The following is a 72089-nucleotide window of genomic DNA, read 5'->3' as shown; positions in this document are numbered from 1 at the left end:
CTTCAGTGGAAAAGGACTTGCGTCAGTTGTGCTGGAACATCTGCAGCCCTTTACTAAATACACAGCTAAAGTGAGTTGTGGATCTCATGAGCATTTCTACCAATGGGGTGACTGGAGTGAAATTACTTTTACCACTAAAGAGGACAGTAAGTATACAGAGAATTAAAAAATTATAAAATAGGGTGTCATTAATATACAATACTGACTAAAAGTGATGTCAAATGGAGTAAGCAAATGGAGCATGTTATTATATAGTATAAATTGGTGAAGAGGTAAACAATAAACATGGAAAAATTTAGTTGGTTGCAAAAAAAATGATTGTTGAAAAGGTTTGTTGAGGTAATATGGAAATTGAATTTTGTGTCTGTTCAAAAAATGAATGAAGATTTTGATTTTTAGGTCAGAAAAGTAAAAGATTTATTAATAAAAGTTTTATTTACAATTTAGAAAAAAAAACTTATCTTTTGTAACTACTGAAACATGGACAACCCAGGCTTATTCTGAAAACATACTCCTATATACATTTCTGGAGAGCGCCAAATATGTCCTAGGAGCTATGTTTTTTTCAGTGTTGGGCAGTAGCGTTGTTCAAAGTAGTGGTGCTACTAGCTTAACTACATTTCCCAGGAGTGTGGCGGCAGGGTAGCTACTTTATACATCAAACAGCTTCTCAGTAGCGGAGCAATTTTTTAGTCAAGTAGCGTCCACACAAGCTACATTTACCAATCGCAGGTCAATAAGTGACGGCACCGACATTCACGGAGCTGTGAGACCGGTGTCTAGCCGATGAAAGTAAATCCATATAATGGTGAGAATGGAGATTTCTTCTTCTACCTGTTTTATGGTGGTCGACAACAAACGTTTTGGTGCGTTACTGCCACCTCTCGCGCTGATCGGTGACGACGAGGGAGAAGAGTTATATATATATATATATATTAGGTTCTTGAATCTGATTGGCTGATAGCCATGCAATATTTTGCCAGTAACATCACACACTCTTCACCCTTCACCTCAATGTATTACTCCGCCCACATACAGCCAGCAACAAGCAGAGACACTACAGTTTGACAAATATTACTGTTGTTAGACAACAAAATGTACTTTTTAGGCTTTTTTAGTCGAGAATATAGTTGTTTAGATTTCAACTATGCAGTTTATTTGTAAGAATAGTGCCTATTTTAAAATATTTACAATTTCTGAAAGAGCTCATTGGCGGCCAAAGACGGTTGACGTTGTCTATCCACAAGATTGAGCCAGGACCAGTGTTGCCAGATGTTGCTGACTGTTTCCAGCCCAAAAGCTCTCGGAAAACCGCTGAAAACCAAAAGCGCCTCCCGATCGTGTCGGGGAGGGGGATCACAAGCGTTTCTACACTGTTCTAAGCATATGTATGCAAAGAACGGGGGCTGTGGCATCTCTTTGGGAGATCAAAACAGGTGTATGAGGGCTTTCGGGCACGCCGTTGCAAAACCGCCCAAATTTTCACTTCCCGCCTATGTCATTTTTTACCCACAAAAATAAATTAAAAACCGTCCAATCTGGCAACACTGGCCACAACCGCATAATAAGCCCTTGCTTAGTGTGTTTTCTTGAGTGCGAATAAGAAGCTGAAAAACGGAAGCGTCGCGGTTTTTAAGGTGGACCAGATAGAGTCAATAAGAAGCTGCGAATAAAAAGCTGGATTCAGCCTCGTCCCTCCTTATCGCAAACACAACAGCAGTCTGGTATTGATTGCTCTGCTTTTTTCGAGGTTAATTATTGTGATATTGTGAATGAATGGTGGAAGAAAGTAGTTCCTAATACAAAAGGGTTTTAGAATCTCCGTGTTTGATTTTCTTTTTTATATACAGGATTGTGCCGTCGAACTGTTGTATAAACGCAATATCACACTCGTAGCCTGCAGCCTCGTGCCAACGCACGCCTTCCACCAGTGCTGATATACAGCCATATCACACTGCTACTCATGTGATATTGCTCATATATATATAAATAGTTTACTGTAGTAAAGGCTGAAGTATACTGTGGTGTAATTCATTAATGAAGAGTTGGAAATATACAGTATACCGCTTATTTCTAAATATTTCCCTTTACTATAAATTACTTTAGCATTTTAAATGTGTAACACCTGGTTTTATTGGATTTTTTGTTTTTGGTGTTATATTCTATAATTTGTTTCTGTTTAGTACAGCGTATTAATTGCAGTAAATAACTGAACTTAACAAGTCTGCCTCATACGTATGTTTCATTGACAGTTTTATTGATCACTAAGATATGATCGACTTGGATTTAAGTTGCTTCTATTTAAAAATGAAAATTGCGAAAATAGCTTAGATTTAGCTAAGCTACTTTTGCCAAGTAGTTTCAGCTTAGCTTGCTACATTTCCCAGAGGGTAGCTTTTAGTGTAGTTAAGCTACATTTTAAGTAGACTTTTTTTTTTTGCTCCCTCCCACCCACTTTCCTAAACCCAAATGACAGTTTTAAGTGAAGTTTATTTATAAACTAATTTCGAGAGGATCACGTGCTTATGATTTATTACAGCCGGTCTCGTAATAAGCTAATCATTATCCTCCAATCATTTGAGCCATAAGCTACTATAAATAACCACAGTCTTCAGTCCACTTTATCTTTGTTTGGAAGAAACCCCCCTTCCTCCCCATTCTCCTCCTTTACCATAGATCGGGCGGCACGGCGGCCCAGTGGTTAGCACTGTTAGCCCCACAGCAAGAACATTGCCGGCCCTGGTCCTGCCAGGCCTGTAGGCGATTCTGTGAGGAGTTTGTATATTCTCCCCGTGTCCGCGTGGGTTTTCCCCTGGTTCTCCGGTTTCCTCCTACCATCCAAAGTTATACATCACGCATAACAATCAAGCATTTGTCTAGCCCCCATTTTCCTCACGTGTTCCCTTAGCTACTGCAGATGGGGAGTTCTGAGATCCACCGAGCTCAAGCTCCCCTCTCGCTCTGCAAACGGGAGAAAGCCCGGGCTCGAGGATCCCTTGAGCTCAGGGGTCTCTCCCGGGACAGCATGCCAAACAAGCTTTTGATGGATCATCAGCTAAGTGTGAACTCTTGAAAAAGCAATCCAAAAAAGGAAAAGCCCTCGCCTGATTTTTACCACGTTTTCAGATTTTAACACATTCTCACCCTGTTATTTATTTTATTTTTTTGATTCTGTTTTTGTCTTATCTGCTTTCTGGAAACGTTCTTCACTCGAACCTTGTCATCGTGGTCAACTCCCCTCTGCATGTCAAGTCTGCCAACGTACATGGCAAGCTACGGTCAGCTGGTAAGCACGTAAAGTAACGGTGTCATACTCCCCCTCAGCGTTCGTTTTAAAAATTAAATGCGGCCATACGTACTTCTGGCTACTTAATTCACAAACTCCAGAAATGTATATAGGGCTGCGTTTTCAGAATGAGCCTATGTTGCATCATAGAGCACATACAATGTTTTATATTTTTCAAATCCAGAAATATGCGTGTTTAAAAAAGTCTACAGTTTTGTATGAAGAGCAAATACATCAGTAATCTTAGACTGGACATCACTTTTGGCCACTAATGTGTACTTCTCAGTGTACAATATCTCAGTGCAGTTTACTTTCTGAGTGAATTACTGTTTTTGAACTAATCAGATGAATGCGTAATTCAATGATTGCAGTGGATGCATCATTTATTTGGTCACATTCTAATAATTTAACTCTTCAGTTCCAGAACTGGTAGATATTTGGATGCAATATTCTGAAAACAACACATATGTTCAATGGAAGGTACGTGCAATTTCTTCAGCTTTTTGTGTCTCCAATCAAACAAGTAAATATATGGCTTTTTAATCTTTTATAGCCTCTATCTCAACAACAAAGCCATGGGATAATAACAGGATATAAACTAACCACGAATAACCTCAAAAGTCCAGTCAGTATTGGAGCAAATGAGCTGTGCTACAGTATCGCCTCTGGAAATGAAAAAAATAATCAAATAATTAAATTGTCAGCAAAAAACTCTGCTGGTCTGTCTCCTCCTTCTGTCTTAATCGTCCCACGTGATCCTGGTGAGTATTCAAAGTATATTCCAAAGGTTGTTGGAATGAGCTGAAAAGGTGTTCAAGATTAATAATGTTTTTGTGACACTCTTCACAGGCAAAGAAGTCAGTATAAGCCGTATCAATAGCACTAATGGTGGACTTGAGCTGTTTTGGAAAATATATCCCAATTCAACTTGTGGCTATGTTGTTGAATGGTTTCCAACCTACAATAAGACACAATGTGCTGTAGATTGGAAGAAAATCCCAGAATGTGACGATGATGTGTGCCAAACTTGGATTCCTTCTGGTCAGTTGGGAGCATAAAATAAAACATTGCATTCACTTCTGATCTGCTGTAATATTGAGATAGAATTTGTGTGCAGGTTTAAGGGTTGCTTGTTGAATATGAGGTGAAGCCTGTGAATGAGGATTGCTAAAAAACACAATTTTTACTTGCATGAAATCTTTTTCATCTCTCACAGGTGATTTTGAGGCCGGAGAGAGATATACTATCTCAGTCTTTGCCTGCACTGATGAAGCACCAGTGCTTTTGCAGAGGAGTGAGGGTTACGCTATAGAGCAAAGTAAGCAGTCAAAGTTAAAAAAAAAAAGTACTATTAAGTACTATAGTTAGTAAAGTTTATGGGGTTAAATTAACTTTTACATTAGCTTGAGAAATACTTAACTGAATCTTTGAAACAGCTTTGTAAATCCATACAGTTAGCATTAGCATTTTTTCACATAAAAGGTCGCTATCATGTTTTTTCACTTTTAGCATGAATCAGAAAAAGTTATGTTTACGCCAATATGTTGATATAATATCATGTTTTAACATCATGTTAACATAGATTAGCATATTTTAGCACATGCTAACTTGTTTTAAAGCCCCCAAGAAACCAAAACTAATCATATGATTTTGTTAGCAACAACAAGACTTTCCAGTACTGTAATTATTGTAAAAGAATTACTTGTTAAATTCAGCATATCAAATATGCATGGTTAGCATATAGCTAACATAAATAAGCTTATTAATAGTATGTCTTTGGTGTGTTTAACAGGTTTTCGTGATAAATTCACATATCTCTAGCAGAACATGAAAAAAAGCGACTGGGCTCTATGCACAGCTAGAGTTTTAAAGTCAACGATAAACTTCCGGTGAAAGCTTCATGTGACTATTTTCAATTTCACAATGTTGTGAAAATTAAAATACATTCAGTTAAATAGACTTAGGCATTCATTTAGTTGTTCAAGTATAAAACGAGATGAAAGACCGTTGTAACCACTAGCGCCGTCAGTAGCAACAGGCTAAAGCAGAAATTCTATTGAAAATACTGGGGTAAAATAATATAATATTTTTATAATATTTAATAAAATGTAAAGTTTAAGACATGGTGGGCAAATAGACTTTAATGCAGTGCTTCTTGTCCGATCTGAGACCCACTTCATATCATATATCTAACAAGCAGTGAAGATCACTGATTTTTAAAGAAATCAGATCTTAAATGTGACAATTTTGTAATGGAAAGACACCGGAAGCCTTTGGACTGCCTGGCTGAAAATTAAATGTTCATGTGCATATAGCCCATTTATAGTAAATGCTATCTGATTGTTAAGTCGTGACGTATGGAATACTGTTTCCAGGTCCAAGCCGCTACTCATTTGAATGAAGAAAATATTTGTTTATGGACACTTTTTTTAGTCCGATCACGCATTAAAGTGAATTTGATATAAAATCATATAGTTCACAACAGTCTCTGGTGCATCACAAATACCAAAATGTTAACAATTTCTAAAACAATTAATCACTTTCTGGCCATCGGTTATTTAGGCATGGATATGAATATATTGATTACATCAATCGTGATTTTCAAAAGTATTACATCGCTTTGCAAACGTTTATTATTATCATTTGATGAGTCTCCCCATACGGCCACTTCGTGTGATGTCACACTTAACAAGCGGATAGTGTTTTTGAACCTAAAGTACTCAAATAAATCTGTTGTGGTAGGTTTATAGTTGCTGTGGTTATACGGCTATAGTAATGTAAACAAATTACCCAGTACTGTACCATTTTCCATAAAAAGGGAAGTAAAAACTAAAGTATACTGCTGTATTAAACTTTATCAGTTCATGACAGTTAATATTACAGTATGCTGTAGCATTCAAAGTCATAATACTATAACATACAGTACAAACACTTTACTATACTATGGTTCGAAAACGAGTATTTATTATTTAATTATTTAATTTCAGATTCATTTGACAGGGACAAAGTACATTAATAAGCCAGAATTAGCCAAAAAGCTCTTTTTAATCTGCAGTCCTTGGACTGATGTTAGAATAGTCACCCAAACATGATTAATTAATACATTAATACAAACATCAAAATACACATAAACTTACAACATTCCTACAAATAAACAAACCACTACACGCTACACTTTGCAGGAAGGTAGATCTCCAGGAACAGGGTTGAGCACCCCTTCCTAAGATCAGCACATTCAATTCACCTTTATTTGTATAGCACTTATACAATGTAGATTGTGTCAAAGCAGCTTCACATAAAAGGTCATAGTAAATTGGAACAGTGTAGTTCAGTTTGTAGTGTTTAAGTTCAGTTCAGTTGAGCTCAGTTCAGTGTGGTTTAATAATTACTACTGAGAGTCCAAGTATTGAAGAGCAAATCCAACGATGCGCAGCTCTATAGACATCAACATCCATCTTATCTCACTCAAACATATATGCAACTGTCAGCACCAATGGTGTAGTGGTAGTGCGTTGACACATTTGAGTTTGATTCCTGCCTCGAGGTCCCATACTGATCCTTCCTCTGCTCCCCACGCTTTTCTGTCAATACTCTACTGTTCTATCCATTAAAGGTGAAAACCCCTAAAAATAATTATAAAAAAACATATACGCAACTGTCAGACAAAATACTAAATATCTTATATATTATAAATGACTGCAGTATATTTCCTTGTGGGCAATATTGACATGAACTCATTTTTCATCTTTTACTGTTTTGCTTGCGTTTCTTTATTGTTTACCTCATTTGTGTTATTCTTCCATTGTAATATGTGTGTTGTCAGAACCGCAGGGGACAGTACAGAATCTACGCGGTCAGCAAAATGGCAGAAATGTTGAGCTTTCCTGGATGGAAGTGGCCTTAGACCAGCAAAAAGGCTTCATACTGGGCTACAAGGTCAAAACAACCCATTCCGAATCCAAAAGGGTCATCAACACAATAGAGACAAAGGGTGGGTTCAACATCCACTGTTTTTGTTTGAGAATACATTATGCATCACAAATGAACACAATGTCTGCTTCTATTATAGCGCGTGAAGTTAATCTGCTATTAGATCCAGGATCCTACATCTTCACAGTTTGTGCCTTTACATCAGTAGGGGAAAGCGAAGACGCTATACTGACAATGAACGTGGAAACACCAAGTATGTGAGATTGAATTATATATAATTGAATGCATCGATTATCAAAAAGCAAGTAAGTCTAGCATTGAGGAAAATGGATCATGCAAATGTGATAACACTGAGTGAAATTCTTCACAGTTGACCAGATGCTTGCAGCCACTGTTGTTGGTTGCAGTGCAGCAACTCTTGTCTTTATCATCATCACAGTGCTGTGCTACAGGAAGAGGGAATGGTATGCCAGATTCTCCAGCCTTGTGGTTTTCAAAAACCCAATATTATCTGTAGCTTTTCTAAAGATGTGCTTCTAATTAAATGTCACCCTTCAGGTTAAAGGACCTTTTGTATCCAGATATTCCTGAACCAAAACTGGCAGGGAAATGGACTACACAGGTGAGTACTGAGTTTGATTTATAATTTTGTTCTTTTGTGTGTGTGCGTGCGTGCGTGCGTGCGTGCGTGCGTGCGTGCGTGCGTGCGTGCGTGTGTGTGTGTGTGTGCGTGTATGTGTATTTATTATTTTGATCTACATGCTGTGTTATGTGGGTCACAAGCCAAAAATGGGTTGCTGGTGTGTGCATATTATGTCTCAGACAAGAGTGTTAGTGTTAGTACTTAAACTGTATAGATTTTAATAAATACATTTCTAACTAATTTGAATAATTTAGTAACATTTTATCTTAATAAAATGATATAATATAAAAATTTGTTTTTCTTTTATTTATTCGTTATAATTCATTTTGCTTTAGTTATTTTAGTTTTAGATTAAACTGAATGAAAATGAGAAATATTTATTTGGAAACTGATTAAAATAAAGTCAGGTAAAGTTTTTATACTACTTTTATTATACAGTGCATCCGGAAAGTATATAAATGTACAGCCATTTTCAGATCTCTCCAGAGATGTTCAATAGGATTTAGGTCTGGGCTCTTGCTTGGCCCCTCAAGGACATTCACAGAGTTGTTGTAAAGAGACTCTTTTTTTCTAGAATAAACCTGCATTTCCATAGAAATAATAGGAGATTAACTACACTTATCTACTTCTATTTTAAAAGAGAGAACATCTTTTTACTGCTGAAATCAAAGCAAACGTTTAAATTAAAATCTGCCACTTGGTAAAATTACAAAACTAATCAATTTACTAAATTGACATGTTGCTCTTGTGCTGTAAAACTAAGATAAGCATGCAAGATAGAGTCATAACATAAAAGAGATCCTCATAAATATAAAAGAATAGCCCTGAACTATAATCATAATGAGAAATTATATCATTAGAATTACTTTTTTTTTTCAAACTGGTGAATGATAAAAACATTGACAGCCAATCAAAATCCATCTGAACTGACAAAAAAAAGCATTGCATCTGACAGACGACAAAACTACAATGTTATGCAATATTATTAAATATAGTTTTCATTAAATTTAAGACTTGACAGCCAACAAATTTCTGTTGTTTGCAGGGCATCTATTGTACCCAGATAACCGAGGGATACGTGAAGTGTGAGATTCAAGAGGTCAACAGCTCAGATAATCCTACAACCACAGAAAACCCACCTGGCCTTGATCCCCACTGCTCTAAAATGGCACTGCTTCCTGCACAACCATTGTACTACAATACTACTTCTCCTTGCGCTAAGAAGCTTATCTCAATTATTGAAAACCCGTCTTACAGTTTGACCACCCCAAGACCAGTCGATGTTGCCCAGAAGTCTGAGCCTCTTTTGGAAATGCAGGATAGTTACCTTCCAGCAACTAAGTTTGCACAACCAGCATGTAGTTTTCCCGTTGCTGTGGAGGATACTTACATTTTTGCGCCTAGGTTTGTGAAACCAACCCCTATTCTTGTGGAGGATACTTATCTTCCAGCTCCTAAAATTGGGCAACCATCCTCTATTTATGTGGAGGATACTTACCTTCCAGCTCCTAAATTTGGGCAGCCATCCTCTATTTATGTGGAGGATACTTACTCTCCAGCTCCTAAATTTGTGCAGCCATCCTCTATTCTTGTGGAGGATACTTACCTTCCAGCTCCTAAATTTGGGCAGCCATCCTCTGTTCTTGTGGAGGATACTTACCTTCCAGCTCCTAAATTTGTGCAGCCATGCTCTATTCTTGTGGAGGATACTGACACTCCAGCTCCTAAATTTGTGCAACCTACCCATATCTTTGTGGAGGATACTTACCTTCCAGTTCCTAAATTTGTGCAACCATCCAATAACTTTGTGCAGGATAGTTATCTTCCAGCACCTAAATTTGTACAACCTGACTCTGCACAGAATAATGTAGTTGTTAAAGACTCAACAGGCTACAAGCCTCAGTCTACATGACCACAATAAAACATTGTGCATTTACACAGGTGAGTGGGCTTGACAAACACCTGTAGAAACACTCTTCTCTCTCTCTTAAAGTACAACAAAACACTCCCTGCTCCTATCTCTAGCACTTAATACTCTGAGCGCAAACTGTTCATTTGTATAATTAGCACTTCTTGTGTGTATTACATCTTATTGTTGAATCGCTGAATGCCTCCTCAGCTGTAAGACAGACGCATCTCCTAAGATGACTACATGTAAATGTACCTCTAAATGTATAACTGCAGTATATAGACCTCAGTGTTGTGCTAATGTTTAAAGTCTGTGTGAAACCAAAATTGACAATGTTTATTTTACTAGCGCACCTACCTGGTAAGTCTTAATGTGAACAGTTAATCAGTGCCTGGGTAAGTTAATCCACTGAAATAAACAGTTTGTTTTGGTAATCTTTAACCAAAATCTAGCCTTCAGCTCTGGAATAGCTGCTCTTCTCTGATGACTTCAGTTTGACGGCTGATGATTGAGTGAAAAGATGAGAGGCGGTGCAAAAAAAAGAACCCTGTCCCTTGCTCAATAGTCAGTTTGAGTTGGAAATGCATCATCATACTGAAATAAAAGGCATACTATGTATGTATGTATGTATGTATGTATGTATGTATGTATGTAAATGTCAGTGAATTCATGTTATTTATATGGTATTATACTGTTTTCTAAAAACGATCTCTTGAAAGGAGTTGTGTTGTTTTTAAATACTGTGATGAAATAAAGCTTTTGTCCTTTCTTAAAATTATTTTATTATTTAACTCTACTTTTTTACTCTCTGTTGCATTGAAAATCACATTCATTCATTCAATTATTTTCTTTTTGGCTTAGTCCCTTTATTAATCAGGGGTCGCCACAGCGGAATAAACCGCCAACTTATCCAGCCTATGTTTTATGCAGCGGATGCCCTTCCAGCCGAAACCCAACACTGGGAAACACCCATACACTCCTACATTCACACTCTTACACTACGGCCAATTTAGCTTATTCAATTTACCTGTACTGCATGTTTTTGGACTGTGGGAGAAACAGGAGCAAACCCACATGAACACAGGGAAAACATGCAAACTCCTCACAGAAATGCCAACTGGTCGAACCGAGACTTGAACCAGCGACCTTCTCGCTGTGAGGCGATCGTGCTACCCACTGTGCCATCATAATGCCTTTTTTATTTAGCTTTATTTTTTAAATGTAATTTAATGAAATGTATTTATTTAATGTGTAAATGTGTTTATTTACTTATTTATATATTTATAAATATATTTATTTATTAATGAAATATGTTTATTATTTTACTTTTATTTTATTATTTAGTTTATTGTATTGTTTGCAATGAACAATAGATCTGATCAAAAAAAAAATATTTGTTTACATTTAGATTCAAAAGTGTTTTGTTTTATTATTTATTTTTTAATTGTTTTGTTATTATTATTTTTATTTATTGCACTGAACATCAAAAATGAGTTTATTTTGTTTTTCAGTTTCCATTTTGCTCTGAACAGAAGACAGTATTTTTTTAACAATATTTTAAATATTTAATATCATACTTTGCCTTTATCCAAGTCAGTTTTCATTTGCATTGAACATCTTATCCAAACTTTTTCATTTTATTTGTTTTGTTTTGCAAATTTTTCTTTTCTTTTTCTTTTCTTTATTATACATTTGTACTTGTTTGTATACTTTCATTAATATTCAACATATTTTTTCAAATAGTTACTATTTTAAAACTAGAATTCACATTGTTTCGCTTATTTATATATCTTTTTCTATTTGATCTTGATGTTGGTATTGTAGTGATGCAGTAAAGCAGCATAGTTCTCTCTTGTGGACTGCGTAACCTTGTTTTTTTCTTTTCCTTTTTACATTTGTCATGGCAAATCGTTTTCATTAAGAAAACATAAGTGATAATGAAGCAACTCTACATAAACTAATAATAATAAAATAAAACTGACAAATATGATATGGATGACATTAAAGCATAAAACATTACACAATCGAAAAACTTTACATAAATAGATAAAATGACAGAATATCGAAAGATTTACTTCGAAATCAATACAATTCTTACTTTAAGAATAAGTTGGTGTATTTACATTTATGAATGTCAAACTTCACTTGAAAATTTGCCTTTATGTGAAATAATATATTTTTGTCATTAATATAAACCCCCCAAAAGAATATCTGTACAAACAGAAAAGAAAAAAGTACCATGGAAATATACCATGGAATACAGTTTTTATACTATAAGCTATGTCAAAAACATGGAATGTAAACCTAAACGTTATTTATAATTATTTGTAAAAGATACTTGAAGTGGTAAAAGCTGTAAGCAAGAAATAGTGTGAGTAGGCGACCGCTTGAAAATCTCTTTTATGGGCGTGAAGTCGAAGGCGTTGCCACAATGAAGGGCTTTTCGTTTGATTGGCAAGCAGTGCAGCCAATAGGAACCCAACATCTACACGAGTTGGCCAATGATAACAGTTGTGGGCGGGATTTTTAAATTCCCGGTCATTGAGCCGCTGTTTTCAGTTGTTCGAGGCAGTGACGACCAGTTTACTGAATATGTTTTCGCCAAATTAAAATAGAAGACATTTTATTCATCTTTCCGTTTTTTGGACTTTTATTTAACCCTTGCTTTAAATGTAGGTTTTTAATCGTACAGCTCTTGCCTGCCTAACGCATTTCCACCAATAACGGGTATGTTGCTAGCGTGCTAGTTGTGTATGAACTGACATGCATCTATCGTAACGTTATCTAGGGCATATATATATCGTCTTTTGTTGTCACATATTTCTCTGCTGGCTTCAAAACGTAACATGTGATGTATTTGTTATTTTTGCGACTGATTTGATAATGTTGCTGTTCGACTAGCCCAGTCTTATGGCAAACCTTAAAGGGTTAACGTTAGCACTTACTCCATCGGTTTAGTAGTTTGAAAACAGAGTGTGTTGTATACTAATTTGTTAATAAACGAGCTAAGAACACCATGTTATCCTTAAAAGAACGAAATTCAGTGAAGTGTAAAGAAATATGAGCCTTATTCATTCAAATGGTCCATGACCCAAATCCTGTGTCATGGCAGTGAACATTTGCAGTGGACACCTTGATGTGTTTTTGACATGAACAGCACTAAAATAATGAACCCATATCTTAAATTAAACATGATTAAACTTTCCGTTATTATTTGATAAGATACTGTAGTTGCTCTTAGTATATGAGATTTATCTACATATAACATGAATGTTATCAAGAAATGCTGATTACAGCATTATTATGAACTGCAATGATCATGTTATTAAACCCTGTGCCTGTACAATGTTTTTCTCAGGCTGTCAGTGGCAAGCAATGGAGGTGGGCACGGTTGTGCATGAAGAAATGAAATTTCGTGGGTCTGAATTTGCTGTCAAGGTTGAGATGGCTGAGAGGTTGCTAATCGTAGAGATTTCAGATGTCGTGACAGCGGACCAGTGGAGAGGAGAGTTCGATCCTGCTTGTAAGTCATGTTAGAACTGACATTTACTCTCGGCTTACTTGAAATGTCATGTTCTTTTATGCCATTACAAACTTTTGTTCTGCAATCAGATATTGAGGACCTGACCAGGAAAACTGGGAATTTTAAACAGTTTCCAGTATTTTGCAGCATGCTTGAGTCTGCTGTTCACAAGGTGGGTCTGAGGAGTAATTCATATTTAAAGTAATAGAATCTTGATTTTCAAAGCTTATTAAGATGTCATTTTTTACTGATGAATGTTATTCCAGTTTTCTGATGTATTTTGTAGGGATGAACACAATTTGGTCCGAATTTATCTTTAAAACTATAAAATATAGCGCCACTCCAAATATAAAAAGATTTTCTCAGTTTTTAAAAAAATTATTTTTAAGTTTTTCCAATAAGTGTTAACCATTAGAGATTGACCTTTTGTACGCTATTAAGTTTTTAAGCTGTTGTAAATGCTTTTGATAAACCCTTTTGTCAACATTAATATTTATTTATTTAATTAATTGATTAATTTATTTATTTTGACATGGACATCACAATTACACTAGACAACCAAATCAGTTTGTTTAAGTGTTTAAGCAGACTTGCTAATTCTCAACACCTGTCCATGGGAGGCTTGACATAAGATTAAAATAAAATAGATACATATACACTATTATAAACATTAAAACACATTATAAACAAAAAAAAAAGTATAATTGTTTACATAAAATTGCTATAAGGTAGAAGCAAAGGCGACATGATCAAACCAACTAAAAATAAAAAAATTAAAAATAAGTTAAGCAGGGACTTGAGTAGGTTAAGCACTGATGCAATCTTTTATTTTATTAATATAATTACTACAACTACAAAGTATTACTTAAAAAATACAAAATAAAATGCTGTTATAAAATTCACTGTAAAACTAAGCCTTATATAAAAACAATAACATACTTTATAATATACATTTTGTTTTTAATGTAACTAATATAATTTAAAGCTGTAAGCTAGAATTTTATTTTCAAATTTTAAACTGTGGTGACACGGTGGTGCAGTGGGTAGCATGATCGCCTCACAGCAAGAAGGTCACTGGTTCGAGCCCCGGCTGGGTCAGTTGGCATTTCTGTGTAGAGTTTGCGTGTTCTCCCCGTGTTGGCATGGGTTTCCTCTGGGTGCTCTCATTTTCCCCACAGTCCAAAGACATGCGCTATAGCTGAATTTAATAAGCTAAATTGGCCGTAGTGTATGTGTGTGAATGTGAGCGTGTATGGGTGTTTCCCAGTTTTGGGTTGTGGCTGGAAGGGCATCTGCTGCGTAAAAACATATGCTGGATGAGTTGGCGATTCATTCTGCTGTGGCGACCCCTGATTAATAAAGGGACTAAGCCAAAAAGAAAATGAATTATTATTATTATTATTATTATTATTATTATTATTATTACTACTACTACTTCTACAGAGTATTACTAACAAAATATTAAATAAAATGCTGTTGTAAAATTCACTGTAAAACTAATCACTATACAAAAACAAACGTATAGTTTATAATTTACATTTAGTTTTTTAGTTTTACTCTTTTTCATTGGCAAATCTCAATCAGAGTTATTACAAGTGAGGGAAAGAAAAACCATAATACATTAATTTCACAAAATTGAAGAAAAAAATATTGGGTTGTAATTAAACACATTCCTTACTCTCTGAACCATATTCAAAGGAAAATAAAGAAAGTAAACAACAACAAAAAAAGAAAAAACAAACAAAACAATAACAAATAAATAAATAACAACAACAATAATAATAAATCAACAAATGATACCCAAGTAAGCTATTACTGTTAAATGTCAGATATCAGACAATTTCTTTTTCTAATACACTCTTGGATGAGTTTCTATCATTCAAAATCAAGAAGAAAAAAAGACAGATACAGACAGGGTTTGATATATAAGACGGGTTACATATTAAAATAGCTATTTTTTAAAAATGCAACAGAAAAGGTTGCCAAACTGTATGGAAATCTTCTGTTTTGCCATTAATTGGATATCTAATTTTCTCTATTTGAATAAACTGCAACAGGTCATGCATCCTATGAATGTAGTTGGGCGGAGAAGGGTTTTTCCAGTTCAGTAGTTTAATTCTTTTAGCAATTATTAAGCAAAAGGCTAATACAGTTGACTGTAAATATAGCAGCGATACATTTGTAGGATTAAGTCCAAACAGTGCCACTAAAGGACATGGTTCAATTTTTAGGAGAAAAATATCAAAGATTGATTTAAAAATTGATGTCCAAAAAGGAATTAACACTGGACAAAGTCAAAGGTATGATAAAGGGTAGCTGGAAACATTTTTTTATGTAACTGTAATATAATTACACTTTTATTATTTAAAGCTGTAAAACTAGAATTTCATTTTCAGCTGTCAAGCATTTTTGGGCAACAATACACAGTGAGCCACTAAAGCTTAGTGGCATTATTAGATGCATATTGCATTTATTTTATTTTTGGCTTAGTCCCTTTATTAATCGGGGGTCACCACAGCGAAATGGTCCGCCAACTTATCCAGCATATATTTTACACATCGGATATTTAGCGCATGTCTTTGGACTTGTGGGGAAAACCGGAGCACTCAGAGAAAACCCACATGAACATGGGGAACACATGCAAACTCCACACAGAAATGCCAACTGACCCAGCCGAGGCTCAAACCAGCGACCTCTTTGCTGTGAGGCGACAACGCTACCCACTGTGCCACCGCGACGTCCCCAGTTTTGTTTTTATTTTGATTAAACATTGTCCTCTAATGGTTCAAGTTAAAATATATCTAGAAGGTTGCTAACCAGTGTTCTCTGATTAATAATCACATCTAAATAAAAAATCTGATTTATTCTTTTGAATTGTATTTTACAGTCCAGTGAATCCGTGACTCTTGACCTCTTGACATATTCTGACCTGGAGCTTCTGCGGAACAGAAAGGCAGGTGTCGTTGGCCGTCCTCGTGCTCAGCCACAGTCTCCTGCTCTGAGTGCTAAACGATACCTCATCCTCATCTACACAGTGGAGTTTGACAGGTCTGTGGAGTAACATCACTGTGTCTACTTTGTTCATTTTTAAAACTGCAGTTTTACATCCTGCATTTTTATGTAGGATACATTATCCTCTTCCACTTCCATATCTCGGAAAACCTGATCCTGCGGAGCTTCAGAAAGAGATAAGAGCTCTGAGGTCCGAGCTAAAAACACTGGGACTGAGAGGAGACCACAAAGTATCAGACCAGGAAACACGCAAGCTGCGCACTGAGTCAGTTCTTTTTTTATCTAATGTTTTAATATTGTAATACATATTTCAAATGTTTTCATATATATAAACACCCCTTGCACATCTGGGTTGCTGCAGACTGGTGCTCAGGACAATGTAGAAACGCTTGTATGATGTTATAGCTTGTAAATTCTTAATTCTTTCAAAGAAAGACAGTCTGTAGAGACGATCTTTTTATTATTGCTGTACAAAACTTTCTGTCATCATTTATTTACTCTTTGAATCGACTTCCTTCTGTTGGCCAAACCAGTTTAAATTCACTTCAGTTGTATGAACATTACTTATAATATTTCCTTTTGTGTTACACAGAAAAAAGAATGTTTGCTTTTCTTTCTTCTTTCAGGGTATACGTGGGGTCTTAAAAAGTCTTACATCTCAAAAGCTAAATTTTAGGCCTTAAAAAGTCTTAAATCTACTGAAACGTTGTGTTGTAGGTCTTAAATTTTTTTTAACAGGTCTTAATTTTCCTTTGTTCCTGTATAGCTACCCAATCTGGCCATTAACGGCCATACAATAACCAACAATCCATCTTAATAAAACTTAACTTTTTATTTAAAAAAAAACATTTAATTACTTTCCTTACAGTTACATTTGCTTAAAAGTTCTCTTTATGTACTGCTGAGGATACTGACCTGACGTGTATATTTATTATTCAGTTATTGTAGATTGAAGTCATTGTCAGCTATGTTTTGTTCTATTTTTGATCAGGGTTATTGGGTTTGTGAATGGATATATTTGAAAATGAATAAAATTTATATTTTTAATTAATAAATTTTTTGATTGGGCTAGTGAAAATCATTTCCAACTGGGATATAAAAAAAATCCTTAGCATTTAGCCCTGTATGTCTAAAATTCTATTCATGATGGTCTTAAAATGTCTTTAAAAGTCTTAAATGTAACTTTGTGAAACCTGCAGAAACGCTGTCTGTGGAACTCTTCCATTGAAGTGAATTTTAACTGGTTTGTTTGGTCCACAGAAGGAAGTCGATAGTAACTTAGGTTTGACACGTGGTGAATAAAGTAAATAACTAGTAAATAAATTAATGAAGATTTTTTTTTTCTGGTGAACTTTACATTCAAATACACAAAAGCTTCATTTTTATCTAAATATCAGTACCTTTAAGTACAATTAATGATTCTGCTAAGCTGAGTTCAGATATTAGCATGTTTTTGGCATAGTAATGTTGCTGCTAGATTAAATTTTACAATGTGGTGTCCAGTATTCTTAGCCATGAGTAGGCCCACACAGAATCTACCTGTGCAGAAATCTGCAGATTTTCACAGATTTTTAGCCTATCATTGAGTCTATGTATTTACTTGTGTAAATGTGTACATTTATATTTATTCAGTTTTTAAATTAATTTCACTTATATTATTGTGATATACTAATAGTAATATTAAAATGTCCATTTGATTTATTTACAATACAGTTTGTAAATTAATATTTTCTGTATTTTAGTAGACATATTATATTAGAGACTTGCTTTGTTTACCAAATAAGTGGATCTAATAGGATTTGCATTGTAAACATTAAATAAAGATAAAAATGTATAATTTTTTTATTTCATATTTTAAGTTTTAAGTTATAATAACTCTTAAAATCCTTCCACATATATCCGCAGATTTTTTTTTTTTTTTTACAAAATTCTCAGCAGAAATAGCAAAAAATGTCTGCAGATTCTGTCTGGCCCTAGCCATTGGCCATAGTTTGCACACTTGTCATTGAACGTTGAAAACAGCAAGTGATGTTTGGTCAAGAAGCATAACAGGCTGATATGTTTATGTCAACAACACAAAGAATTTGCAAGTGATTTATGAATCTTTTGACAAAGTGACCATCGTAACAGACAAAAAATATAATGTAGTCTGAACTCATATTTTGGGATTAAATATGTTTAGGTTGAATTTATATTCTACAAATTTTCCCTATTATAAAATCACGAAACATTTCAACATTTTATCCACAAAGCCACTTAGCAAAATGCTTTTATTATGTTATGTGTGCTTGATCAGGTTGGCTTTGGTGAGAGATGAAAAGGAGGCCTTGGCCAAGGCTCTGGATCGTCTGCAGATGGTGGGGTCTGGATCTGCTCCTGGGGCTCGTGGGCTCAGAGAGGCGGTTCACAGCCTGGAAGAACAGCTGCTGAAGGAAAGGGCAAAAAGCCAACGCTCTGCAATCAAGAAGAGCCAGGAACAGCGCCTCCTGGTGGAACAGGTTAGTGTACACATTACATTTGTACAGTTATGAGATGGACAAACTGACCATCCAATGCATTAAAATACTCAAATTGACTCTCGTTGGCAGTTAGAGGAACTCAGGGCCTCCGAACGAGCTCTTCGAATACGGGTTAAAAGTCTAACCACTGAGTTAGCCTTGTTACGACGTGGGTAAGATAATTAAATCAAAACTTGTTTTTTTTTTTTATGAAAATGTTGCATTCTTTGGAGCACATGTTAATCATCTGATTTTCCCATTGACTTTGACAGTCGAGCAACTCCAGTCATGTCTGACCGAAGTGGACTCAGAGGTGATGGTGTGGTTCATCGTTCTTTATCCAGAGAGCGCAGTTTGACTCGTGTTGGAGTAAGAGCACGCTCTGGGTCGAGGGAGAGGATGGAGGACAGGGGTCGCAGGTCAGAGGAGAGAGTTAGGAGGGCAGACTCTTCAGGGTCGAGGAATTGCATTACAAGACCCTCGCCGTCTCCAACAGGTAAATGGGTGAAGATGAATTATGGATGAATATTAAATTTTAGATGAGTGTGTAAAATCTGCTGGTTAGCACTGTCGCTTAACAGTAAGAAGGTCACTGATTCAAGTCCCGGCTGGGTCAGTTGGCATTTCTGTGTGAAGTCTGCTTGTTCTCCACATGTTCGTGTGGGTTTCCCTCAGGGTGCTCCGCTTTCCACCACAGTCCAAAGACATGCGCTATGGTGAATCGGTGAATCGGCCATAGTGTAAGAGAGTGTATGTGAATGAGAGAGTGTATGGGTGTTTTCTTGTACTGGGTTGTGGCTGGAAGGGCATCCGTTGTGTAAAACATATGCCAGAAGAGTTGGCGGTTCATTCCGTTGTGGCGACCTTTGATAAATAAGCTGGGGACTAAGCCGAAGGAAAATAATTGAACTTTGCTTTACGTAAACAAAGAAAATGTATAGCCAAATTTGCATTGCTGGGAATACTGCAGTTAAGAACATCTGCTAATAGCAGTGTGGATTAAATTAGTCGGAGAAGATTTCCATATTAACCGCACCTGCCTGTTTTACTATCAATACAGACCAATGCAAGTTAGCAGTTCAAAAATAGTAATTGGAAGTATAAAACTTCTTGGCTAAAGATTTCTTTGGAAAGCCATTTCAAACTGCAAACATATTTTTTTTCCAAGCAAAGGTTTTGATCCGATTTTTATGAAACAAGTTCATTCTTTGATTTTGCTTGGGATAAATCTAACTTTAAATGACGCTTCAGAATGAGAGAACAATCGTGGATTGAGCCAAACCAAAGTGATTGAGGGGCCGTTTACACTAATGCTTTTTTTTGTGAAAATTAATAGTTTTTCAAGCGCTTAAGACTTTGTTTTTGTTTGGAAACACTGGTCTTTCATTTCAGTGTAGATGTTATTAAATGCAGACTTTTCAAAATGGAGGCGCATCTACAGTATTGACTATCTTTGACTAGTCTTCTGAATTATCATGTATCCTTTCCTGATTGGCTAAATTTTTCCTCATACAAATGCTGGCAAAATATATACACGTCCAGTGTGCATGAGTGATCATGTATAATATGTTTTGGGGATATAGTGTGGATGGACATATTTTTTCAGAGACGCGTTAAAAAAACGCCAGTCTGGTTGGGGAGCAACAATGTCTAACCAAGTTACGATTCTGAATTTTAAGCTGATATCAAATTGTTTCGTTTAAGATTGTGTTTAGGTGCCAAACCAAAAACAGCCACCAGTTCACATCCAGATTGTTTACATTTTTATAGTTTTATCTAATCATAATATCTGTCATAATATCTCTTCTATGACAAACAGACACCAAATAAGGAAATATTGTCTGTCTGACCTTTCTAGTGATTTGTCAAATGATGTTCCTTCTATTTCCTCTATTTTTTTGCCTGTTTAATATGTGCAGAAGTGAATTCCACAGAACAGCCTTTAGGGGCTTTGTACTTGGGCTCAATCTGATTTAAGTGTTGTTTTGTCCCACAACAGGGTCACGTGTGCCTCGGTTTGACCCTACAGCCTACATCCAAGACCGACAACGGCGCCAAAAAGAGGCAGAACTGAAGAGGTAGGATTCTTTTACCATTTCAGTTTACGTTCATTTCTATCTTTTTATGATTCTGCTGTTTTGTGTTGTTTTATTTGTTGTCTTTTTTCCTACAAGCAATGCCCTGTCTGTGAGCAGGAATACGGTTTACTTTGAAAGGTGTGCACCATTACCTCTCTTCGTCCCTTGCATGAATCCACTTTAATCCTCCAATCTGTAGGATCATTTTTTGGGGATCAGACGAATAAAAGAATAAAAAGTCTGATCTCTGTTCGACTAGTCAGCTGAAGACTTTTCCTACCTTCGCAGACATACTTGAGATCTGTTTTTGTTTCCAACAGTCAGAGGAAGATTCGAAGGGACATGCTGGCTTCGCCGTCTCTGATGGAAAGAGGCCGTTCACGCTCCAGAGAGCCCGTTCCTCAGCTCATGAGGGCAGGAAGTGCTGGCAGAGGCAGGAGTGTGTCTGTAGAGAGCCGGAGGAGTCGCTGCTCTTCTGAAGGATCAGTGGCGGAGTTTGAAGAGCTTGCTAAGCCTCTAAATAGCAGGTAAGTCAATAAACAAAATGTCTTTGTTAGGCATGTATAAGTTGGCCGGGTTAAAAGTCAGTTGGCTGATTCATTAATTCAGGGCACTTGCCTCAGCAGTATACACTGCTTCCCACTCATACACTTTACTTTTTTCGGCCCAAGTATATTTAGTGACATGTTTTTTTACTATTATTATCATTCTATTACACTTTTTTGTGTCCTCCTGTTATAACCAAACATCTATGAGCGACTAAGTAGTGGAAAATCTTCTCCCCTTTACCCCTTTCATACTGCTTGTTTTGTGTGCGTTAGAATTGTCAACCCTCCCACAGACAGTCCCACTTGTTCTGCAGAACCACATAGACCCACACCCAGGGGCGTCGCTAGACGTGCCCCAGTGAAAATCTCCAGTGCCCCAGTAAATGCATTGAGATATGATTTACTTCATATGCAAGTGTATTTATTAAAAGTGGTAATTCCGAAATCAAGACGTTATTCTCTATGTGCAACCGAACCAACGCTGGTGAAAGCAATGTAATCAAAAAGCAAACCGACGCATCTCCGCGTGTGCGCAGAAAACACGCGCGCCTCGCGCACGCGCTGCTCTTCTTCTGAGAGTCCCGGTAGTTAACATGCGCGCCAAAAAAGCAGGCTGCTTGTTACGTGCCGCTCATGGGTTGTAAAACCAGCATAACAGCTTTTTTGTTTTGCAAGTGGACAAAACTAAAGTTTAAACAATATGATGGTGATCTTACTAAGCATGCCTACTGATAGATTTCTTTGTATTAAGCAAAAAGGAGGGATGACGAGTCAGGGAGGTAAGACTTAACAAACCTAATTATCTGCCATGTCAAGTCTAAGACAACAGATAATCCTATAACACTTTTTTTAAATTTTATTTTATTGAATTGTCTATAGAATTTCATTCAAATGAAATCAATATTTATGCAAAAGTAATTTCTTAAATGATCTTAGCATCACTCCAGTTGTCTTAACATTGTTTTCCAGTTACATTTAAGATTATTTTGAAGAATAATTGTATAATAATAATAATACTTATATTTATAATAAATATAATATACATATGTATATATTATATTTATTATAAATAAAAGTATTCTTATTATTATACAATTATTCTGCAAAATAATAGTGAATAAAAGTATTATATATGTATTTATATATATATATATATATATATATATATAGTGTATTTATATATATATATATATAGTGTATTTATTTATATAGTGTATTTATATATATATATATAGTGTATTTGTTTATATAGTGTATTTATATATATATAGTGTATTTATTTATATAGTGTATTTATATATATAGTGTATTTATATATATATATATATATATATATATATATATATATATATATATATATATATATATATATATATATATATATATATATATATATATATATATATATATATAGTGTTTTTTTTTTTTTTTTTTTTTTTTTTGAGGGGGGGCGGGGGGGATGGGGGAAGGGGGTACGTGCCCCAGTAGAGCTTCATGTCTAGCAACGCCCCTGCCCACACCATTTCTAAATCTACTCAAATGTCCTGGATATGGTTTTGCTTTAGCTTATTCAGCTGAAAGAAATACTATTATGAACTTTTCTTATTCATCTTGTGTAAATTTTCTATTAAAATTTGTAAAAGCTTATCTTCTAGTGCTGTTTTTTCAAAACTGACAGTGATAAGAGATCTTAAAGATGTGACTCCAAAAATATCATGTATGTAAAAATCTAAATGATCAAAAATTATCGCTAAATTCTTATTTTTATCATAAGATGTAAAATATTTGATTAAAATTGTTCTAGAAAGCATCATGTCACACTGAAGATTGAAGGCGAAAAAGTTTTTTATTTCCCACAGTACCTTTTTTTAAGGACTACTTCTTTGTACTGTGTTTAGTATCAAATGCATGTTGTCTTGATAAGCAAGCAAACCAGTTTTAATCTTGTCAAACAGAGGTATTTTTATGCATTTATTTGTTTTTTGCAGAGGAAGGAAACTGATGTATAATGGTCCAGCTGTGGTGAGTAACAAAATGAATCATTATGTTGTTTAGGTCTAAATGCGGGTCCCCACTCTCCAGTAATTGTCATTTCTTTTCTAGTCCAGAGGAAGGCACATTAACAAAAAACCAATGTGTAGCACCCCAGCACAAAGAATGAGAGCAGGAGGTAGCACATCATTTCACATTTAATTGTTTATGCATCTAACAATTAGAATAGTTGCTAATACAATATAAATGTCAACTACGTAAATCTTTCCTATTCAGACACATCTATGGACACAGGTGCTGACCTCTCGGAGATTGACGCTCGACTTCAGGCCCTGCAGGATTACATGCGGGACCTTGACACAGGACACTAATTAATCCCAATGGACTGAGATGCTGATCTAGGCATTTTGCACAAAACTGAGACTGAAAAAAACGGACAATCAATTCTTTCAAACACTGTGTACAGACGCGTCTGTAGTCATTTACTAATGAAACTCGAATGCTGTTTGTTCTCTCTTTCCCTAATGTAACTTTGAGCTTGGCTCAAAATGCAGTTACACTGGCTTTGTGAAGGGGCTTTTTGAGACTGTTGCCATATCAGACTTGAAGAAAACCAGAAGTGTCCAAAAAGTATGACCTCAGGATATATATATATTTTTGGTTTGTTTTTTTTAAATGCATTCCTGTGTATGTTTTATGAATTAGTGCTTTTTGACCATTGTTGTTGGTTTTTAATATGATTAGTGTATATGTTTTATGTCTGTTTTAGATGCTTTCAAATTTTGTGATTCTTAAAAACAAAGCTTTTTTTATCAAATAATTTTGCAGTTCATGTCTATTCTTGACAGAACTTTGGAATTATATAATGGAACAGAATTTTTGCCTGAATGTGGCCATTTCATTGTTATTTTTCCGTTTTTACTGAGGTCTCTAATTGTTAACGTGAGCTCACCGAATTTAGTTTTTTGGAAAAATCTAAATTTTGTAGATGTGGAAATATGGGCAGAACTTTTAAACCTTTGTTGGTATAAAAATCCCATGTTTGTCTATGGATTAACATCTGCCATGAGCTACAGTCCATTTAACTAATAAAGTATTTATGGTACTATAAATGTGGTGCCATAAAATCACCTTAAATTATTTTTAATAAATAAAATAATAATAAAGTATTTTAGTTTTATTGGAATATTTTTTTTTAAGATTTTTAAAATAAAAGTCATTAGCCCCTTTCATGCAGTGAAATCGGTAAATATCCACAAAATCTCCGAAACGACTTTACCGATAAATTCATAAAAAAGGTGTTCACACAGGCGAGGACGTTCTGTAATTTTTCCAGAAAAGACCATTCACATATCCATTCCAAAACACTGGTAAATTCTGACATCATTAACCAGAAATGAGCTCTAAACGGCTGCGCTTGTATTTGTAAACAGAAGGGGTCAGGCTTTTGTTGATGGTTTTACTTTTATTTAAAGTTTTAGCATTCATGCAGATGCTTTGTTAGACATCCAAAGGCAGAAACGCGAACCACAGCTAAATGTTTACACTTGACTACATTACAAATTCTGTGGATGGATAAGTATTGTGAACAACTTGTATGAAAACATATAGAGAAACACTTTTGCATGTCAAGATATGTGTTATATGTGTGTGTGTGCTGGTGCTCACCAGCTCCTTCACGTGCACGCGCGTCAAGCAACTGAAGCAGAGCTTAAAGATAAACAAACGGCGGTTTATCATAAGCATTTATAGATAATTTTTTTGCACAGCACAGTTGGCATTAAGAAGGAACATAGTCAAGTTATGTAACTAACATCTAGCAGCTTAATGTGTTTTATTTTCATAAACCGCGCGGATGTGAATGCGTCTGGCTAAAGTAGACGTCTCACATCAACGTGTTCTAAACGTGAATGCATTCTTTCCAGCAATTTTCCTTCTGGAAATTCTTCCTTCCTTTCCTTCACTTTGAGGGGCCCAAAACATACAGGCAGAGATGTAGGTTTGCCTGAATTTTATTTTTTTTTAAGTTACTCTCAAAGTGGTATACAATGTACTACTGAAGAAAAAACTGACCTACATCTTGGATAGCCCAATGCCCCATTTACACTACGAGCAACAATCAGAGACAAGCCACCACTACACGACTTCTATCTCCCCGCAGGTCAACAGGCAGCTACAAAGTTGCTCCTAGTGTGAATACAGTGTGTGAGCCTACGAGCATTATTCATTTCTGTGTGAACTGTCCCTTTAAAGTACGTCGTCTACCACCGGTTAGGTGGCGCTGTAAATCTGATTTCATGTGTTTGACCTCTTCATGTTTGGCTCTGTTGCTTTAAAGAAAGGTGGGCGGGGTAAAACTGCAGTCTGTTCACGCGACGCTTTAACAGCGTTTTGCAAACAACACATTTTCCAATATCGCTGAAAGACCCATAAACGTTTAGTTCTTTAATACCTGCGGAATCTTTACATTTTTCACGTGATTTTATTCATACATTAACATGATGCATTCAAAGCCCCTAATGCGTTAAAACAGTGGCCCAATATTGCTTTATTTTTGCATCCAAGCGACGCGTCACACACAAGGAGCGGCGGCGGTGCCCAGCGCGAGCCGGTTACGCGCCCTAATCTGGATAAACCCATCAACAACCTCAATGATCTTTTAGACCAGAAGCCGCGTGATGACTAAAACGCCCGGTACCCCTGCCCCCTGCGTGGGTATGGGTGAAACCCAGCACAGCCACCCAGAAGACCAGCTCTCCAGGCGCGCTCGTGTCGCTGTCCCCGAGCTGGTTGTGACCTGCGAGTGCGAGCAGAGCCCCCGCGGACCCTGCTCCTGCTCCCATCGCCACCCCGACGAGGAGTCCATCTGCTCGGACAGCGGACTCAGCGGCTCCCCCGCCTCGTCCCTGGCGCTCAGAAAACTCTCCAACTCGTCCTCAAGCGGCCTCTCGCCGGCTTCATCTTTTGACGAATGCGAAGAGGATTTGCTGGGTTTCGCTGACTTTAATCAGTCTCCAGGTGAAGCACTCACGGTAAGAGTCTGTTTTACAGTTCAGAGATCAGTTCAGGGCTTCAGGTTTACCCATGCGGATTTTTTAAAATCTAAAAATATATGTAAACCGCCATGTTTTGCAATATTTTGAAATATTGCATATGACACATTTTGGATGTGAAATGTAAACATGAAAATGTATGCATATCGCCTATTGCTATGTATCAGATTTCTATATTGGTTGACAAAATTAAATATTAATAAATATATACTGCAAACGGTGACAATTAAGGGGTGAAGTATTACTTTAGGGCAATTTTATCTTCCCTTACAGATGTGAACTATAGTTTAATTATAGTAAAATTTGGATGATTGACCATTTATTTAAAAACAGATGTATTACAAATACTAAGAGTTGCTAAACCATGGTTGATTTGTGGTTCCAATGGTTTTGACTATAAAACCAGGCCTATCATGTTGTCTCGTTGATTTATCCTATAAATAAGCATTTACTTTTATCCTTAAACTAACAATCCAATCAATAATTCTCACTTAAGTATAATTATAAGTTTATATAAACAGCCAGTGGACTTTATGTGGTGTGTAAACACTGATAATGCAGATAGAACAGTAGTTGACCAAGATCAATGTCATCATTTTCCCAGTGCCATAATTTCCCAAATGTCAATGAAAAGCCTTAGTATTACGGAAATACAATGTTTTAAAAATATTAAAATGGGAGCTATTTCATCTAAAGTTCTAAAGTCAATTTTAAAAGCTAAGATGACTGTTCACTTATATTTTACTTCAGTACTACGACTTTAGTAAAAAACACCTACACCTATTTTAAAGGGCACCTATTTTACCCCTTTTACAAGATGTAAGATAAGCCTTTTGGTGTCTCCAGAATGTATTTGTAAAGTTTCAGCTCAATATACCCATCAGATAATTTATTATAGCCTCCGGAAACTGCCCATTTTGGTGTCTAAATACATTGTAGCAGTTTTTGTAACCTGTGGCTTTAAATGCTAATGAGCTGCTTCTTCTCGCCCACCATTCCCTGGTGTGTGTCTGCTTCTCAGTTACAACAGATAAACAGCAGTCAGTGATAGAGACAGACACGGATAAAGCTGAAATACAGCTCCTTAGTCAAAAATAAGTAAGTTTATTTGATGTATTTGTGGTGGAGTTTATTCAAGCCTTTCTGAAATGATCAGTCACACAAATGCTGTTTGCAGAACACACACACACACATATGTGCGTGTTTACTGACACCATGAGCCTGCGGTGATTATAGCGGTTTAAATTACATTGCGATTTTACTGTCTTTATTACAAACATGCTGTTTTAAAAATGTTTTTAACTTATAACAATTATTAAAATTACAGAGTGTTGTAACAAATATTTTAATCCCAGTTTATTTGCAAAAAATGTTCTGTGGATGCATGTACGTGTTATTATAGAAACATGATGCCTGTCAATCAATTTGGTGGCTGGGGAAAACTGTACTCCTACGTCACGTTGCGGTGGGCATCAAAATCACTGGCATGTTAATTTTGTAAGTTGCTTTTCATCATAGATGCTCTTTAATCAAAACAGCTTTTTTTTGTACTTACTGTTGGTAGTGGTGTTTAAACACCTGGGGCCTGTTTCAGTAAGGAGGTTCAACCAACTCAGAGTTTAAACTTGAACTCTGTTGACTTACCGAGAGATTAAAAACTCAAGTTTTCGGTTTCAGAATAGCTGATCTGAGTTAGGTCAATCAACTTTGAGTAGACTAAATCAGAGTTAAGCGCGCACACCGCGACTATAAAAAGGCATTATCAATGGAGCGCAGATATTACGAGTCACCTTGGTAACATCTGAATAAAGAGATCAGCATTTCTTTCTCCAGCTGAACTTGATGTGCTCATGCAAAGTTATAGCAAATAGGACCATATATTTAATAAAGCAACACCACTGCATTAGTGAAACAGAGACAGTTAGCGTGTGAAAACAGCTGCTCAAGTTAATGCGTAAGTTTACATTTAAAGTATTTAAATGTTTAAGTATAATAAAAAAAGTAATGTAATGTGTGACGTTTATTAACTTTTCACTTGGAAAAAGTGGGGAATTGGCTGTAATTTTGAAGGTATTTCAGATGTGATTGCATTAAATGACATAAAATAGGCTACTGCATAGTTTCTACAACAAATTTGACAAAACAGGAATGCATATAACCTTAGCTTAATGTTCAATTCAATTCATCTTTATTTGTAAAGCGCTTATACAATGTAGATTGTGTCAAAGCAGCTTCACATAGAAGATTATAGTAGATTAAAACGGTGTTAGTTCAGTTTTCAGTGTTTAAGTTCAGTTCAGTTTAGCTCAATTCAGTGTGGTTTACGATTCACTACTGAGAGACCAAACACCGAAGAGCAAATCCATCGATGCGCAGCTCTACGGATCCCGAACCATGCAAGCCAGTGGTGAGAAAAAAATTTCACCAATTGGCGAAAGTGAAAAATTAAAAAAACCTTGAGAGAAACCAGGCTCGGTTGGGCGGGACAATTTCTCCTATGGCCAAACGTCTTGTGCAGAGCTGCAGTCTTGGCGCTGGAGGTTGGAATGTTCTGTGGAAATGTTTCATTTAAGGTACCCATTTTTTCGCACATTGATTGGTTTAAGATAAAATTTCTAAAATAGAGTTTTTAATAGATTTAAAAGTGCACTTGTGTGTGTCTGCCTTTATTATTGATCCAGTGGTAGATGTTGATATGACGTTTAGAATTTAAGCAGCACTAAAAATAGTATAGAACAAGTAATAATCCTATTAATCTAGTTACAGTACATATCCCTGTCGAAGGTCAGTGAATTTAAGGTATTTATTTATTAAAAATGGACAAGCCATTCTCGTGACTTTGTTCTTTGTGTGACTGAAATTTTGGCAATAGCTAGGTTTTCATCCAACAATTGCGAATTAAATTTATGTGAAAAACTGGAATATCAAAAAAGCGAACAAAATCAACACATCCTGATTAACTGGTGCCAAAAATCAACAGTAAAGCAGAATTTGCTGCTGTAGGAGAAGCTGCATGAATCTTTTCTTTATTTAATAAATGACTTTCACCTCAGAAGACAATGCAGACATGCAATGAACGCGCGGTGGTGTTTGAAGGCGTCAGATATGGAGCACAGATGCTCTTGACAGCTCTGGAGGTAATTAATAATATAATAAAACATATTAAAACAATTCAGGCATTTTAGAATGACCAAAACAACATTTCAGTTGTTTTACAGTGTGCTCAGCCTGCTGGTTTGTCCATTTACACACATTTTAATCATCATATGATCTCTTACAACAAAATCATATGACTTTTTGTAATGTGCATACTGGAATTTGTTCTGTAAAATTGTTTCCATCACATGCGCATACGTTTTTTATACATGTTTTCAAAAGTTATGTGCATCTTGGTGTTTCCATCAATCGTTTTTTATGCGCATCTCCAAATTGCATATAAAAATAGGTGGGTGGAAACGTAAGGCTAAAGCGAGAAATACCACTTCGTCTTTAAAAAAAGGGGAGGAGAACAACAGAAACTCAGAGTTTAGAGAATAAAACCTGACCAGGTTAGGTTCACAGAGTAAGTTACCACGGTAACTGACTCTGAGTTAAAGTTACCTCTCTTTCAGAAACAGGCTTGACTTACCCTGCTCTCTCGAGTTTGACAAACCTGCCATTTAAAACCGGAAAACCCAGAGTTTCTCTCATTTCAGGGTTAACATACTTAACCTTTCACTTAACCTCCTTTCTGAAACGGGGACCTGGTTTTACGCTTTACTATTGTGTATTTATAAGATGCTGATACCTATTTCCATTACAAAACATGGCTATTTTTAACTTTTTTTATTTAAATCTGACTACTTACTATTGGGTGTTTTATTTGTTTTATGTAACAAGCCAGAACCACTGCGTAATAGTTCAAGGAAACCTTTTAGTAAAATGACTAGCCTATATCATGATGGTATATCATCAACAGATGGACTGCATAAAAGTGTTGGTCAGCTTGGAGTACTGTAGTGCTTGTAATGTTTTATTGTTCGTTCATGTCAGCTCAAGTTCATTAAATAATAATATCAGAAACAACGTTTGATGATAAATAATGCAGCAGCACCACCAGCATGTCGAACATAAACTATTAATAAATACTTTAGCATTTTTCATGTTAACAAATGTTTGCTGATGGAACCTGATGTTAAAGTCTAACAGAAGCAAATGCATTATGTGATGCTCTTATGAAAACTCCCATAGTAACTTGCAGTTGCAGATTCGTCAAATAGAAGTGTGCACTCAGGTGTGAATGATTGGGCTAAATGGATTCAGTTGTTAAGTAATCCTCGTAATAACTGATTAACATTATGGGCTTCAGGTCATGGATCATTGTTGTAAATCGTGGGGAAAATTCCACAAGTATCCTTTCTTTTTCCTTTCGACATAAGAGTCAGAGATTTGTAAGAGAGTGCATCCAAGTTTTCTGGTCCCATAAATATCTAATCAGTTGTTTTGAAAAATGACAACAGATGTTTCAATATAATGTTAACATATACTTTGTCTGTGAATTTATGTTTTAAGTTTTTGTCACATCCATAAAGCTGGAAATGCTCAAATGTCTGTTAACAAGGAAGGATCGTTCAGTATTGCTGTAGGTGTTTAAAGAGGTCATTCACCCAAAAATCTAAAATTACATATCATATAATCACCCTTAAAGTTGGCGGTTCATTCCGCTGTGGCAACCCCAGATTAATAAAGGGACTAAGCCGAAAAGAAAATGAATGAATAAATACTAATCCTGAAAGGAACACTCCTCTTTTTTTTGGAAATAGGCTCCATTTAAAACTCCTCTAGAGTTAAACAGTGAATCATTCAGCCAATCTCTGGGTCTGAGGGAGAACTTTTAGCTTAGCTTAGCATAAATCATTAAATCAGATTAGACCATTAGCATCTCGCTTGAAAAAAAATGATCAAAAAGAAGTCTTGACTCTTCTGCATATCATTGCACTTGCTGCAGTCATGCATGGTGACAGCCTTGACTAAAATTCCAGAAAGAGAGTATAGTTCAGGGGTGCCCAAACTCTGCCTTGGAGGGCTGGTGTCCTGCATAGTTTAGCTCCAACTTCCTTCAACACACCTGCCTGGAAGTTTCTAGTATACCTCCAAAGAGCTTGATTAGCTGGTTCAGGTGTGTCTAATTGTGTTTGGAACTAAATTTTGCAGGACACCAGCCCTCTAGGACGGAGTTTGGGCACCCCTGGTATAGTTCCTAGCCATATCAGCCTAGAAAACAGCAACATTTTCTGTCAGTCTTAGTAGAGGATGAAACTACAGAATAATCAGTCTTTAAATAGAAAAAGTATTTTTTTTTTTTTTTTTTTTTTTGAGTGAGATGCTAATGGTCTAATCTGATTCAATGATTTATGCTAAGCTAAGCTAAAAGTGCTCCTCCCAGACCCAAAGATCAATGGAATTGATTCAGAAATGGTAAAACTCAACTGTGAATCTCCAGGGGACTTGTAAAATGAGCCTGTTTCTCAAAAGAAGTGGAGTGCTCCTTTAAATAGTTACACATTTATACATTCATTATCCTTCGGCTTAGTCCCTTTATTCATCAGGGGTCGCCACAGCGGAATGAACCGCCAACTTATCCAGCATAAGTTTTACACAGCGTGTGCCCTTCCAGCTGCAACCCAGTACTGGGAAACATCCATACACATACAAACTCCACACAGAAATGCCAGCTGACTCAGTCGGGACTCAAACCGGCGACCTTCTTGCTGTGAGGCGACAGTGTTAACCAATGAGCCACCATGTCACCTGATTACACATATTTATAGTTTTTTTATATTACTTTTACATTGTTAGAAATTAGTAGCCATCGACAATTATCAGCTATGGGATTCAAAGGCCCCCGGTTTCCAACATTCTTCAAAACATCTTCTTTTGTGTGAAACAGAAAGAAATAAACTAGAACACTATAATAACATTGTAAATGATGACAGAATATTTTATTGCGGGTGTGCTATACCTTTAAATACAATCTGAATGTGCTGTCATAGGATCTGTTCCGTCTCCAACCTCTTTGATGATGCTATTGAATGGGATTTGTTATGGATCATGAGGCGAAAAAAGTAGACCATTGAGAAACTCATAATAGCCAGTCAATACTCCATTGAAACTGAACTTATAAGGTCAACAGATGAATGCACCTTCAGCTCTGTATTGTGAGCCTGTCCCACTTTGTTCTGGAGAGTGTCATTCTTGTCTGACTGGTTTTCCACTAGCCGTGAGTGAGCTTAAAGAGCAGACAGAACTGTACCGGTTTGGAGGTTAATTGGCTTTGGTCTAAGGGCGGACGTTTGGTGGGTGGTTATTTTCCTTGTGGCAGTGCGTACAATAATTATGGGTCACAGTGGCATGAAGTCTTCTAGAGTGTAGGATGGGAAGGAGGATGTTATGTCAGCTCAGAGGAACTTGAGGGATCTTGTATACGGTCAAAACGGCGGGAAGGAATCAACACTTCGAGACAGTCGGGAAGAGGTGTGGGTGAGCAGCAGAACTCTGAAGACTTGTTTTATTTTAACACTGCATATTTATTAATCTATGATTTTCTGTTTTTAAAGATATAATAATACTAAAATACTACTTTTTCTGATTCCATAAGAATCATTGAAACCATCATTACTGAAAAAATCTATAGTTTTGCCCTAACTTTAGACTGATATTGTTTATTGATTGATTAGCTGATTTTGAATTATTTGATTTAAATTTATGTATTTTGAACAGTAAAATCATACACAAAACAATTCTTTAAACAAAATACATTTCAAAGGGGTCGAAATGGAGCATGATGAGGCACAAGCTTATTATTTTCCCCACCCCGTTATTACACACATCATTTGTTTATCATTACTCTAACTTAGTTCTTATTTTACTTATCTCTTCTCTTAACTAGAGACATATGAGCTTTACATGAGACATATTTTATCCTTGGCATCTTTGACATTATATGTTTGATTCCATTTGTACATTTACATTTTATAACACAGACCCAAACATACATAATATTGCAAACAGCCATTACTTGAAATTTAATCATACCTTTCTCATTTTGTTCTTTTTCAATCACCACTATTAATCATTATATTCCTTTAATAATCTATATTTATACAACCTTTTAAATTGATTAATATCCTGACATTGTTTGAGAATCTGTTCCAGACAGTTCCCTAATTTTACACCACATACAGGCATACACAATTTTTTTAAAAGTTGTCCTTGTTTTCAACCTCCTAAAATTTTGTTCTTCTCTCAGATTATATCCCTCTTGTCTTTCTTTAAAAATAAAGAAATACATACATTATTTCGGAATACATTTCGGAAGTAAGTTAATCCTAGCTTTGAACATAAATTGTGCTGTTTTAAATGTACTTTTCAATCACTGAACTTAAGCATCTTCAATAAAAAAATAAATAAATAAAGGATTTGTATGCTCCAAATACACCACATTTTCTATCATTCTAATGACTTTTTTCTGTATTGTACATACGGATTGTAAGTTAGATTTATATGTATTCCCTCAAATTTCAACTCATAAATGGCAACATAAGTGTGTTATATAATACATATATTGATTTATTGTCCAAGATAAATCTTGCTTTATACACTGTTGCTACAGTTTTTACTGATTTTGATATCACATTATCTATTTGCGGTTTGCAACTAATTTTATGATTGATTGATTGATGATAGATTTATGATTGATTGTTTGATGATAGATTTATGATTGATTGTTTGATGGTAGATTTATGATTGATTGTTTGATGGTAGATTTATGATTGATTGTTTGATGGTAGATTTATGATTGATTGTTTGATGGTAGATTTATGATTGATTGTTTGATGGTAGATTTATGATTGATTGTTTGATGGTAGATTTATGATTGATTGTTTGATGATAGATTTATGATTGATTGTTTGATGGTAGATTTATGATTGATTGTTTGATGATAGATTTATGATTGATTGTTTGATGGTAGATTTATGATTGATTGTTTGATGGTAGATTTATGATTGATTGTTTGATGGTAGATTTATGATTGATTGTTTGATGGTAGATTTATGATTGATTGTTTGATGGTAGATTTATGATTGATTGTTTGATGATAGATTTATGATTGATTGTTTGATGGTAGATTTATGATTGATTGTTTGATGGTAGATTTATGATTGATTGTTTGATGGTAGATTTATGATTGATTGTTTGATGGTAGATTTATGATTGATTGTTTGATGGTAGATTTATGATTGATTGTTTGATGGTAGATTTATGATTGATTGTTTGATGGTAGATTTATGATTGATTGTTTGATGGTAGATTTATGATTGATTGTTTGATGGTAGATTTATGATTGATTGTTTGATGGTAGATTTATGATTGATTGTTTGATGGTAGATTTAGGATTGATTGTTTGATGGTAGATTTAGGATTGATTGTTTGATGGTAGATTTAGGATTGATTGTTTGATGGTAGATTTAGGATTGATTGTTTGATGGTAGATTTAGGATTGATTGTTTGATGGTAGATTTAGGATTGATTGTTTGATGATAGATTTAGGATTGATTGTTTGATGGTAGATTTATGATTGATTGTTTGATGACAGATTTATGATTGATTGTTTGATGGTAGATTTATGATTGATTGTTTGATGACAGATTTATGATTGATTGTTTGATGGTAGATTTATGATTGATTGTTTGATGGTAGATTTAGGATTGATTGTTTGATGGTAGATTTAGGATTGATTGTTTGATGGTAGATTTAGGATTGATTGTTTGATGGTAGATTTAGGATTGATTGTTTGATGGTAGATTTAGGATTGATTGTTTGATGGTAGATTTAGGATTGATTGTTTGATGGTAGATTTAGGATTGATTGTTTGATGGTAGATTTAGGATTGATTGTTTGATGGTAGATTTAGGATTGATTGTTTGATGGTAGATTTATGATTGATTGTTTGATGGTAGATTTAGGATTGATTGTTTGATGGTAGATTTATGATTGATTGTTTGATGGTAGATTTATGATTGATTGTTTGATGGTAGATTTATGATTGATTGTTTGATGATAGATTTATGATTGATTGTTTGATGGTAGATTTATGATTGATTGTTTGATGGTAGATTTAGGATTGATTGTTTGATGGTAGATTTAGGATTGATTGTTTGATGGTAGATTTAGGATTGATTGTTTGATGGTAGATTTAGGATTGATTGTTTGATGGTAGATTTATGATTGATTGTTTGATGGTAGATTTATGATTGCTTGTTTGATGGTAGATTTATGATTGATTGTTTGATGGTAGATTTAGGATTGATTGTTTGATGGTAGATTTAGGATTGATTGTTTGATGGTAGATTTAGGATTGATTGTTTGATGGTAGATTTAGGATTGATTGTTTGATGGTAGATTTAGGATTGATTGTTTGATGGTAGATTTATGATTGATTGTTTGATGGTAGATTTAGGATTGCTTGTTTGATGGTAGATTTATGATTGATTGTTTGATGGTAGATTTATGATTGATTGTTTGATGGTAGATTTAGGATTGATTGTTTGATGGTAGATTTAGGATTGATTGTTTGATGGTAGATTTAGGATTGATTGTTTGATGGTAGATTTAGGATTGATTGTTTGATGGTAGATTTAGGATTGATTGTTTGATGGTAGATTTAGGATTGATTGTTTGATGGTAGATTTAGGATTGATTGTTTGATGATAGATTTAGGATTGATTGTTTGATGGTAGATTTAGGATTGATTGTTTGATGGTAGATTTAGGATTGATTGTTTGATGGTAGATTTAGGATTGATTGTTTGATGACAGATTTATGATTGATTGTTTGATGGTAGATTTATGATTGATTGTTTGATGACAGATTTATGATTGATTGTTTGATGGCAGATTTATGATTGATTGTTTGATGGTAGATTTAGGATTGATTGTTTGATGGTAGATTTAGGATTGATTGTTTGATGGTAGATTTATGATTGATTGTTTGATGGTAGATTTATGATTGATTGTTTGATGGTAGATTTATGATTGATTGTTTGATGGTAGATTTATGATTGATTGTTTGATGGTAGATTTATGATTGATTGTTTGATGGTAGATTTATGATTGATTGTTTGATGGTAGATTTATGATTGATTGTTTGATGGTAGATTTATGATTGATTGTTTGATGGTAGATTTATGATTGATTGTTTGATGGTAGATTTATGATTGATTGTTTGATGGTAGATTTATGATTGATTGTTTGATGGTAGATTTATGATTGATTGTTTGATGGTAGATTATGATTGATTGTTTGATGGTAGATTTATGATTGATTGTTTGATGGTAGATTTATGATTGATTGTTTGATGGTAGATTTATGATTGATTGTTTGATGGTAGATTTATGATTGATTGTTTGATGGTAGATTTATGATTGATTGTTTGATGGTAGATTTATGATTGATTGTTTGATGGTAGATTTATGATTGATTGTTTGATGGTAGATTTATGATTGATTGTTTGATGGTAGATTTATGATTGATTGTTTGATGGTAGATTTATGATTGATTGTTTGATGGTAGATTTATGATTGATTGTTTGATGGTAGATTTATGATTGATTGTTTGATGGTAGATTTATGATTGATTGTTTGATGGTAGATTTATGATTGATTGTTTGATGGTAGATTTATGATTGATTGTTTGATGGTAGATTTATGATTGATTGTTTGATGGTAGATTTATGATTGATTGTTTGATGGTAGATTTATGATTGATTGTTTGATGGTAGATTTATGATTGATTGTTTGATGGTAGATTATGATTGATTGTTTGATGGTAGATTTATGATTGATTGTTTGATGGTAGATTTATGATTGATTGTTTGATGGTAGATTTATGATTGATTGTTTGATGGTAGATTTATGATTGATTGTTTGATGGTAGATTTATGATTGATTGTTTGATGGTAGATTTATGATTGATTGTTTGATGGTAGATTTATGATTGATTGTTTGATGGTAGATTTATGATTGATTGTTTGATGGTAGATTTATGATTGATTGTTTGATGGTAGATTTATGATTGATTGTTTGATGGTAGATTTATGATTGATTGTTTGATGGTAGATTTATGATTGATTGTTTGATGGTAGATTTATGATTGATTGTTTGTTGGTAGATTTATGATTGATTGTTGACAGAATTGCTGCACTGCTAATTTTTATGTTACAAATCTTTAAATATATATATGTAACCAACATGCTGGGGTTTTCAATCTGGGGTTTGTGGAAAAGGAAAGGACAAATGTTAAAATATGTAAGCAAATAAATAATTGTTAACGTATTTTTATAATTATTAATTAGTTCACAAATAATTTTAGTTTTGTAATTTTAAAATAAAGAAATTACAGGAATATAAATGTAAATAAATTAATACATTCTAACAGTAAAGTGTTACAGTGAGTAGTTTTCCAATTAATATTATTTTAGCAGAAAGATTTTTTTTCTTATTTTTCTCTCAATTTTATAATCTTATAAATGTGTAAATCTGGTCTTTGTGCATAAAGGCACACAGTCTCTGTCATGAAAGATTGAAAACCTCTCTTATCAGTATACATACTGTGACCAGTAAAGTTATTTAGATTGTATAGTTATATGCTGCAACTCCACAAGTACTTTATAGCAGTTATGAAATGTTAAAGGGGTGGTCCCGAGTGTCATTTTAAGGCTTGGTTGTGTTTATAAGATGCAAAGCAATGTGTGCTCATGCTACATTTGTAAAAATGACATTATTTTTTTCATCTATCTTTTATTATATACAGCTACTCAGCTAACATGAAAACGACTGTCATATTTCCTAGTTCATCCGAAAGGCCCGTCCTCAAGAGGCTCTGATTGGTCAGTTAACATAATGTGCTGTAACTCGCGGATCAGCTTCACATCACCAAGAAAAGTCTCTAGCACGTGCTGTGCCTCTGCTGTGTAAATACCGTCAGTCAGAGTAGCTGTTAGCCATATCGATTTGAGCCTGAATCATACAGAAAATGACACAGAGGACACAGCTGAACCTCACGCCTGCTCTCTAAAATAAAATCTGACAAGTGTCTTTCACATATATTCAGAATAAGAATGTGTAAGTTATATGAAACGTTCACATATATTTTGCTAGTTCGTTATTCGAGATGTAGAACACAAGTAAAGCGGCCGCATAGAGAGACACTGCAGCGCTGCTGAAGATTGTGGTTGTTTACAGCGGTTTGACTGATAAATATCAATTTGTAGCTAAATTGTTAGCGGTGCCAAACAACATTTTGTTTACATCCTTGTTTACATCCTTGCAACAACATGTCATTAAAGCTAGAAACTGTGCATATAATGGATCAAATTTAACAAATAAAAATACTCACAGGTTGTGGCTCACAATGCACAGCTTCGTCTATTCTGGTTGGAGCTGCTCCTCCTTTGAGGAGTTTTAAGGTGAATCCAGCACTGAACTGGGAGAGATTCTGGAAGCTGTTCTTTGTCAAAGCTAGCTATATATTTTTTTATAATTCTCTGGAACATAATTATAATTAAACTGTAAGCCCTTCTCTCTTTGTGTTGTCCTTTGGAAGCCCAAATACAGAAACAGAAGAAGCTCTGTGGAAATAGCAGCGTTTGGAAGCCATTTTAGCTTTCTCTGCTGTAACATTACATCGCCTCTGGCCAAGCCGAGAGCGGCGTGTGTATGCGTGGTGAATGCGCATAATTTGAAGCATTTGTGATCTCACTAACTCAGATGTATTTTTTTGTAGACTTCGTTGGCTGTAGTCTTTGCTAAGCTAATGATACGTTTTGATAAGCTTTTAGCGTATTACATTCAGAGATGTTGTTTATGTTCACACAGCTGCATTACACATGAACTAAAGTTTAATATATGATATTGTAGTGGACCACCCCTTTAATGAGTGATCTCTATATTTCAAAAAAAAGAAAAAGTTGTTTGTAATTTGTAAAAAAGGCAATGTTATTCTTGCCACTGTCATGTACGTCTATGGCCGTTTTGACTCCTCCATTTTATCTGGCAGCACAACAAACTGGCACCTGTAAATGTTTCATGAACGTCCTTCTAAGATTAGCTATTTCTTAATCACAGCCTCTTGGTGTATTGCTTGATGACTTTGTTTAGTCCGAGATTGTCGTCAATGATTTGCCTCATGGGGAAAAACTCGACCTATGGTTAATAGAGGAGAGGGAGTTGCCCGTTGGAGCCTGAGCTTGACTGAATGCACTCGGTGCCCCTAAGCAACTCACTGTATACTATATGAAGATGAGACGACCCTTGGACACAACCATTGCATGCAAGGTGTTGAGTGGCAGGAGAGTCCCATTTATGTGTTTATTTCTCTCAATTCTCTTCATTTAAAGACTGACCTGTGGAAGAAGTCCAAGAATATGGTGAACTGGTCTCCTCCTCCAGAGACGGTGAAAAAACGCTCTCCATGGGTGCAAGTGGTCGGCCATGCAGGTTTGTTTTTCATCTTTTATGTGTTGATGTGTGCTAATATCGTGATGCATTGAATTTCAATTATTAGACAGATTCATCCATCCAGAAATTGCATTGGTTTCCACCTGAGTTTAAAGGTCCTATGAAATTTAAATAATTTTTTTAGATGTTACTTTCAGTATTGTTCGTTTTTAAGATATCTATAAGCCAGTGTGCACTAAAACAGTGTCAACTTTTGCATATATAAGATATAAAACTCAAATTAACATGTAAAGCTTGTAGTTTGTCACTTCCACCTTAATGGATCACAGGTTTTATTTATCTGACCTCATCCTTCAGTTTCTCATCAAATCATGACCAATCTAATGCTCTCTAGTATCAGACATGCCCCGCCCCCTTCAAGACGCTTTACATTTGATGCGCTTGAGCTTAACCACTGTCACTGGCAGAGATTTGATATAACAAAATGCTATTGGCTGTTTTTTTTAAAGGGGAGGAGCTACACTATGTGCCACCCTCTCTATGTTTCAGTTGATTACGTCAAACATCAAATAAAATTAACATTTTAAAGCACTTCATGGGACCTCTATTATGTATTCACTGTTCAGTCATAATGGTGCATAATGGATTTATCCAAGTATTAACATCCATTCAAATGTTTGCTTTTTTCTTTCCTGTGAAGCCTTGTGTTTGGATTTCATCAAGACTCTTCTGTATTTTTTTAGTTTTTTTGTCACGCTCTACAATTTTTTTTTTTAGATTGGATTGGGAGAACATGTATTAATACCAAAGGCCAGGTTTACTAAATGGCGCAAATTAGCTTGAGTGCAATCCCTGTGCCAGTGGGGGTTGAAAAGTTTTGCAAGTGATGTACGTACGCATCAGCTCATTTTCATAATGTCAACAGAGGGCATAAACCAGTGTAAATTAGGTTATAGAACAATAATAATGATGATGATGATAATTAAGTGTGTGTGATTTAACAAGAGAGCTGCAAAATAGGTTAGGACATGCTTTTTTTTTATTGGAGGTGTTAATTAATAGAGTAAATACAGGTAAGCTGAGGTGCCCTTTACACTAGTGCATTTTGATTTTAATATGTAAATTTTGTTACAGTTACATATGGCATCCAGTGCTACTCCAGCATCTTCAACTCGTGAAAACAGAACATTTTAAAAATGCTAAGGATCCTGTTTTAGTTTTGAAATGCTGGTTTTTAGTATAGATGGACTGAAATGCAAACTTTTTAAATGGCATCGTGGCTGTCCATAATCACTCTCTGACTGGTCTACTATTCTTCTGTGATTTGTCAAGCCCTTCTTATATGACCATTACATCAGCCATAGACTGCAAGTAAAAACGCAGACAAAGTATTTGCATGCCTAGTGGAATTCAAGAGTAACCTATAATACATTTTATGTGGTATGTGGATAGAGATGTTTTTTCTGAAATACAATAAAAACGCCAGTGTGAAGAAGGGCATTTTAGAATAAGACATTTTAAATGAAAAAGCACCGGTGGAAATGGCACCTGATTACCTGAACATCAGTTAATTGCTTTGCATGATTTATTGAAATATTCTCATAAACTAAACAACACTTGTCTTGTTTTTTCTTTTTCTGTTTTCAATTTTGCTGTTCAGTCTCTCTTTCTTTTTTCTGACTGTGAAACAAACAAAGGTTCAAGGTTTACATCATGTGGACAAACTAAATACACAAATGATTCGAAGCATGTTTGTGAGCTGCTCATGCACTGACCACGTGAAAAGTTTTACAGTAATCACGAATTATTGTTAAATGATGAATTACTGATATAAAATATAGTTCAATTCAATTCAATTCACCCTTATTTGTATAGTGCTTTTACAATGTAGATTGTGTCAAAGCAGCTTCACATAAAAGGTCATAGTAAAAATGATCCTATAAAATATAGCATATTGATTTCTTCATATAAAAACATTCAATTTAATTATATATTCATACATTATAGGGGGGGTTGTTAATCTGAGATATTGCAGAGTGGTCTTTGTTTGTATGATTGACCAAGAACAACAAATCAATTGTCCCAAGGAAGGTGAATTGATTTATAAGTGCGATGGTGAAATTTACAAGTGAATAAACAAAGCAAAATACAAGAAATTAAACTGGAAATTAAAAGGAAAACTATACAATAAATCATGGATCTACAGGTGCCATTTTAAAGCTGTGACCCCTTGGGGCATGCCTATGATGGTGGCCCACAAATGTTTTTCTACACTTAAGACATTGCTTTCCACACATGACATATCTTCCCATCCATTCATTTACATAATCATGACAATAAACTAATTTATTATAGACTGTTTATATCGACACATGCTATTTAAGAGTTCCCACTTAGATATGCTTGGCGTATAAACCAGGTTTGGCATGCTGTCCCGGGAGAGAACCCTGAGCTCGGAGATATTTGAGCCCAGGGCTCCCGCCCGGTCGATAAGCATATCAGGAGTTCCGAGATCAGGTAGGTCTCGAGAGCTCCCCCTTTAGAAAAGGGAGGAAAAGGAGGAGATGGGGTGGAAGGGGGGATTCTTCCAAACGAAGATAGAAACAGTAGGGAGAAAATGATCCATTTATAGTAGACTAGGATCACTCTGATTGGATTATGACTGATTACAGATGAGTGGCCAGACGTGCTCAATCATATCACGTGCTCCTCTCGAAATTAGTTTATGAAACTTCACCTCTCAAGCATACATTACTTCAGTCCACTTGATGTTATCTGTGGCAGCTTGTACATAATGTAATGTAGCTGTGTATGCATATGAGCTATGGGTGTTTTTGCACATGGTCTCGTGATGAGCTACCCATCCTGACAGTTTGTTTTTATCGCTGCATTCAATGATTTCTCTTTTTGTCTCTTGAGTCTGCATGTTTTTGTTTGCTCCTCCAGGAAACTTTCAGACGGACAGCGATGGAAGGCTGCTGAAGAAGTACTGCGAGTCTGAACAGCAGTGTTTTCTGCAGCTCATGAGCGACTCGCTGCGGCCCTTTGTTCCGGGATACTACGGCGTGACTCAGCGGGATGAGCAGGATTACAACCTCATGGATGACCTGCTGGCCGACTTTGACTCTCCCTGCATCATGGACTGCAAAATGGGAAGCAGGTGAGGATGTGGTGGTTTCAGTGCTTCTGCATTCTTGCACAACTGCAGCTTTTCCTGGCCGACCTGCACTTCAGCAGGAAGAGTCAATCTTACCAGCATGCAAAGCAACAAACCACAGTCTATTTTTATTTGCGGTTCAGCAGCGTATAATGACAAAATTAGCTTCAGTCATGTCACAGCAGTCCTGACCAAAGATTACACTGTAAGAAATATCCATACATTAACAGTTCTTTTGTGATTCATGTTTTTATTTATTTTATTTTTGGTAACCCTTTATTTTGATGGTCCATTTGAGTATTAGTAGACTGTCTGCTTAATATCTGTTGATACTGCTCCTTTAACAGACATTTAACTGACTATAAGAAACTTTACAAGTACATGTCAACTTACACTAATCCTAACCCCAAACTAACAGTCGACTTATAATCTAATGAGAATTAGTTGTCATGTAGATGCAGTGAAACTGAAATTCAGCAAACAGACCATCAAAATAAAGTGTGACCTTCTTTTTTTCCAGTTTATTTATGCTTTTGAATTGTATTATGTGACCTTGATCTTTCTTCCAGCAATTTTTAACCTTAAAAAGTTCTAAAAAGTGACTATTTTCTTAATTTTTAATAGTTTAAAGTGATATATTGTCAGAGATGTATAATAACGAAGTAGAACTACTTCACTACTGTACTTAAGTACTAAAATGCTGTATCTGTACCCTTTTGGAGTATTGTTTTTTTCTCCTACTTCTACTTTTACTTCAGTACATATTTTCGATGAGTTTAATACTTTTACTCCGATAGATTTTTAATGTGCTGTATTGTTACTCGTTACTAGGGGTGTCAAAATTATTGATTTCGGTTCAGTAATAGATCATAACCAGTCATTATGTACTGACGTAATTTATCTCCTATGCGCGATGACGCAGTAGAATACTATGGCGAAGGAGGCGAGGGCGAGTAAATAACGCTCTTACTACAATGAAGGCAGCACAGCACACGAGCCGCTATTTCACTACTAGGGAGACATGCTGTGAAACTCCATCTCTGTCTCTCACTTTGGATATTTGACTCACTGGAGTGTTTGTGAAGTAACTTTTCCTCTTGGCTGTTAAAGCGATACTTGTGGATCCAGACACGAGCGTGCCTGAGGTGCAAGTTTTCTTCACTGTGTCTATTATGGATTACCTGTGATAACCGCGTATTATACCCATAGACTGTAACCGCAGCCGTTCTACCTGCCATCGGTGAACAGCGCTTTCATTTCTAAAGCCGATCACTGCCCTTTCTGTTGAGCAGGTGAAGACAATGACCAATCATAGGGGTGTAAGACCTCGCCTTTCAGCACTCAAAAAGCAAGCGGGATAATATTTACATTTGTTTATTTTCTATAAATGCTCATGCTGTTGTCTGTGCATGTATTCGAGTTTTGTTTGGTACATTCAGAAAGAGTGTTTTCTTTGAGCAGGTCAAATTAAGGGTACAGTTCATATATCTTACTGCTGTATTAAGATCAAAACTGTATTACAAAAAATATATAAATATATTTATAGATTTGAATAAAAAAATTCTTGTGTTGTGAATAATAAATCTAATTATGTATGGAAAGCATCGTCAATGCACCGTGATGCACAGAGATATCGAATTGAACCAAATCAATGGCATGATAATCATAAACCGAACCAAACCGTGAGACCAGTGTAGATTCACACCCCTACTCGTTACAATTATACTTTTTCTTGGCTACTGCATGGAGGGCGCCATAGTGACCAGCGTCTTCAGGTAGAATGAACTTCCATTTACAACTGGTAATTTGCGATCCGAAAATAGGTTTCAATAGCGTGTGTGTTAAAACTGTCATCTGTCAGATCTGTGATTCAAGCGCAAGAGAAAAACAGTATCGTAAGCCATGTTTCTTTTAGTTCTGCTTAATCACGTGCCCCAATATTGAAAATAAATGAAATAATATGATGTCTTTTGCTTACTTTAAAAACTACATTACACAATACTTGTACTTTTACTTTCAGTATTTGAGTAGTACATTTTGAAATAAACTACTTGCAATACTTAAGTACAAAAAATGTTGAATACTTTAGTACTTCCACTTAAGTATGGTGCTTAAAGAGCACTTCAACTTCTACTCAAGTCACTTTTTGATAGAGCACTTGTACTTTTACTTAAGTCTGGGTCTCTAGTACTATATACGTCTCTGTATAATGTCTAAGTTGGTGTTGTATATTATAGTACAAAACCTTGTACTAAACTGCCGGTACATTTCGTTATTCTTATTTCTCCATATATTATTTATTATAATAATTACTAATGTCAATAAAAGTCACTTATTAAACTGTTAACTGTTACACTAACACTTAAACTGTAGAGTTGAATTTTCAACCTCAAAAGTCGACAGCAGAGCTCAACATTCCATAATGCAAATCACAACCGTAAATAAATGGAAAACACTTGTGAATCACAAAATAAGGAAACAGTTCAGAGTACATAAACACTTTTATAAAATTGATTTCCTTTATTATGTATTATAGTCAATTCATAACTTTATCAATACTTAAATTTATCCATTTATTTCAGTCAGTCTCAATACTATAAACTGTTGCCAATAGAAACAATCGGCTTTTAAATTGCAAGTAAATTGTACTTTATAAAAAGAAACGCAATCATTATTTTTGGTTGTTGCTCTTATATTATAAAGATTGATAAATGATTCATAAATACTGGAGAATTGGACAATTCTGAAGATCCACGATGGCTTTCACTTCTCCTGAAGCATGGTGGTCAGAATGTCAATAAAATTCTCCAGGCCCCAGAGGTATTTAGTTTTTAATAATTTTTTTTAGTTTTTAATTTATTGTATTTAGTTTTTAATTATCTTTTTTTAGTTTATTTTTATTTTACTTTAACACAGTTTTTTTTTTTCAAAATGGAACAATAAGCAACAAGATATTTAACAAAGTAAATCTCTAATTCTGTAACTTGTTCTTTCTCTTAAATGGGCATGTTTAATTTATTGGTGTCTTGTCACTTGTTGTTTTTAGTACAAATTGTCATCTTTTAATATTGTATATTTAATTGTTCATGTTGTTTTAATTGTTTATTGTAAATTTTTATTGTTTTTCAAGTATGTATTTCCTCAAATCTGATCTTTAAAGTTAGAATGAAATGAAAATATGCCCAATGGTTTTGAAAAGACAAAAACTTCCTCCATTGATAAAGTTTGATAATTGATTATTTATTAAGAATTAGTAGCTTGTCTACATCAGACAGAAAATAAAAATCATTGCATGTCTGCTCACAAGCGTTTTAACATCAACTCCATTTTCAGCAAAACTGATAAAACTTTCCACTTGTGCTGTCAGTATTTGGACTTTGGTTTGTCTATGGACTATGGGTGTGCCACCTAAAGCTGAGTCTACAAAACAGTAGACGACAGTGTCCAAACAATAGCATAGGATATATGATCACTTTAGGTCAACAGCTTTGTTCACGTTCAAATAAACCAGTCCTGTAATGTTAGTTCACATGTACAAATGACAGCATTTCCTTGCTAAACAATTCTGCCTGTTGTCATGTTAATGTAAACTAATATACAGCATAATAAACAGCATAAATAAGCACACCACTTTCAAAAATCTATGTTTCTATCCAGTTCTCAGTGAATATAGACGTTTTGGTGTGTTTCAGCAAATCTATTTTATTAAACAGCTATACTAATTATTATAAGAGTTTGGTCACTGAACATCATTAGAAATAGAAAGATTATACATTTAAATGCAAATACAAAACGACAAACTTTAGAAACTACATTTTATTCATTATTTATACATTCATTCTATATTTTAATGTTTCTCTCTTTATTAAAAAATTTTATTTAATATTTTTCCCTGACATTAATTTGGGTTTGAGCTGGGCCGATAAATGATATTATATCGGATTGCAATAACATTTTTGTTAATTACAATGATGAGCTCTGGAGATTTTTTTTATTTATTTATTTTTTATAATTATTTTTTCGGGGTTTTCACCTTTAATGGACAGGACAGTAGAGAGTGTTGACAGGAAAGTGTGGGGAGCAGAGAGAGGGGAAGGATGGGTATAGGACCGCGAGGCGGGAATCAAACTTGGGTCGCCGTGAGCACCGGAGCGCATGTGTTGACGCACTAATCACTACACCACTGGCGCCGACAGCTCTGGAGATTTTTACCCTATATTGATCTAAGAGCCAATCACACAATAGAAATGTGCAACAATCGGAATCTAAAAGTGTGTTGATATTAGAAAATTTCTCATCCGAAAACATGTTATGTCATTTAATGGAACATTTAATTTTTGTGGCTTCAGTCATTGTTGGGAGACACTTAAATCTGGAAGCGTTAACAGTTTATATCGAAATATATATTGTTATCATTCAATATGGAAAATAATTATCGGGATTGCATTTTTGCCAAATCGCACAGTGCTTTTTTGGGTTTCCTATTGTTGTGGACCATGATCTTAAGTTATTTTGTTAAATTAGCTCTAGTTTTTGCTTTAGTACTGACTTGAATAGCCCTGTGTCTTAACTACCCATGACATGACATGCAATAAAATGTCTTTTTAATGTTAAAATGAGATTTTGCCCTAACCATCTTCATGCAACCATGTAAAGTGAAGTTTCATAAACTAATTTCGAGAGGAGCACGTGATATGATTGAGCACGTCTGGCCACTCATCTGTAATCAGTAATAATCCAATCAGAGTGATCCTAGTTTACTATAAATGGATCATTTTCTCCCTACTGCTCTATCTTCGTTTGGTAGAATCGCCCTTTCCACCCCATCTCCTCCTTTTTCTCACTTTTCTAAAGGGAGAGCTCTCGAGACCTACCTGATCTCGGAACTCCTGATATGCTTATCAACCGGGCGGGAGCCCTGGGCTCAAATATCTCCAAGCTCAGGGTTCTCTCACGGGACGGCATGCCAAACCTGCTTTATACGCCAAGCAAATCTAAGTGGGAACTCTTAAAATGTCTGTTTTAGAAACTGTTTCTATTGCTGTGACATTGCTACAAAACAACAGCATAAACTTCAAAGACAATGATCACCTCAGGTACAAATTATGTGCTTTATTCATTGTTAAATGCTACCAATGTGAGTTTGAATACTCATTTTAAATGACATTTCTTTCCATACTACTAAAAGCAGCAGCAAATCGTTTACCTCAGATCTTTAGGGGAAAAAAGCAGTACTCGGTCTATGTACTTTTAATAATGTTAAATTGGTTAAATATGTATCAATTAAATTTACAACCCTTACCATTTCGTTGGTAGTGGCTAATATTTATATCATTAAATGAATGGCTATAGTATTTCTTTCTGTTGTGTCACATTGCAGATGGAATTGCTGGAATCTTTGTAGTTAGGGAACGGTGTATTATGTAAATACACATACAAATGTATTGTGAAGAAAATATTCATCTAAAAGAGAGATCTGTGAATGGTGTACTCATTTATACATGCTTTCAGGACGTACCTGGAGGAAGAGTTAAAGAAGGCCCGTGAGTGTCCTCAGCCGCGCAAAGACATGTATGAGAAGATGATTGCTGTGGATCCCAAAGCCCCGACCGAGGAAGAGCGGCTCCAGCAGGCAGTGCTGAAGACCAGATACATGCAGTGGAGAGAAACCCTCAGCTCAACTGCCACGCTGGGCTTTCGCATTGAGGGCATCAAGGTACACATTCAGGAGCTTTCTGTCAAATTCAAGAAAATGCTTACTGGAAATGTGGACCTCACTACTGAAAATAAAGACTCTAGCATCACCGCTTCTGTGTGGAACCTAAAGGCTCTTAAATTATTCAAATGTTCTTCAAATTAAGGAAAACACCTCCATCAAGCATTGTTTACTGAAACATTGTGGAACTCAAATGGTTCTTCTGTTGCATTATTACAGTGGGGAAATTCCTGTTTTAAGTGTATCATGAAATATTTGGTAACATTTTAGCTTCAATACCAATTCTCGCTGTTATCTAGTGGTTTATACCCACTTATTATTAAAATATTGGCCGTTTATTTGTATAAAGTACATACAAAATCTTATAAAGTACATGCGTGACCTTATTCAACATTCGTAATCCTACCTTATAATTAAAGTCATAGTAGTAATGGTTTATTCATGGTAAGTAAAGTTTTGGTTTGGCCTTCAGTTTAGTGTTTTGACTAATTTAATCTGTCTTCAGAAGTCAGACGGCACTTGTAACACCAACTTCAAGAGAACAAAGTGCAAAGATGAAGTGGTCCAAGCTTTGGAGGACTTTGTGGACAGCAACATGTTAATCCTGGTATGAACATTTGTGTCAGGATATCAGATATTTATTATATATGTAATGGTATTTATTAATTATAACTTATCATATTTGTGCCTATAAATGAAATGTTGTATTTTAGTCTATTTTATTGCTTCTAGTTTTTAATTATTTCTATTTGCTTGCTTTTAATTAATTGTCTGGCTCTTTTTGTCCACAGAGAAGCTACCAACAGCGTCTGAAGGAACTTAGAGACATACTGGAAAAATCAGACTTCTTCAAAGCACATGAGGTGAGATGCAGCTTCAATTAAAAAATTAATTCACTGTAAAAACTTAGTTTAGGCGTCATGGTGGCTCAGTCGTTAGCACAAGAAGGTTGCTGGTTTGAGCCTCTGCTGGGTCAGTTAGCATTTCTGTGTAGAGTTTGCATGTTCTCCCTTTGTTCACGGGGGTTTCCTCCAGGTGCTCCGGTTTGCCCTACAGTCCAAAGACATTCGCTATAAGGAATTGAATAAACTAAATTGACTGCAGTGTATGAATGTGAATGAGTGTGTATGGATGTTTCCCAGTACTGGGTTGCAGCTGGAAGGACATCCGCTGTGTAAAACATATGCTGTAAAAGTTGGCAGTTCATTCCTCTGTGGCGACCCCTGATGACTAGGCTGAAGGAAAATGAATGAATAATGAAAAACTTAGTTCTTCACTATTCAACACTGATGATATAAAAAAACAAAACAAAAACTGACTCTGACAAAGAAAATCTTTGCTGCTTTAAATACTTGCACTGTTTACTTTTTGATTGGCAGTCATCAGTTATTTTCCATCCAAAGATGCGGAATAAATGTATGCACAAAACTGGAAATTCCGTAAAACATTTAAAGATAAAGCACTTTTTCTATCCAATCAAAGAGAACAAAATCGTCACTTTCTGATAAACCAGTGCCAAATATCAAAAAGAAAAATGAAACTGGCAGTAGGAGAAAACCATTTTCTTATATAATAAACTACATCTTAGAAGTCGAAACCCAATGAACATGCGGTGGATTTTTTTGTGAGAACAGCTGCTCAAGAGTGTTTTGAAAGGTTATAATACTTTAATTATACTAATTATTATTATTATAAAAAAAACACTGACTTTTGGGTAAGAGGTTTTTGAATGTGAAATGTGGTCGTCCATTAATGGTGTCCGTCACACTTTTTGTCGTCCTAACACACTTTGATGCGTGTGCTGAAATTTATTCTGTAAATGTGTTTTCATCATATTTTATGCACATTTTTTTTATCAGCTAAAAGTTTATCATACATATTGTGCGCATACATTTATTTATTTCTTTTTTAAATATTGCACGTTAAATGCAATGTTACTTTAAAAAAATTCCACATAAAAAGCAAAGAAGTAGGCCCACACGGAATCTGCGTGCGCAGAATTCCGCAGATTTTTAGCCCATCATTAATTCTGTTTATTTACTTGAGTAAATGTGTGTAAATCTATATTTATTCAGTTTTTAAATTACAGTTATATTATTGACTAATATGAAAATGTTCAACTGATTTATTTACAATGCAGTTTGTACAGTAATATTTTCCGTCTTGTAGTAGATGTACATTATATGACAGACTTGCTTTGTTTACCAAATAAAGTGAATCTAAATGGATTTGCATTTTAAACATTAAATATAAATTTAAAATATATTATGTTTTTATTTTACATATTAAGGTTTAGTTATGATACTCCCAAAATAATTCAGCAGAAATCCGCAGATTCCGTCTGGCCCTAGTCATGATTCAAAAATGACACATTCGTCATCATATATACACCATTTTAAGGGATAAAAAACAAAAACAGTGATCCCAACGTATTTTCCAATTTTACATTTTTAATTTCTATAAATTCCAAGAATCCAAAAAGTGTGACATTGATAAATAATGTTATGGTAGATGTTTTAACATTGAATTGCCTCTTATTACAGTTATGAAATAGTTTAATAACAAGCAGCAGATGTTCATGGGCCAATGACATGACACTGAAATGGTGTATATATATATAACTATTCATAAGTCACATTTATAATACAGCAGTAATCCAGCGCTGTGTGACAAAAAATAAATTAATAATTAAAAATAAATAAATGCAATATTACAAAACGTGCATAAAGATAGATGCACATAAACATAGCTATTGTTTTTATGATTCATCTGCTAGAAAAAGAAAATGTAAGAGAATGATTCCACTAAAACACTATTGTTTCTTTGTGCTGTTATTGTTGTGACCTTTTTTTTTTTTAATTCTTTGATTTTAAATTCATTCATTTATTTCTTTTTTTTTTGTGAATTTATTGTTATATCTATTGTCACTGGAAATGGGACTTTTTCTTTGATTTCCTGCAGGTGGTGGGCAGCTCTTTATTATTCGTCCATGACGTGACTGGCAAGGCTGGCATCTGGATGATAGACTTTGGAAAGACTGTGCCCATGACGCCACCTCTCACGCTGGACCACCGCAGCCCATGGCTGGAGGGCAACCGGGAGGACGGATACCTCTGGGGCCTGGACAATTTCATTGACATTCTGACCACCATGCTTCAGGAGAAGTGAAAGCCATCGTGGATCTTCAGAATTGTCCGATTCTCCAGTATGTTTGCTCTACATGGACAGTAGGTGAAGGCGGTTAAGTGCGGTTAAAGTTCTACTGATGAACATCTGAGCCTATGAATTTACCTGCTGATGTTGTAAGCCATTCGCTATTTAATCCTTTTCAACACTTTGGAAAAGCTGTATGTATTTTTACACTGTAAATAGACTTTTATTTAAGCGGTTTGCTCTTAGTGGTTGACGAATGAAAGATTAGCTTAGTTTTATGAACATTAACCATGCAAAGGAAAATCATTACAGCTGTGATGTTTGGCGACAGTTCTGTCATCGTTTACTCACCCTCACGTCTTTCCAAATATGCAAGACATCAAACATAATCAAGATATTTTTAATCAAAGCAATGGAGGGATTTCTCTCCCCCTTTAAAAATCTATTCACCCAAAACTAATGCTTGTAAAGAGACATAAACTACTGAATAAAAGAAGTGAAACCATAACAAATGAGACACCGTTACTTTATATAACAAAAGGGTATTATTTAGAGTGTCATTCACATAAACATTGATCGAGGTTGAAGCTCAAACATGACCGACAAGAATGAACATCATTGGTTTCCTACATCAGGTAAACATGTTTCAGCTTCCATGACCACATTTAAACAGGATAAATTTAAGGCATGGTTCACCAAAAATGAATATTCGGGCATTTACTCATATTTGTTTTAAACCTTCATGAATTTCTTTCTTCTGTTGAACACAAAAGAAGGTATTAAAGAAAGCTGGAAACTTGTAACCATTGACTTACATAGTGTTTTTCCTGCTATGGAAGTCAATGGTAATGGTTTTCGGCTTTGTTCAAATACTCATAAAGGTTTGGAACCACCCTAGGGTAAGTAAATTGTGAGTAAATTTTCAAGTGATTGTATCTCTTCAGAAAACTTGGGTTATACCAGTTTATTCTTATGGAAACAAACATGGTGATTTGTTTCTCTTTTGAGGGAAAGAAATCTCTCAGATTCAGTGAAAATATCTTCATTTGTGTTCCTGAGATGTCTTCTATTCTGAAGTCTTATGGGTTTGAAATAAACGATGACGGAATTTTCATATTAGAGTGAGCTAACCAATTAAGTTCCTCAATTACTAAAGAAAGTCTGGACCATCCTTATTTTTGCGATTGCTGCCAGATATTTGTTTCTTCTCAGTTTTATTCTATATGTGTGACCAAATGACTCTAATTTGGGTGGGATCTGAAATTGATCTGAAGTGCGCACTACTAACAGTCTTAAAAACTGAAGCTGAATCGCAGGACAACAAAGACCTCTTTCGCAGTACTGATTTAATACCATTGTGTAGCTCTTAAAGTAAGGAAAACACGATTGAATGTTTTGATTCACATCAAGCACAGTGAGTTATGCTTCACATTCCTATGTTGTGTGGTTTTTGCATGCAGGCATGAGCTGCTCAAGGTGAATACAGGATGTCATTCATTAAACCTTTAAACAGCTCCTGTTAATAGCAAATCGATGACTGCCAGTTGAGAATGGTGGCTGGGATTTTATGAGCCAGTACTCCTTATGCACAAATACATTGTTAGTTTGATCTCACGTTATTGAGGTTTTGTATTGTATATAATAATGAGTAGTACTCAACTTGTAATCATTATGTTGGGAGCTTTTATGTCTTGGTTGGATCTGTTTTGCTGTTAGTTTTTGGGTTGCTGTGGTAACTACAGAATCTTTTCTCCAAACTGGGTAATTTTGTGTGGCTGTCAGCACAATAAACATGAACATGCTGTCATTTGGTTTGCCCCTCATTTTTCAAAACCAAAACCATTGATCTGAGGTCTGTTTCAGAAAGGTGGTTAAGTGAACTCGAAGTATATTAACCCTGAATTGAGGGAAACTCTAGTTTTTTTTTCAGAAATGGAGGTATGTCAAACCTGACCCTACTGAAAAAACTGCTTAAACCAACCTAAGCTGGTTTTAGCTGGTCATCTCCTAGCCTGACCAGGCTGGAAATGGCTGGAAACCAGCCTGGAAGTGGTCAAAACTCCTCTAAAACCAGCCTGGTTGACCAGCTAAAACCAGCCAGTTTAAGCTGTTTTTTTCAGTAGTGGAGATGGTATGTCAAGCACATATCTAAAAGGGAGGTGATTAATACTCAGTTACAATGGTAACTTTCTATGAAGCTAATCTGGGGCCTGTACCATGTTGCTGGATTTGCTGGTTAGTAAGTAAAATTTCAATTTATTTTGCACCAATCTTGGGTTTTAGGTAACATGAAGGCAGCTCGACTTTAATCACTCTTTGTTGCCATGGTATTAAGCCGCTGAGCTACCTTCATGGTACCTAAAACCCATAAATAGTGCAAACTAAACTGAAACTTTACTGGCTTTGTGGTACAGGCCCCTTGTTCTTAGATCTCTGTATAATTTTAATAAATATAACCATTCACACTCTATTGATAAGTAAGTTTGCTAATTTAATGCCTGCTGTCTTATTTGTCTTACTCTACTGGCTGACCATTGACATGCTAATATGCTTTTGGCCTTCTTTGTGTTGCCATAAAAAAAAAAAAGCACAGACCCGCTGACTCATGGACTCTACAAGAACAGAAACGTAGCTTCATAATATTCCAATTGAACCACTGAATCAACACATGGATGGTTTGAGGATGTTTTTTGGTATTTTTCTAGACTTTGAACTTCTTGGGACCTTTGCTGTCCAAGAATAATAAGGGAACTTGCAGGTTTAATCTAAAACAATTTGTGTTTCAAAGATGAACAAAAGTCTCAGGGGGTTGGAACAGTGTTATGAGGTGTAATTATTGACAGAATTAATTTTTTTGGGTGCACTAAGCCTTTAATTGGATTGAGATCTTGGGAATTCGGAGGCCAGAGGAACATCTTGAACTCAGTTCTTAAAATCATTACGGAACAATGCAGTCTGTCAGTGTTCATTATTCTGCCGAAAGAGCCCACCAGGGAACACCATTGGTATGAATGTTTTTACCTGGTTTGCAACAAAAGAAAAGTCTACAGGAATGTCCACAAAGTACAACATTGTGTTTGTCATCATCCCACAGTGCATCCTAGTGCAATCACTTACCCAGCTCAGTCATGTATGGTATCTTTATTGACATTGATTAGAATATAATTATATTTTTAAGAAGGTCAAAAGCCTTCTTATATTCTAATGTAACTCTGTAAAGGGAACCCATTGGGAAAACCCTGCAATGTCAAATGTTGCGTGAAGTCCTACAGTAGGTCTTCTTTTGGCTTGGAGTAGTCCAAATAGTGTTTAGAGGGCTTGAGCATCAGTGAGCCCTGGGTTCTCAACACCCTTTTGCAAGATTCGAACAAGTGCAAGTAAATTCTGCCAGCTGCAGTGCTGACTAAGTGCAACATTTAACCCTTTTCAGAAATAACATTTACCTTTTCAGAAATACTTGCTATAACAGTTTGGCCCAAGAACTGATTTTCAGATTTGTTTGCTTACCATCTAGTCTACCATGACTTTTATTAAGCGTTGGTAGAAGATGATCAGCAATATTTTTGTTTGATTTTTAGAAGGTACAAAGCTAGGGAAGCCAATTTAGGTCCAGGAGAGCCAATGTCCTGTGGAATTTTGATCCAGCCTTGGTAAAAATTTACTTGCCAGTATCTTTCTAGTTACCTTTAGACATTGAATCAGGCCTGTGGGGACTGTGACTCTCCAGTCTTCAATATGCACACCTCTTGTACAGGATAATTGTATCACTCAATCACCTACATGAGCTTTCGAGTTTGTGCTATACCATTTCAGATACAAGTTTTAGTATAATCTGCTGGAAGCCACATACTGAATGCCAATCTTTTGTTCTCAATTTATTGCGGTGCACACAACAACATCATGTTGCCTGGAGCAAACAAGCACAGTGTGAACAACAGCCAACAGACCAGACAGCACAATCCCATCCTCTGTTTCACTGAGCTGCTGAAGAGCCCACACAGCTCTTTCCCTGCTTTCTCCGTCCGCTCTGTTCAATTGGAGCAGTCTGTACCATCGGTTGCTCCGCCCAATTCAACACATTTCAGATGGTTAAAACGCATAAGAAGGCTGTCTTAAATGAAAATTATGTTTGGATATTCTCTAGGCTACTGCTTATATCTTGACTTCATTAATAAAGATATTGAGGGAATACATGGAGTCCAGGAAGATGGCTGCATTGTTTTGGGACTTGGATGGTTCTGCAACTCCTCCAAAGACTCCACCTCTACACTTCGGCTCTGAGTTCAGGAATACCAGCTCTGTGAGGTGAGATTTTGTCTTTTACCATGTTTGATTATCATTTGACCTGATAAAAAAGACCATCTTTTTCAGTTCCTATGGTGGTTCACCAGTGCAAGGCAGTTTAGACCGGGCTTCATTTGAGCAAGTGGAGTTCTCAAGATTAAATCCCTCCAGAACTAAAGACAAACCAGGTCAGGTAGCAGGTTATGTATGCTTTTATTAGCGACGACATTTAGTTTGTATTTCATTTCGCTTAATGCAATTTGCCTCTGCAACTTTATCCTTCATTTCAGAAGTAGAGTGGCAAATGGTAATGTCTACTCGCCCATTAATTGGATGGGAAAAAATAGCCCAAAGGGAGGGTCTGCAGGACCAGAGGAAGGGGTCTTACAACAGCCTGCCAAGAGTGAGTTTGAAATCCCTGTTTTTAAATTTATTTTGAATAATCAGTCTTATATATCTAATTAAAGAGATAAGATTACAACAAAATTTAGTCTAGTGTTGGTTAGAATTGATTTGACCCCAAACTGCGAATTACCTCATTAACCGTGCATTTACACGGGGCTTCAGCGTCAACGCTTGACCGAGGGCGTGTCTGAAGTTGGGGCTGATGCAATCGTCAAAGCAGCGTCAGCCAAATGAAATTAGTCCACAAATGGGCAACTGTCTGAGTTAGGGTATTTGCATAAAGTGATCTGATTGGTTGAGAATTTCCCAACTTCTGCAGTAAGCAACGCCAATGATGCGGCACCGACGGATCCACAATGCAGTTCGGCAGAACCTGACGTCACCCATTCAAAGTGAATGGGAAGTGTTGATGTTGACGCCTTGTGTGAATGGGGTGGGGTGTAATTGTTCTCTCTCATGTGGTTTAAAATCTTCTATCTACCATAATACACAAAAGAAGATATTTATTTATTTATTTATTAATACTTTTATTGTTTCAGAAAAATGTGATATATACATACTGTATACTGTATTAGTAGCCAAATACTGATCAAAAAACACCCACCCCATCCTGACAGCCATAAAAAATATATACACATGCAAATAATTAAATAAGTAAATAAATAAAATATATATATATATATATAATAAAAATAAAAAGGCAATTTTGTAAAAACAAAACATTAAGACAATGGCAGTTCAACACGCATACATTCTAATGAAAGTGAAAAATATATTAAAGTTAGTCATAACAAACACATTGCACATATTAATACAGCCACATTGTTTGGGATTACTAAACAGTCAGTCCATTAAATGAAGGAAGAAGTCCCAAATCTTATAAAAATATGGCATTTTTTGTTTGATTAAGGAAGTCAGTCTTTACATTGCTATATAAGACATTTCCTTAATCCAGAGTGACAAAGATGGACCATGAATACTTTTCCAGTGAATGGCAGGGGCTTCGCATGCAAAAGACAATATTCTGAAGAAATAGTTGCTGGATCCATTGACCTTCATGGTAGGAAAAAATGACTAAGGAAGTCAATGGATGCGGCTTCCAGCATTTGTCAAAATGTGAGGTTTATTAATAAACTAATTTCGGGAGGATCACGTGCTTATGATTTATCACAGCCGGTCTCGTATTAAGCTAATCAGTATCATCCAATCATATGAGCCATAAGCTACTATAAATAACCACAGTTTTCAGTCCACCTTATCTTCGTTTGGAAGAAACCCCCCTTCCTCCCCATTCTCCTCCTTAACCTTAGATCGGGCGGCACGGAGGCCCAGTGGTTAGCACTGTTAGCCCCACAGCAAGAACACTGCCAACCCTGGTCCTGCCAGGTCGGTAGGTGTTTCTGTGAGGAGTTTGTATGTTCTCCCCGTGTCCGCATGGGTTTTCCCCGGGTTCTCCGGTTTCCTCCCATCCAAAAAATATACATCATGCATAACAATGAAACATTTGTCTAGCCCCTTCTTTTCCTCACGTGTTCCCTTAGCTACTGCAGACGGGGAGTTCTGAGGTCCACCGAGCTCAGGCTCCCCTCTCGCTCTGCAAACGGGAGGAAGCCCCGGGCTCGAGGATCCCTTGAGCTCGGGGCTCTCTCCCGGGACAGCATGCCAAACAAGCTATTGATGAATCATCAGCTAAGTGTGAACTCTTGAAATCTTCTTTTGTGTTCGACAGAAAAAAAAATCTCAACATGTTATGAAAAAGCAAAGTCCCTTTAAGGCAAGTCATTTCACTCGACAGCCATCTTTGAAATGCCTCTCGGGCAGTATGCTTGGGCATTCTGTTTGAATGAGGACACATCAAATTTTCCAAAACTGCTTGCCAAGTTGAATTTTTATATTAGGAATCACCTATTGTCTTTAGTTTCATTTCTTAAAAGCCAGTTCACACAAAATCTACAGAAACACATGTCTGGTCTGAGCCCCTCCCCCGGAGTATCGTCAGTCTAGAGAGATCGGCGATTGGCTTCTGTACTAGAAGGCGGACTTTATTCACCATATAGCGATCGATGATTGGCTCCTGTGCTAGTAGAGGGGGCTTCATTCGCCATATTTACCGTTACACTTTTCCCCGTTCAAAAAGATACGTGTGATCTACAGTCTTGTGTAATCTATAGTCTTTAGAAGAAGTGAAGGGTTTGTAAATGATGGCAGAATTAAATTATTTTGGTGAACTATTCCTTAAAGTACTGAAATTCAATCTATTAAATTTACAATCAAGCATCTGTGAATCAATTTAAGAGATTTACTGAAAAGAATCGATTCTGATACTGAGAAGAATAATTCATTGAAAAGCTATTGCATCCCAAAGATGTGCATGTCAGACAGCATTACTCTGTACACGGATGACCTAATTCTTCAGGTGAGATTCTGAAATGTGTATGCAATGGACACTTAATAATCCCATGGCGCCATGGGAGAGGATTTCTAAATAGCATAGACAGGACTAATGCTGGTAGATGACATAATGATGAAAATATGACCGATCTATTATTTCTAGTTTCATTTCAAGTGCACAAAAGCAAACTATGGATCAGTGTGCTTATATTTTTAGCTATACACAACTATGGCAAGTAATCATTTAAATAAAGTGCAAAGTCAAGGGAGTGTGTGATTTAGGACAATCCTTATTCCACCCCAATTAAGCACAAACTCCACCATATAACTGACCTCATCGCTTAATTATTACTCAGCCATTTCAGGGCCAGAAAGAATCTGTGGTCATTTTATGCCAATTTTTTTTTTTTGGAAGAATTGGATTTATGTGGAATGATTTTGTGAGTATGGATACTAAAAACTTAAAATATAAAAAAAAGAAAAATAATAAGGCTTACAAGGTTTACAATGCAAATACAATTAGATCCACTTTTTTGGTTAACAAAGCAAGTCTCCCATATCTACTAAAAGACGGAACATTTGACCTAAACTGCATTGTAAATAAAGCATATAAACATTTGCATATTAGTCAATAATATTACTGAGATTAAATTAAAAATGTATAAATATATATTTATAAAAGTAAATAAATCGGATGGGCTCAAAAATCTGCAGAAATATGTGTGCACAGATTCTGTGAGGGCCTAAAACATAAATAATACATTCAGTTTCAAAGTCATGGACAATATTGACTGCAATTAACAGTAATGTGAAACTTTCCTAAAATGAAAATATTTAGGGATGTCCAGATTCAATCACGTGAACAGAAATCTGGCCCGATCACACAATGTCAGACTCGATCTGAATCTGGAGATTTGATTCTCATTATATATTCTCATTATATATTCTCATAAATTTTTTATTAATTCTATTAATTCTATAATTTATTTAATTAACTATAGTTAATTCAATATGTATAAATATAGTTAAGTTATGCGGCGGCACAGAGTTAGACTTCTTTCTTGACTTCACATAGAAACAGCAACGCGTGCTGCATGACATCACTTTGTTGCAAAATCGCTATTGGTTAAATGCAAGCAAAGTAGTACACGGAAGTAGCTTGAAGTGGAAGGTGTAAGTGTAGTCAGTGGTCTGGAGGTCTTATAAAGTTGATGATGACAACATTGTCACAGCAAACTGTAAGATATGTAAACTCGGGATTGCAAGAGGTGGAAAGGAAAAGGCTGCATTTAACATAACAAACCTGATAAGGCACCTCAAAAACAAACACCCAGCACAATGCAACGAGTTTACCCAGCCAACCCAGCTGAAGATGAATTAAATAAAAAAGAAGGAACATCCTTGGCTAAAACGATAGAAATATCGGATCGGGTTTTGGTAGATACGGTATTTTTATGCTTTAGAAGAGTCAAAAACTTACATTATGTGCTTATTTAAATTACTAATTTAATTTACTTAATTAAACACTAACGAAGGTGACGCGGTGGTGGAGTAGGTAGTGTTGTCGCCTCACAGCAAGAAGGTCGCTGGGTCAGTTGGCATTTCTGTGTGGAGTTTGCATGTTCTCCTCGTGCTCCGGTTTCCCCCACAGTCCAAAGACATGCGGTTAATGTGAATTGGGTAGGCTAAATTGTCCGTAGTGTATGAGTGTGGACGATTGTGTATGGATGTTTCCCAGAGATGGGTTGCAGCTGGAAGGGCATCCGCTGGTTAAAACATGTGCCGGATAAGTTGGCGGTTCATTCCGCTGTGGCGACCCTGGATTAATAAAGGGACTAAGCCGAAAAGAAAATGAATGATAGATGGGTTTTGGTAGATACTCAAAATCAAATGACTCTGATTCGAGGGCAAGAAAACCTGATTGGGACATCCCTAAAAATAATTATAAAATGAAAAAACTCATATATCACTCTCACACTGTATTAATAAAGAGGTTTTTTTTTTTGCTATGTCACACCAAAGGACATATACAATATATGGTACAGTTCAGAAAAATCTACAAATAAAATAAAAATAAATTAATCATATAATAATATAATTATTATATAAAATTATTTTTGATCAAGTTAGTGATGCCATTTATTTTCTCAAACATCAGAATCCAAACTACATCAATATTTCTATTATTTATTTATTTTAAATATTTCTCCAATTCACTATTTCTAGTTCTGTTTATTATTGCTTTTGCCAATAAAAGAGTTTTGCATTTGAAATGTAAATACCATACCAGTTCATTTGGGGCATTTCCTGTGGAGATTTATAGTTTACCAATCTTCTTTTTGTTTTGTAGGCGCATTTTGTTCAGCCAAATAGAGAATGGAGTGATTTTTCACCTTACACTAATGACTTCTGGTTGAATGGTAAAGATGCCAAGAACATTGCTCAGTCCCCCAGGACCAGCCGAAAGCTGCACCCGCTGACACAGCCGGGCTTCTACAGTCCAAAAATCCCACGATCAAAACACTGCGAAGCTGCGCAGTCCACAAAAAAGTCTTTAAAAGGATCTTCCTCTACAAACAACTTAAAGGAGTTCTGTGCTCTTACATTGCCTATTCCATGCTCCAAAACAGCTGTTCTGAAAACCAGGTGAGATGCATAAATCATTTCAAACCACAGCACCTATTTATAAGACCAGATTACTTTTTTGTTTGTTTGGCACAATTTCCACAAGAAATTGGTACATTTTTAAAACTCTTAGTATTTACAGTATATCACAATAGATCATCAAAAGTGCACTTTATTCAAACATTTCAGCATATTTACTATTGGATTAGTACAATACACCATCACAAAATATCCTTTTTGCTACACAAAATAAGTTTTATCTATATCAATGTTTCATTCAGAGTAACTGTTTTCATAAACATATTACTTTTACACTTTTGATTTGCATTGAATTGAATTGAATTGAATTTTATTTGACAGATTTTAGACAAGCTGTACAAGTATCCCATACATTTTGAAATAAAAACTGTCGAGGATAAAAACACAATAAAGCCCTGGGCTTGTTTCCATTGTGGTCCTCGCTGTTAAATAAACCAAAGTATGGCTTCAAAATACTGATAATGCATAAAACAGACAGTACCTCATACATTTTTAAAACGGGAACAAAATAATTCACAAATACATTCCTTCATTCATGAATTTTTCTTTTCGGCTTAGTCCCTCTATCAATCAGGGATCGCCACAGCGGAACGAACCATTAACCTATCCAACATACGTCCCACGCAGCGAGTGGCCTTCCAACTACAACCCTATACACAATCCAGTAACATATAAAATAAAAACATCCTCGTCCACCATGCAAACTAATTATCCTCATCAAACAACCGTCTTTTGATAGCTTTTTTGAACCTCCTTAAATCTTTTATTTCCTTGATCGATTTTGGTAATTTGTTCCACATGATTGCACTTGTATATAAAAACATATTTTTCCCCACTAGACTTCTAAACTTAAATAAACAAATATTAAAATCCCAACCCCTAGTACTGTATGAATGCTTATGCCTCACCATTTGAAAATAGTTCACCAAATAACTAGGAACCACATTATTAAACATTTTACGTACCATTCCCAGTTTTAAAAAACCTACTCTCTTACTAACAGTTAACATGCCTAATTTATTAAAAGACTCTGTGTGCAAATGTGCTCTAGGATGAGTTTTTAAAATGATTCGTACTAATTTATTTTGTGTCTTTTGCAATTTTTCCTTCATAAACTGTGAGCAGCTACTATACCAAAAAAAGGTAGCATAATCAAAATGGGGTTGATTTAAAGCTCCTGCCATCAATTTTAAAGAATGAACATCCAACAGATCAGCTTGCCTTGCTAAGAACCTAATTTTTCCACATATCTTTGTGAAAACCTTTCTTGCCATCGCATCACCTGATAATTTATTATCTATTAAACATCCCAAATAATTTACAACATTTTTCGACTCATTAATCCTAACTACAAAACTATCATCTTTCTTTAATTTCACTCTTGAAGCAAATAAAATGGCCTCTGTCTTACCTATGTGCAAAGAAAGTTTATTGTCTAAAAACCAGTTATACACACTTTTTAACTGGAAACTCATGATTTCTTCCAGGGCCCTTTTGTCTTGATGAGATACTAAAATTGCAGCATCATCAGCATAAAGATAGAGTTCCTCTGAACATGCTGTTTTTAAATCATTAATATATAAAAGAAAAAATAAAGGACCTAAAATACTTCCTTGAGGAACTCCACAATTGGTTGATAAGGGAGTAGATAATATACCCTTTATGTCAACTCTCTTATCATCATTCAGTTTAATACATTTGTCTATCATTTAATTCAACTGATCTTAATGTTTCATCAATGAATCCTTTATTATGTCCATAGATTTTAAATTTGTATGATTCAAATTATTTAAAGAATAAAAAAAATGTAACCTGCTAACCTAATATTTACGTTCATATTACTTATATTATTTGCTAGTTAATAACCACCTCATGTGGAACTCTGCGTCTCATTTGTAGTCCACTGGATGTCACATTTCAGTCACGGACGCATACTTTGAGAGCCTTTCTGAATGAATGAATGAAATACACAGTTTTCCAACAGGGCAACCCAGGGTGCTGAAATATAATAGGCTAAACTGGCATTGGGCGAGTTAAAATAACCAAAACGAATGTTTCAAAACAGAATAAGTTCAGCCTTGTTTTTCAGGTAAACAAGAATGTTCACTTGGCATGTTTCTTAAATATCTGCAAACATATTATGATATTTTTATGCTTTAGAAGAGTCAAAAACTTACATTATGTACTTATTTAAATTACTAATTTAATTTACTTAATTTAACACTAAAGGTGGCGCAGTAGGTACTGTTGTCGCCTCACAGCAAGAAGGTCACTGATTCGAGCCTCGGCTGGGTCAGTTGGCATTTCTATGTGGAGTTTGCATGTTCTTCCCGTGCTCCAGTTTACCCCACAGTCCAAAGACATGCAGTACAGGTGAATTGAGTAGACTAAATTGTCGTAGTGTATGAGTGTGGACGATTGTGGACTATTGTGTATGGATGTTTCCCAGAGATGGGTTGAAGCCGGAAGGGCATCCGCTGGTTAAAACATGTGCTGGATAAGTTGGTGGTTCATTCCGCTGTGGCGACCCTGGATTAATAAAGGGACTAAGCCAAAAAGAAAATGAATGAATGAATGAACACTAAAGAAGATCTTCCACACCCCAAACCTCATGAACCCTTTCCCCTTACAATAAAAAAATAATCATACACAATAACCAAGTCCAAATAGTCCAACCAAATACTACATATACACACATGTATATACAGTACACCCAATTTTCTCCATTGATTGTTCTCCAGTAAATTGTTAGTTGCAAATTGCTGCAAGCGCTTTGTCAAAAATAACAATTACTAATTATTTTCACCTGCTGATCACAATTAGATACCATTTACAGTTGAAGTCAGAATTATTAGCCCCCCTTTGTTATATATTTTTTTCTTTTTAAAATATTTCCCAAATGATGTTTAACAGAGCAAAGAAATATCCACAGTATTTCTGATAATATTTTTTCTTCTGGAGAAAGTCTGATTTGTTTTATTTTGGCTAGAACAAAAGCAGTTTTTCATTTTTTAAAACCCATTTTAGGGTCAAAATTATTAGCCCCTTTAAGCTACGTTTTTTTTTTTCGATAGTCTACAGAACAAACCATCATTATACAATAACTTGCCTAATTACAGTCTCCTGCCTAGTTAACCTAATTAACTTAGTTAAGCCTTTTAATGTCACTTTAAGCTGTCTTGAAAAATATCTAATAAAATATTATTTACTGTCATCAGGGCAAAGATAAAAGAAATCAGTTATTAGAAATGAGTTATTAAAACTATTATGTTTAGAAATGTTGAAAAAAATCTTCTCTCCGTTAAATAGAAAAAGGGATAAAAAATAAACAGGGGCTAATAATTCAGGGGGGCTAATAATTCTAACTTCGACTGCAAGTAGAAAATTAAAATCACAGTACAGTAATAAATACCTCTTTTTGCTTGCAAATGTAAATGAGATGATGTATGTTCTCATGTTGTATGAATGTTTTTTTAATACAACATAAGTGTAACGTTTGCTGCGATGGTATGGCTGTTTACAGTTTTGCAGTACAGAAACAATCATTCAGCACCAAGGGTGATTTGAAACCTGTGCCTTTATTGTTTGCTACTGAGTGAACTGATGATCTGATTTGTGATTAAGCCAAATATCCTTAATACACATCATATCGACCTTGTGTTCTGCAATGCTTACGTGGAAATAAAAATATGTGCAACTACAATGAAATTATGAGATCAGCTTTTGAAAGTATGACTAGTGGTTTTACAAGTGTGATCAGTTTCGTACTAAGAGATTTGAAAATGCACACCTTAATTATAAAAATAGTACAAAACCAATAAAAAAACTGTAAACCATTCTGAATTTCCATAATGGCCTAATTTTCTTCTGCCCCTCTTTTCTGCCCCATCTATGAGATCCCACGGGGAGGGGTGGGACAGACTAAAGTGGGGCATTCCCACCACGCTGTTCCACCAATTGTACCCTAACCCTAAATTCAGTCTCCTTCCAGTCCCCACATAAGTCTCATTTGCTGTGTTGGCTACTAATGATGTCACGAGGGAAAAAAGGACATTCTAAATGCAATGAAGTAGCTTCATATTTTAACATGGCTGTGTCTTTATGCTTGCAGTGCATGTCCTTTTGCAATGTGTTCGCTGCATACCTCATTCTTTGTTTTTATGCATCTACAATATGTGTGTGTCTATGGTCTTGGTATATTATTTCCTCCAGCCCTTTGTGCTCTAAACCTCAAGAGGTTAAAACTTCCATGGTGGAAACGCCTCCTTTGATGAGAGCCACGGTTTCTCAAACTTCAGCGATCTCAAATCAACTGGGCAAGGAGCGCTTCAGCCAACTTCAGCTACGAGAGGACCATCTCATCCAGAGCCAGGACAGCAGTTTGTTCAATCACAATGCGTTCAGAAAGGACAGACTCTACTGGAGCCAGAGTCAGGATTTATCCAATGAGGATCCTCGTCTTTATATTAATACACAACATCTGTTCCCCGAACGCCAGTCTAGAGCAGACCAGCCTGCAAAGCTTTGTCTAAAACTGAGAAAGGCAAGTCATGACAGTGTTGACGGCGCTGGCTTTAAACTATTTCAAGGTGACCCTGACTGGTCCTGTCAGCTTCAAACCAGCCCTCACCGCAGCCCAAAACAAAACAATATACTGTACACACAACACAGAAACACTGTTGATGTCAGAAACAATGACCACATCTATATAGAAAGGTAAGCAACTTGTCATTTGGAATGTCGTGTTATCCTAATGTTATCGTGTAATCTCAAAGTCTTGATTATTATTGCATTGTCTTACACTCTCAGAAAAAATAAGGGTTACAAAATCTGTCACTGGGGTTTCAAAAGGTGCATTTGGTTTCTAACAAAGTCTTTAAATGTACATATTAATACATATAAATGAAATATGTACCTCATAGTAACTTAAAGGTACAAAGATGTACCCTAAAGGTACTGATGTTTACTTACTGTGGAACAAAAATGTCCCTTTTGAAAAGCTACTGCACCAGTGACAGATTTTGTACAGTTATTTCTGAGTAAGCACAAAGAAGTAACACTTTCATTCAGTTAATTTTGTTAACATAATTATTCCTCTGCTTTTTAGAATGCTTCTAGTTAGTTCTTAGACTAGACTAAGTTCTTATTAGTCATAAAACCCCCACTGCTTTTATGCCTTGTATCATATTTTGTCTTTCGTATTGCTCTCTCTGTTTATAAAACAAAACTGGCGGTGGGATCTTGCTTCTTATACAAGATGCTAATCTTAATCTAATAGCACTGAAAGCCATCCAAAGCCACGCCACTTGAACGCATGAGCACGCAATAGACAACAACACTACACTACATCACATGAAATTCACCAATGAGAAAACTTTATAGTAGAGTTAGTAATAACCCAGCAAGAATTTTTTGTTTTTAATAGATGTCTAATAGACGTCTAAACATAATCGTCTTGGCTAAAACAAGGCTAAATTTAGGCTGTCAGTGAAAATCTAATAGATGTTTAAGAATAGGCCAAAACTAGACTAGTCATCAAATAAACAGAAATGAATGACTACACATATAAAGTCTGTCCAATCGGTCTATCTGACGACTAGTCTAGTTTTGGGCTATTCTTAAACATCTGTTAGATTTTCACTGACAAACCAAGTTTAGAATTGTTTTATCCAACCTGTCTACATTTAGATGTCTATCAGACGTCTATTAAACACAAATTGTTTGCTGGGAACTCTGTCTGAACCACGTCCATGATGTAATTCTTTCTGTGAGAACACTGTTTGTTTGGTTGCTTATTTTGACAGGCAGGTAGGAGTTTTCGCACTGAATGTTTTGATTGGACAAACTTTTCTTGTTCCTATACCTTCCACAGAATATTAAAATACATATAAATACACATGGACCACTTCATTTAATGATTGCTACCAGGGTGTGAAGAGACTTTCAACCAGCGTAACAAAATTTGTTTCTAAAGACAATCAGTTTTTGCGCCTTTAAGGTATGATTACTGTAAATAACATTGTGTGATGTTGATGTTATGCAAGACTAAAATAGTCCAGATAATTATCTAGAAAACAATAGATACAAAAACAGTGGAAACACAGCACAGTGGAATCTAAAACACACTTTGGGGATGTTGTGCAATCGTTTGTTTGTAGATTTAAGATATGGTAATATGATATGGCCTTTATCTCACGTGTCTCACATATTTACATGTGTTTTTTAATAGAATGTTTTTAACAATATTGTGATGTACAGGCTCACGTTTATCAAAAAATTTGCCCGATTTTTTTAAATTTATTTTTATTTTATTTTTTTATTAATATTGAATTTTGTTTTAAACTTTGTGAAAAAGTCAAAAATGCAAGATACTGTATGCACTGATAATTATGAGGAATAAAGTTAAAAACATGACTCTATACACTAGTACTTTTCTTCTCAGTTCTCTGTAAACCACTGAAGGGAAAACAATTAAAGAGTCAAAGTAGCAAAATATGAACCCTGCATTACAATAGTCAAACTCAGAATTGCAAGACATTCATTTAGAAAAACTACATGTAACTCACAATTTCCAAAAAAGGCCACAATTACAGGTTTAGGTTTAACAATTCTGACAATTCTGACATGGCTGACATGGGCTTCCATATTACGATGATACACACTACAGGTATAATGATCAAATAATTAAACAAGTCAGTTTTTGACATTTGAGGTATAGTGTATTTTCTTTGTGTGTCATCTCTAATTTAAAAACTCTAAAATTCAGGGTGATTCCAAAAGAATACCACAATTTGAAAATATGTATTTAGTCAAAGAAACATGATGGAACCTTGGGTAATTAATCAATGTGAAGAGTACATGAAGTTTTTTTTTTCTGTAGGAAACAATTTCATAGATGTTCTATAAGACACCCTCCAGACACTCGAGTGGCATCAACCCGATACTTGAACTCGTTTCACACTCTCTGTAGGATCTCAGGCGTAACAATTTGGATAGCTGCAGTTGTTCTTTCTTTTAGTTAAGCATCCCAAGGAAACTTCAGAGCTTCCTTAAATCGATGACAGAAAGAGCTTAGCTCTCCTTTTTTTCTTTGCAGAGTTCTTGATTTTCAAAGTTGTGGTATTCTTTTTGAATCCCCCTGTACATTCACTCTACCTAATTTATTGACTAATTTGATAAATTAAAATGTTTTCATTTGTTTGTTTTGCGAGGGCTTAACATACAGTTGAATGCAGTGTGCAATATTTATTATTTTTCAAATATTTCTAAAGTGATATTTAATGGATTAAGGAACATTTTACAGTATTTTCTATAATATTTTTTCTTCTGGAGAAAGTCTTATTTGTTTTATTTCAGCTAGAATATACAGTGCTCAGCATAATTGATTACAACCCATTTTGAAAATGTATATTTTTATCCATTTCTCAGTGAATATAGGCAATGTATTTTGGTGCAATAAAAAAATGATTTATTAAACAGATATATTTATTAAAATCTAATTTTAGTCACCAAACATATTTAGAAATTGAAAGATAGTGAATTTAAATTCAAGCAAAATATCGAAAAAAAAATTACAAACAACAAAATTTCAACATTTTATATGTTTTTTTTTTCCTTTTCTTGATTTTTGCTCTTTAAAAAATGTTTTTTCAATATTTTTTATAACATATAAATTTGAGCCACTAGTTTTTGGACTGTTATCGTATCTTATTTTGTTAGATAAGCGCCAGATTTGGGTTCTGTACTGACTAATCAAATGCATATGCACAATTATAATATTGTAAAGCTTCCTATTAAAAATATGATTTTAAATGAGAGATTTTTGGGGTGTACTTATATATGCTGAGCACTGTGTGTGTGTATAAATGTATGTATGTGTGTATGTATGTGTATATATATATACATACATACATACATACATACACACACACACACACACACACACACACACACACACACACACACACAGTGTTCAGCATATATAACTTAAGCATTTTTCCCCGATTGACTACAGAACAAACCAATGTTATACAATGACTTGCCTAAATACCCTAATTTGCCATGTTAACCTAGTTAAGCCTTTAAATGTCACTTGAAGCTGAATACTACTATCTTGAAAATATCTAGTAAAATATTATGTACTGTCATCATGGCAAAGATTAAAAAATCAGTTATTATTAAAACTATTACGTTTAGAAATGTGTTGAAAACAACCTACTCTTCATTAAACTGAACTTGGGGATAATAATAATTGAAATGTAACAGGAGGGCTAATAATTCTGACTTCAACTGTACATTTTTTCAGTCAGGTGGATGTGAGCTCAAAGAATGTATTTGGTCAGCCCCGAGTTGTTGCGTCTCTGCGAGCAGCTTGCTCACCGCGGCCTGTTCGCAAGAGCACAGTGGTGGAGGACCTGAAAAAACTCATTGTGATGGATGACACCGAGGCCAGCGCTCAGGGGGATTCAGTACGTGACGTAATATATGTGCAGTATGACCCTGAACAAGGACAATAATGTGGAAAAAGCAGGTATTGTTCTGCTGAGGGTTGGTATGTGTGCAGTGTTACCAATGTTGCAATGTGTCTCTTTCTAGTCGTCAAATCAACAAAAAGTGCCAGAGCTTTGCAGTAGTTCGCCAATGTCAGCTTCATGTGCCAGTCCATCATTATTCAGTTCCACTCCAGCACTCACACCAGTCCATCTCCACCTGAAGACACGTCAGTCAGGCAAGTTAATCCTTTATGAGTGATTTATGCTATGGACTGTTTATAGTATCCGTTTGCATTCACTGGTTGTCTTTTTCTAGAATGTGATGTTTTGCCTGAGCAGGCTGAATCTGACCTGTGGGAACATCCTGACACTGAACTCATTCCCCTGCCAAACACAGCCTGCGAGCTTGACTGGAATAGTCTGGTTCAAGCAGCCCAAGAATATGAGAGTAAGTGTTGAAAAATAAATTAATATTGTTGAGATTGTTTATATACAGTAGCCCCGATAATTTTTAACACAAAGATTCCAGTCATAATAAATCTGTCTGTCCAACCCAACAGTATTTTGGTCAGATTTTAGAGATTGGTTGATATCCTCAGACCAATATTTGGTATGACGTCACTGGCATATATCACGGTGGAACCTTTTCAAAAGATACACACCTAAAGAGGCCATATTTATATGATATATTTATAACATATCAGTACCTAAGACATATTACAATGTGTCTGAGGGGTCTTAAAAAGTGTTACATTTAAAAAAAACGAACTTTTAGGCTTTTAAGCCTTACATTCACCGAAATATTATCTTGTTTTCTTAAATAATTGTAAACAGGTCATAATTTTCCTTCATTTATGTACAGCTGTCTAATCGATCCAATTCATCCAATCACCAACAATACAAAACTTTTAGCAAATCTCTATTTATAACTAATATTATAACAGTCAGTTGTGGATATTTTTAGTTGATTACATTTTATTAAGAGTTTATGTTATGTTGAAAAATGTATTAAAAATATATACAACCAACGACTGCTTGTTTTTGACACATTACTTAAATAATGTGGCTAAGAAATAATAAGTTAGAATTTGCCAGAATTTTTTTTTCTGCTGGGCCATTGAAAAAATTCTTAGCTTTTTGTCCTATATAAGTCAGAAATTTCATTTTAGATGGTCTTAAAAATGTCTTTTAAAAAAGTCTAAATGTGAAACCTGCAGAAACCCTGTATTACTACTTTATTGTACTTGAGATTTTCTTAACAACAAGATGTTTCAGCCAAACAACAGCTGTTTGCATCTTGGCTAACTCGTTCTTTCATTAATTTTCTTTTCGGCTTAGTCCCTTTATAATTTGGGGTCGCCACAGCGGAATGTACTACCAACTCACACAGAAATGTCAACTGACCTAGCCAAGGCTCGAACCAGCGACCTTCTTGCTGTGAGGCGAGAGTGCTACACACTGCACCACTGCGTCACCTCTTAAGTTAGAATTTGCCAAGTAAAAAAAAAAATTCTGCTGGGCAATTGAAAAATTCCTTAGCGCTTGAAGAATGAAATTTCATTCTACATGGTCTTAAAAATGTCTTTTTAAAAAAAGTCTTAAATGTGACTTGGTGAAACCTGCAGAAACCCAGTATTAGTACTTTATATTACTTGAGATTTGCTGGACAACAAGATGTTTCAGCCAAGCAACAGCTGTTGGCATCTTGGCTTACTCATCCAAGCCAAATTAGTTTCAAGCTGTAAAACAATTATGCATTTTATTATCATCATCACTATAAGAAATCATCATCATCACTAAGAAAGCCATAGAAGAAGACTAGTGTAAATTAATAAGGACATTAAAAAGAGGAAATCAACC

At 35.4% G+C, this 72089-nt stretch overlaps 5 protein-coding genes across 9 annotated transcripts in view; all 5 read left to right on the top strand.

Moving 5' to 3' along the window:
- Positions 1-10546, top strand: part of lifrb (LIF receptor subunit alpha b) — a 22964-nt gene extending 12418 nt beyond the window's left edge. For both annotated transcript variants that reach the window (XM_056446337.1, XM_056446336.1), the window contains exons 9-18: positions 1-146; positions 3705-3766; positions 3840-4047; positions 4136-4327; positions 4503-4604; positions 7110-7277; positions 7356-7469; positions 7587-7680; positions 7775-7838; positions 8905-10546. The exon at positions 1-146 is cut by the window's left edge and continues 5 nt beyond it. In XM_056446337.1, the coding sequence (XP_056302312.1) occupies positions 1-146; positions 3705-3766; positions 3840-4047; positions 4136-4327; positions 4503-4604; positions 7110-7277; positions 7356-7469; positions 7587-7680; positions 7775-7838; positions 8905-9771 (2017 nt within the window). In that variant the 3' untranslated portion in view covers positions 9772-10546. The remainder of the gene's footprint in view (positions 147-3704; positions 3767-3839; positions 4048-4135; positions 4328-4502; positions 4605-7109; positions 7278-7355; positions 7470-7586; positions 7681-7774; positions 7839-8904) is intronic.
- Positions 10547-12316: 1770 nt separating this feature from the next.
- Positions 12317-24515, top strand: ccdc61 (coiled-coil domain containing 61). Of its 2 annotated transcripts, XM_056446176.1 has the most exons (14): positions 12317-12495; positions 13127-13291; positions 13381-13463; positions 16179-16339; positions 16416-16568; positions 18600-18801; positions 18892-18974; positions 19074-19297; positions 20801-20879; positions 20976-21017; positions 21200-21406; positions 23416-23449; positions 23531-23597; positions 23696-24515. In XM_056446176.1, exons 2-14 carry the CDS (start codon positions 13144-13146, stop codon positions 23788-23790), a joined length of 1578 nt encoding a protein of 525 aa, XP_056302151.1. In that variant the 5' UTR covers positions 12317-12495; positions 13127-13143; the 3' UTR covers positions 23791-24515. The 2 variants fall into 2 exon arrangements, with proteins under 2 accessions (XP_056302151.1, XP_056302152.1); XM_056446177.1 differs by lacking the exon at positions 20976-21017.
- Positions 24516-25782: 1267 nt separating this feature from the next.
- itpkca (inositol-trisphosphate 3-kinase Ca) lies at positions 25783-53800 on the top strand. 2 transcript variants are annotated; one of them, XM_056446651.1, is made up of 7 exons: positions 25783-26451; positions 39907-40006; positions 42914-43127; positions 48636-48840; positions 49346-49447; positions 49632-49703; positions 51802-53800. In XM_056446651.1, exons 1-7 carry the CDS (start codon positions 26098-26100, stop codon positions 52006-52008), a joined length of 1254 nt encoding a protein of 417 aa, XP_056302626.1. In that variant the 5' UTR covers positions 25783-26097; the 3' UTR covers positions 52009-53800. The 2 variants fall into 2 exon arrangements, with proteins under 2 accessions (XP_056302626.1, XP_056302627.1); XM_056446652.1 differs by lacking the exon at positions 25783-26451 and adding an exon at positions 32808-32991.
- Positions 53801-56029: 2229 nt separating this feature from the next.
- Positions 56030-61784, top strand: LOC130215156 (uncharacterized). Its single transcript, XM_056447060.1, has 4 exons — positions 56030-56298; positions 56365-56465; positions 56568-56680; positions 61424-61784. The coding sequence occupies exons 1-4, from the start codon at positions 56186-56188 to the stop codon at positions 61721-61723; spliced, it is 627 nt and encodes a 208-aa protein (XP_056303035.1). The 5' UTR covers positions 56030-56185; the 3' UTR covers positions 61724-61784.
- Positions 61785-65951: 4167 nt separating this feature from the next.
- LOC130214860 (signal-induced proliferation-associated 1-like protein 1) overlaps positions 65952-72089 on the top strand; it is a 7893-nt gene continuing 1755 nt past the window's right edge. For both annotated transcript variants that reach the window (XR_008835640.1, XM_056446695.1), the window contains exons 1-3: positions 65952-66453; positions 70043-70205; positions 70333-70677. The gene's annotated coding sequence lies outside the window, so the exon portion shown is untranslated. The remainder of the gene's footprint in view (positions 66454-70042; positions 70206-70332; positions 70678-72089) is intronic.

The sequence above is a fragment of the Danio aesculapii genome, chromosome 21, assembly GCF_903798145.1.
Source record: "Danio aesculapii chromosome 21, fDanAes4.1, whole genome shotgun sequence".
Classification (NCBI taxonomy): Eukaryota; Metazoa; Chordata; class Actinopteri; order Cypriniformes; family Danionidae; genus Danio; species Danio aesculapii.
This window is presented reverse-complemented; position numbering and strand designations above follow the sequence as displayed.

Coding starts and splice junctions, on each gene's coding strand:
- ccdc61 (XM_056446176.1), top strand. CDS start 13,144: ATGGAGGTGGGCACGGTTGTGCATGAAGAAATGAAATTTCGTGGGTCT. Junction 18,975..19,073: donor TTAGCCTTGTTACGACGTGG/GTAAGATAATTA, acceptor TGACTTTGACAG/TCGAGCAACTCCAGTCATGT. Junction 21,018..21,199: donor AATACGGTTTACTTTGAAAG/GTGTGCACCATT, acceptor TGTTTCCAACAG/TCAGAGGAAGATTCGAAGGG.
- itpkca (XM_056446651.1), top strand. CDS start 26,098: ATGACTAAAACGCCCGGTACCCCTGCCCCCTGCGTGGGTATGGGTGAA. Junction 26,452..39,906: donor CTCCAGGTGAAGCACTCACG/GTAAGAGTCTGT, acceptor CTTCATTTAAAG/ACTGACCTGTGGAAGAAGTC. Junction 48,841..49,345: donor TTCGCATTGAGGGCATCAAG/GTACACATTCAG, acceptor ATCTGTCTTCAG/AAGTCAGACGGCACTTGTAA.
- LOC130215156 (XM_056447060.1), top strand. CDS start 56,186: ATGGAGTCCAGGAAGATGGCTGCATTGTTTTGGGACTTGGATGGTTCT. Junction 56,466..56,567: donor CAGAACTAAAGACAAACCAG/GTCAGGTAGCAG, acceptor CCTTCATTTCAG/AAGTAGAGTGGCAAATGGTA. Junction 56,681..61,423: donor CTTACAACAGCCTGCCAAGA/GTGAGTTTGAAA, acceptor TTTGTTTTGTAG/GCGCATTTTGTTCAGCCAAA.